The sequence below is a fragment of the Oncorhynchus clarkii genome, chromosome 10 (assembly GCF_045791955.1).
Source record: "Oncorhynchus clarkii lewisi isolate Uvic-CL-2024 chromosome 10, UVic_Ocla_1.0, whole genome shotgun sequence".
Lineage (NCBI taxonomy): Eukaryota > Metazoa > Chordata > Actinopteri > Salmoniformes > Salmonidae > Oncorhynchus > Oncorhynchus clarkii.
In genome coordinates this window covers 52,412,269-52,473,216 of record NC_092156.1, presented here as the reverse complement: position 1 = coordinate 52,473,216, position 60,948 = coordinate 52,412,269, and the positions used below count along the sequence as shown (strand labels likewise).

The 60,948-nt window shown below is 41.1% G+C and overlaps 1 protein-coding gene across 6 annotated transcripts; it reads left to right on the top strand.

Annotated features, from left to right (window-relative positions):
* The first annotated feature begins 3,984 nt into the window (after nucleotides 1-3,984).
* Nucleotides 3,985-38,070, top strand: LOC139418759 (TBC1 domain family member 2A-like). 6 transcript variants are annotated; one of them, XM_071168438.1, is made up of 14 exons: nucleotides 3,985-4,252; nucleotides 8,225-8,360; nucleotides 9,114-9,397; nucleotides 11,614-11,780; nucleotides 12,255-12,385; nucleotides 12,650-12,861; nucleotides 13,113-13,481; nucleotides 13,873-13,983; nucleotides 15,791-15,960; nucleotides 16,146-16,667; nucleotides 22,989-23,109; nucleotides 31,511-31,696; nucleotides 32,963-33,084; nucleotides 36,052-38,070. In XM_071168438.1, exons 1-14 carry the CDS (start codon nucleotides 4,175-4,177, stop codon nucleotides 36,251-36,253), a joined length of 2,811 nt encoding a protein of 936 aa, XP_071024539.1. In that variant the 5' UTR covers nucleotides 3,985-4,174; the 3' UTR covers nucleotides 36,254-38,070. The 6 variants fall into 6 exon arrangements, with proteins under 6 accessions (XP_071024539.1, XP_071024538.1, XP_071024540.1 ...); XM_071168437.1 differs by having other exon boundaries at nucleotides 9,072-9,397; XM_071168439.1 differs by having other exon boundaries at nucleotides 4,116-4,252; nucleotides 8,263-8,360; nucleotides 9,072-9,397.
* The last annotated feature ends 22,878 nt before the right edge of the window (nucleotides 38,071-60,948 follow it).

Below are 60,948 nucleotides of genomic sequence, written 5' to 3'. Positions count from 1 at the left end.
ACTTTCATATTCAAAAGGATCCACCTTCCTTGCGAATCATTCCTGACTATTTGCACAGTCAGATCAACATTTTTGTTAATTAATATCATCACACCCTTTGAGTTCCTTTGTCCATGACAGAAAATTATTTATCCACCCCATTCCTTTTTCCACACAACTAGAGTGAGTTGTAAACAGTATATGTTATATTCCTTTTCCTTTAGCCATGTAAAGACTGATCTTCTTTTTTTATAATCTGCTAAACCGTTACAATTATAACTGGCTATACTTTCACCACTTACCATAACTAGATACTATTCTCAGTCTAAATTGACCATAATTAGTGCTTGTAAAGTTACTGCCATCAGAGGTATTATGAAGGTCAAAACTAGAGCTTTCAAATGTTTGATATTTAGAATTGAAGAAATAGGTTCCAGCAATATTCATTTTTTTCCCTTGCCTGTTTGCCTGTGAGCCAATGCCACAGATGTTAGAAAATTGAGACAAGATATTATGTGTGTAGCAAATCTGAGTAGGTTGATGTGTATGATATTGGATGTGATATAGTGAGAGTGTGTACGATGTCTGTATAAGAGTTCATTAGAGTTACCAGCCTCAGAAATTGCAGACTGAATAAAAGCTTCACAGAGTTCAAGTAACAGACACATCTCAGCATCAACTGTTCAGAAGAGACTGTGTGAGTCAGGTCTTCATGGTCAAATTACTGAAAAGAAAAGAAACCACTTATAAAGGACAAGAAACACGAGCAATGGACATTAGACCGGTGGAAATGTGTCTTTTGGTCTGGAATCCAAATTGGAGATTTTTGGTTCCAACCACTGTGTCTTTGTGAGATGCGGTGTAGGTGAACGGATGATCTCCACATGTGTATTTCCCACCGTAAAGCATGGCGGAGGAGGTGTTATAGTGTGGGTGTGCTTTGCTGGTGACATTGTCTGTGTATTTTTTTTGTATTCAAGGCACACTTAACCAGCATGGCTACCATAGCATTCTGCAGCAATATGTCATTCCATCTGGTTTGGGCTTGGTGGGAATATCATTTGTTTTTCAACAGGACAATAACAATAACCCAACACACCTCCAGGCTGTGTAAGGGCTATTTTACCAATAATTAGAGTGATGAAGTGCTGCATCAGATGACCTGGCCTCCACAATCCTCCAACCTCAACCAAATTGAGATGGTTTGGGGTGAGTCGGACTGCAGATTGAAGGAAAAGCCGCCAACAAGTGCTCAGCATATGTGGGAGCTTCTTCAAGACTGTTGGAAAAGCATTCCAGGTGAAGCCATTTGAGAGAATACCAAGAGTGTGCAAAGCTATCATCAAGGCAAAGGGTGGCTATTTGAAGAACCTCAAATATAAAATATATTTTTATTTGTTTAACACTTTTTTGGTTACTACATGATTCCATATGGGTTATTTCATAGTTTTAATGTCTTCAATATTATTTTACAATGTAGAAAATAGTTTAAAAAACAACAACCCTTGAATGAGTTGGTGTTCTAAAACCTTTAACCGGTAGTGTACTCATGTTCATGAAATACAATTGATGGCCGTATTCACCCCCAGAAACACCTGGCTAACTTGATGGATCATGTAATCATCTGGCAAAGTTGAGTCTTTTGTTTAGACATGTACAGCAGCTAGCTAGCTAAACAATGAACCGGGATAATCCCAAGTCATACTACTAGCGTAGCACCCCGTATTATTGGCATATTCAACAGCGTTTAAAAAAAAATATTACCTTCAACAGTGTTATCTTGTGATCAAGCCATCAATGTTTTGTGATTATTGGTGTCGTAAAAATGTTAGCTAATGGGTTAGCAATTAATAGGAAATACTACTACTATCAGCTTTTTGATAAGCGGTTTTGCAAAATAAATATGTCCCGTATTATCGGCATACGGTCCCCAGTTATTGGCCACCTTACTATTTTTTAAATGACAAGGTATATCCGTTTAATTTTGTTCATAAAAGAGACACCAACCTCGTATCCGAAGTGTTTACTAGATAGTTGACTAGTTGTCTAACCTTCCAGTAAAAAAAATGACTTGCCTGTCAACTTTTAGAATTTTACAATATACAGTGTGTCCCACAAAATGTGTATATATATAACTTTTTTGAAAACTCTCAAAGCCTAACTTAACTTACATAAATGGCAATAAAAATTGGTAGTAAGATAGCTAGAAGGGTGTCTTTAGTCGCAAACGTACCGTTTTTTTCCAGGCCATTTAAATGTTGAGCTCGAGGTGATTTTATCCTCTAACCACTAGAGAGTGTCCAAAGTTAGGGGGTGTCCAATGTTGGGGGGAAAATTAGCTACCAATAAAACATTGTCATAGCTGTAGTATGAATCTGCAGGTTGCTAAAGCTAACAACTAGGTCCAATGTTAGCTAGCTAACAATAGGCTATAACTATCAATGCAAATGTATTTTGGATTCGAATAATATTACTACACAAATCATCGCTAGCTACCGAACAGTATGCTTTAACTTGCAATAAAAATGAATTTGAAACGCATAATATCTGAAAATGTAGCTAGACTCTTACATGGATGAATGCTCCACTGCAGACTGGAACCATTTAACTCAGTTTTGTTTGTAGATACATCTTATTTGGCCAGCTTTGTGTCAAGTCACTCCGGTTCACACTGGCCGAGGCATGTGCAGAAAGTAGCCCATCACTTTTTCCAACTGATCTGTCGATAGCGCTTGCTAAATTCAGGGTGTCAATGTTGTTGAGAAATGTACAAAACCTTTGTAGTTTGACGGCTAAGGTTATATATTTTAAAAATGGTGCGGTAGAATGGTTTATCAACACATACTGAGCAGGTCACATTTATAGACAGAAGCCTGCTATATGGCAGACCAATCCATACTCATCTCCCAGCATGTCCAGCCCATCTAGTATCTCAGCCAATCATGGCTAGCGGGAAGGTTCCTGACTTTTTCTGTGACTAAACCAGATGGGCACATCATTTAAGAATTGTATTCATGGATACAATACAAGTTTGTTATTAAGGCACATGAAAGAACACATATTCCAGAAGGCATTTCTGCCCCCCCAAAAAATGTTATGTTAAAATGCCTCTCCTGTGACATATGCCTAGTTTCCCGAAACGAGTCACAAATAAAAACATATCTAACTGGTGGGATACACAAGCTACATTTCTTGCCAAATTAAGACAGTTTTATAACATTCTGGTTGATTAAAGTATGGAAATACTTGTTCCACCAACGAGCTGCAGTTTTCGAATAATTGCGTCCAGTCTATTTTCCATTTTCCACAGGCTACTTTGCGATCTGCTACTGCCATTTATACTGACTGAATATATATGGAGCAATTTAGCAGTTAGGAATTGTTACCTGTAATGGTTATCATAAATTAGACATTATTGCGAACTGTTGGCATATAGGCCTAGATAAATGTGGACATATTTTCTTAAGGTCTTGTGTTCTAAAAATATCACATTTTTTTCATTCAAGTACTTGAGTTCAATATAATTTATTGTGGCAGTAGCTAAGAAAAACTGTTGTGTTCTGTTTATAAAATATGGATTCCCCCTGTGAAGAAACAGTGTAGAATTGCAGGAAATAGTTATTAAAAACAAACAAATGTTTTTAAATGTTTAATTCATTCATTGTTTTTTGCACCTCCAATTTCAGCCATGCACCCATGAATGTTGTTTTTCTATTTCAATTTGTAATGTAAAGTAAAAGAGTGATGCAAAAACTTTGAGTGTTGAAGATTGAACATCATATAGATACTAAGTATTTATACCAAGTATAGATGGTAAGTATATATTGAATAAGTTAATATTGTTTTAATACAGAGAAACGTCACAGAAACACGTCATCAGAGTGCGCAACAGGACACTGTACTGTCGGGTTGTTGTTAACATCAAAACATTTTCATTAAATCGATTTTAATCCGAACGAAAGTTTTGTTTCTAAGGATTCCACGACGCGGTTAGCCTTTACGGCTGGGATTGCAAGTTTGCGTTCCTTTTTTTGCGTGTATTCCGCGAGTGCTAACTGGCTGTACTACAGCCACCTGTCGTCGTCGTGGGAAATACTCATTATCTTTTCGTAAAAAAAACTGGCTGGAGTAAAGAGCCAATCTGGACACTAAGGAGATCCTGAGGGAAATCGACGAGTACCAACAGCTTTACGCTATGAAGGAACAACATAGGTCATGGAAAGATCCGAACACCTCACAAAATAACTTTAACCCAACAAGAAAAGAAAAACAGGTTCATATACAGACACGGACGATTTACTTACCTGACATAAAAAATACTTTTCTGTGGCTCAGTAGCCATGAATTTGAAAAAATACTTTTCTGTGGCTCAGTAGCCGCCTTGTACCTTGTAATCTGCCTTCTGAGCTCTGGCCTAATTGTAGACAGAATATTGTTAATTTGCTCTTGGCTCATTCTAAAGTACTGGTGATGGCGTGCTCCATCTAGACAAAGTTCAGCAACCAGGTGGTAGTAATCTCCCTGCTGTCTTCTCTGTTGGTTGATAGGGTGCTCCCAATGTGCCTAGCTTTCTGATATGTCTGTGAAATTAATTTTTTAAAATACAAATTTTAGGTTAAAGAAAAAATCAGTATAAACCCAAATCAAATGTATTTTTAAAGCCATTTTTACATCAGCCGATGTCACTAAGGGCTATACAGAAACCCCAAACAGCAAGCAATACAGATGTAGAAGCACGGTGGCTAGGAAAAACTCCCTAGAAAGGCAGGAACCTCAGAAGAAACCAGGATCTGAGGGGTTGCCAGTCCTCTTCTGGCTGTGCCGGGTGGAGATTATAACAGTACATGGCCAAGGTGTTCAAACGTTCATAGATAACCAGCAGGGTCAAATAATAAGAATCACAGTGGTTGTAGAGGGTGCAACAGGTCAGCACCTCAGGAGTAAATTCCAGTTGGCTTTTCATAGCCAATCATTCAGAGTTAGAGACAGCAGGTGCAGTAGAGACACAAAAAATAAAATAAAACACTCCCTGATGCTTCAGTTAGGTGAGGTGTTATTCCGTAACGAGTGCGCTGAAAGTCTGGAAGCAAGTTCAGGGAGTGAGTGTTTTAATAAATAAAAGAAACAATGAACATGAAACACAAACAATGAACATGAAACACAAACAATGCACCGACATGCAAACAGAGTCAATAACACCTGAGGAAATAACCAAGGGTTGTGACAGATATAGGGAAGATAATCAAGGAGGTGATGGAGTCCAGGTGAGTGTCATGAGGCGCAGGTGTGCGAGACGATGGTGACAGGTGTGCGGGATAATCAGCAGCCTGATGACCAAGAGGCCGGAGAGGGAGTATACGTGAGGTACTCTGATATCCTTGGGTAGGTGGAGGGAGTCTGGAAGGGCATCAGGAATCTTTGGGTTGTCCGAGAATTTATAGCACAGCTTTCGATGATCCTTGGTTGGGGCCTGAGCAGATTATTTGTTGCGAATGCAAACGTAATAAAATGGTGGTCCGATAGTCCAGGATTATGAGGAAAGATCCACAATATTTATTCCACTGAACAAAACTAGGTCCAGAGTATGACTGTGGATGTGAGTAGTGAGTCATGTAATATTTAAATTGTATATAGCTCCCTTAATGTTGCTGGACCCCAGGAAGTGTAGCAGCAGCTAATGGTGATACTTAGTAAATACAAATGAAAACGCTATTACACATTCATGGGCAATCATTGTGTACAGTCTATTCCTACTTTTGCAACATGGTGTCGAATACGATATTTCTCACAGACACACGTTAGCTAGGTATAGATACCCCAAGAGTAATATGAGTCATCAAGCCAAAGTCATTCCTTTACTCTACTCCATCGTCATCAAAACATTTGTTCAGTTTTGCTCATAATGAGAGGCACCGAAGCTAGCTAGGCTAGTTAGCTAGCCACTGCTTTCTGGTCTCTGTATTCCAGCACAAATAAATAGAACTGTATGTTCCTATGTAAAACAAATCTTCTTGGAAAAAGGAATCATCAAAAGCAGTCATTGTAGCTTATTATTTAGCAGTCTCGGATAGACAATGCACTGTAACATAGCTCCCATGAACCTGTAAACTAGTACTGCCCTAGTTTTGAAAATCCTGCCTTCGAGTGTGGGAACAAGGAAGTATGGCTTCCATCAACCTAGATATTCTACAATATCCTGGCAGCTAGGAACATTGTTGAGACCAGTCCAAAGGCCCTATTGAACAAGGATAACCATATCTACTCCCGTGATTGCGTGATGGTGCAATCTGTGAAACACAAAGGACACAATAATTGTAAAAGGGGTGCTTCAGTCCTACACCCCTACTTCCTGCGGCTATGCTCTCATCACCCCAAATAGTATCTAGCAGTGAAGTTTCCCTTTAAATTACCTGGTATGTTGGTGCATTGATCAATTATACAGTTTAAAGGGAAAGGGGAAGAAAAGCTGTTTTCTTTAGGTTTTCCCCAAAGTCGACCTTTAAACAATAAAATCAATAAATATATACAAATAAATGGCGAGAGGGAGTCGGCATTCCACTGGCTTGAAGCTGAAAAGCGTTTTGCTTCTGACTTGCAGTTGTAGTGTCACCTGTCGGGGGAGAAGGGCGGTTGAAGGGTGGCTGGCCTGTGTGAGGAAAAGGAGCACTGCTGCCTTGTGACAAATCGGCCTATGGTGGGTGCCTTGTGTGTGAGACCGATGGGAAAAAAAGACTATGGGCCATAATTTTTTTATCCATAGTCTACCAACATTTCTCCATCAGTTTCTCCCTGAGAAATACATGTTTGTGTGATGTTACTGTACCAAAGTGTATAGCTAGATGCATTTTTTTGTGGGGGGGAGGGGGGGGCGAAAATGCTGTTGACCACCTAGCTAGCTAAAGTTGTAATCTACAAGCCAAACATGATTGTGTCAACAATTTTCATATCTAGCTTTAGCTAGCTACCTATCTAGGTAACGTTAGGTAGTGGCATTGGGTCTCTTGTGGAGTTTATGTAGTGTAGCTAGCTACATGATGTAGCTATCGTTAGATTCCTTTGAGTACAAAGCAGTGTGAATACAGACAATGTTATCTTGCTAAGTGTTAGCTAGCTAAGAAGCCGTGTTAGCTAGCTTTAACATTGAACACACTAAGGTTAGTAACTAAAAACACAATCCAAAACTTACCTACCAGTCCTTGAGAACAGTGGCCATTTTGTCATCACTCTTCAAACCATTAATGCTCGCCACCTTTCAATGTTAATTCCAATGTTTATCCGGTTTCTGGATTGGTCATGAGCAGTCTTTTTCTCGCCTTCTCTCTTTTGGGGTCAGGTTGATTTAGATTCAAGAACCGAGGATGATGTTTGTTTCTGTCGACATTTTCTGAAAACGTTGTCCCTGCTACCAGGACAGTATTCGGCGCATGTGACAAATACTATTTGATTTGATGTTAGCTTATCCCACAATAAAAATAACGCTTTCATTTCAAGTGTTTTTATTTCAGGAAACAATAACTCTCAAAAGTTAGTTCAGAGCCAACCTCCGATCTCCCAGGGGGCCCCGAACTCCAAGGGGGCCCAACAAAAAAACTAAAAACATTTTAATTTCACGTTTTTAGTTCAGGAAACAATAACTCTCACCAGTTAGTTCAGAGAATTTGTGGCCCTGACCTCTCCAGGACACGTGCTCTGCATGCCCATTCGGTAATCTGGCACTGAGTACCAGGACATTTTAGCCAAAAACCTGGTTGCCTCTGCTTGGAGGCTGTCACTTGGCCGCAAGTGCATCTTCCAGCAAGACAATAACCTCAAGTACTAATCAAAATCCACAAATAAATAGTTAATTAACCACAAAATCAACATGTTGCAATCGTCATCTCAGTCCATGGACTTGAACCCTATTGAAAACGTGTAGTTTGAATTGAAGAGGGCACTCCATAAGCACAGATGAAGGATATCAAGGATCTGGAAAATTCTGAATGGAGGAATGTGTTTTCCAATCTCATAAAACATTTTAGAAAAACTGTGTCATCCTCACAAGGGGAGGGTGCTAGAATATTGAAAACAGGGGTGCCAATAATGTTTACTCCTATATTTTTTTCTTTTTTACTTGCTAAACAAAATCTCTTCCTCTGAGCAATTGTATTAGTATAAAATAATATAATGTCCCCTTTTTTTGCATACAATATAGCTGATTATTTGTATTATTTATTTTATAAAGTATTTTTTGCTCATCTTTATCAAGGGTGCCAATAGTTATGGAACCCACTGTATGTGCATCAGATGCAGTAGTATGCTGGCTTTGTCCACATTTGGGGTCAACTTGGTTCCTCCCAGAAGTATGAGAAGATTTTTCAATGTCTCGTGCCAAAAGGAATTGAGTAAGTATTTTACTTTATTTAATTAACCCTACTAGAAATATACTTTTCACAGTAACAACATATTGGTAGTAGGCATATGGCAGTGGTGGAATGGTGTATATATAGTAGCAATGTTTAGATTTGTACATGTGCACTACAGTTTTGTAACCTAAAACTCTGCATGCAACCTTTTAAAAATAACCTCACACCCTGTAGCTTCTTACAAGATACTTGACTAGGAAGAGTTTCCATGCACGAAGACTTCAGTTGGACTCCACTAGCAGTTTAAAAAAGGTTTTGCTGACCTTTGTCAAGTATGATACTGTATGTCTATCTGTGGAAGTGTTAATTTGTCTTCTTTGATCAAGTGAGTAGTAATGTATAAATTGTAACAAATTTGTACATTCTCTTATGTATTTTTTTGTGTTTAATTGAAGTTACTTTTGATTACTTTCCTTCAGATCTAGGCACCTTTTGTGCCTAGGGGCAGCTTAAACTTGAACAAACCTATGAAACTTGAACATTGATTGGACATCGGTGTCATTGTGCCGTTATTTTATTGTGTTACTTTTAAAAATGTATTTAAATATATTACTTTATTTAGTAAATATTTTCTTAACTCTTATTTTTCTTAAGGGCTTGTAAAGTAAGCATTTAAATCAGGGTAAGGTCTACCTGTTGTATTCAGCGCATGTGACAAATAATATTTGATTTGATTTGGGGAGGAGAAAGCAGGCAGAGACGGAATGAATGACATTGCCTTTCTAAACAAAGACGGGGACAGTTTTCCTACTGAGTCCAGAAAGCAGAGCCCAGTGGTATCTGCTGCCGCCACGTTATGCGGGTATCTGGACAAGCTGAGCGGGCCACTGAAGGTCTGGAGGTCCCTCTGGTTCATATACGAAGAGAAGGAGTGTCAGCTGGTCTACTACAAGTGTGCCCAGGATGTGAATCCACTGGGATGGATTGACCTGTCCAATGCCATACTGGGAGACCTACCACAGGCAGACCAGGGGACCTTCTACATTCAAACACCCGAGCGCACCTTCACCCTCAAGGTAAACTTGTCCAAGCGCAACATGTGCCTTCAGAAAGTATTCATATATGACAATAGGAAAAATAAAAATAAATTACTCACAATCTACAGCAATCCTGGACCACAAAAAAATATTAAATACTTAGGATGCTTAATAAGTTACAACAAACAAATATATAAAAATAACTTTATTCCATTACTCAACAATATGAAAGCAGATCTAATTAAATGGAATAATCTTCCAATAAATCGTACAGATAGAATTAACCTCTTTAGAATGGCGTGGCTGCCAAAGTTTTTGTTATCATCTCTCTCTCACTCTACGGCATCTGCTGTCTCGACCTGAATGCCAACTGACATTTACTCCTTAGGTACTGACTGACCTGTTGCACCCTCTACAGCCACTGTGATTATATTTGACCCTGCTGGTCATTTATGAACATTTGAACATCTTGAAGAACAATCTGGCCTTCATAATGACCATGTACTCTTATAAAAATAAAAAATACATGTTTTTGCGGTTTTACTTTAGTGCCTTATTGCAAACAGGATGCATGTTCTAGAATATTTGTATTCTGTATAGGCTTCCTTCTTTTCACTTTGCCATTTAGGTTAGTATTGTGTAGTAACTACAATGTTGTTGATCCATCCTCAGTTTTCTCCTATCACAGCCATTAAACTCTGTAACTGTTTTAAAGTTACCATTGGCCTCATGGTGATATCCCTGAGCCGTTTCTTGCTCTACGGCAACTGAGTTTGGAAGGGCGCCTGTATCTTTGTGTGTATTGATGCACTAATGGGTATGTTGGTACACTTTGGATAGTGTAATGCTTAACTTCATCATGCTCAAAGGGATATTGAATGTCTGCATTTTTTTTGTTTTACCCATGGCCTTCTTTGCGAGGCATTAGAAAACCTCCCTGGTCTTTGTGGTTGACTGAGGAACCTTACAGATAATTGTATGTGGGACAGAGATGAGGTAGTTATACAAATTTAAAAAAGTTAAACATTATTATTGTACACAGAGTGAATCCATGCATCTTTTTATGTGACTTGTTAAGCACATTTTTTTACATTTTGAATACATTTGTAAACATTTCTAAAAACATAATTCCACTTTGACATTATGCGGTATTGTGTGCATTTCCAGCAATACGGTGCATTAAAACTAAAAGCAGACATTTTTGTGAATGGTTTAATGATGATTACAAAGAAATAACGACACAACAGGTGTCACAGTTGTTGAACTGGACGGACCAAGGCGCAGAGTGTGTTGAGTTCCACATCTTTTATATAAGTGAAGCTTTCAAACAATAAATAAACAACGACCGTGAACTACGTGGTGCTGAATGCACTCACTCAAAACAATATCCCACAAACACAGGTGGGAAACGTGGCCACCTAAATATAATCCCCAATTAGAGGCAACGATTACCAGCTGTTTCTAATTGGGAACCATACAAAACACTAACATAGAAATATTTAACTAGAAAACCCCCTAGTCACGCCCTGACCTACTACACCATAGAGAACCAAGGGCTCTCTATGGTCAGGGCGTGACAACAGGCTTTTGCACATTTCAATATAGTGACATACATAGAAATAAATAAATAAGGAATATGAAGTCTTTCCATTGAGTGTGCAAAGTATGATAAAGTGCAGCTCAGCAGTCCCATGAAGTAGGTCTGGCGGAGTACAGTGTACAGAGAGTTGTGGTTATGGCTTTTGGTGCTGAAATCTTAGACAAGTGGTGTTTCATCTGTGGGAAAGAGGGAAGTGCCTTGAGGAAGTCTAAGGTCACAGCTGTCTACATATGTTCAACCAATGACAAGAAGAAAGTGGACACACCCACAACCTTCCTACCACCTTTCTATGAAATGCATAATTCAATGTCCTGACCAAGTTTAATGCAAATCACCCACAGCAGGACAAAGGAGTTAAATTTGGACCTTACATAGGCATCATTCCCCCAACCTCTTTAAAGTATACATTTTTCAATAGATTCTATACAAACACTGCAGAGAAGCATGCTCTGAAACAGTAAAGAGAATCAAAGGACCTCAGCTCCATTAAACCTTTAATGCTGTATTAGGTAGGCACCCCGTGGTATACCGTTTTGGCGCTATTTCTGTTTTTTTCCTCACTCCAAATGTGCTTAGAAAAGTTATTTATTTGGAAGTAAAATGTTCCCCTGAGGTCCTACTTCAGGTCATTCTCAAAATCTGTCTTGAATTTCAGGCTGTGAATTGCGAGTCTATGATATACTGGCTGAAGCAACTCCAGTTGAAGAGGTGGCATCATGGGAACATTTCTGGAAAGCTGGGAATGGTCACCAGTCACCATGCACTACGACGATACGCCACGCTGAGTGACGTCCTCCTCAGACACACTCCGACAGGAATTCAGTCAGTATACACAAATATGAACCCTATTCATACATCTGCAAACACACACACACACACATTAAACAGAATTGGTCTTGGTTCACTCTAGAAATTTGACATAGCTTTTTAGACTGGGAGGAAATATCAGAATTTTGTATTTTATTAAGATCCCCATTAGCTGTTGCTAATGCAGCAGCTACTCTTCCTGGGATCCACACACAACATAAAACATGGCATAATACATGTTTTAAAAGACTAGAACAGCTCAAGGACAGAACTACATAAAAGTAATTATATCTACTCATTCTTGAAGAATATAACTTAGAAATACCTCATGAGCAAAGTACAACTGTCTTACCCTATCATAACCCAAAATATAAGCTTGCTTAACTGTAATTTGAGTCTTTGTAAACAAATGTAAAGTTGAAATGTTTTACATAAAAAGAGTTAGTGTGTGATTATTTACTGTATGTTTATGTCCATCTGTGGTTGTAGTAAGGAATACTTACTCCGGAGCCGCTCCTCCCAGGAGCTCAGCCACAGCCTCAGCTGGGAGGAACTCTGGGATCCATTCCTGCCACTCAAAGACATCCAGGCCCCTCCATATTTTGACCAGGACAAATCACGTAGGTCTCTCCTAGACCACCGGATCCCCTTTTTTGGATGTTCACAGATATGAAAGGGCTGGATAGTAGAAAGCAATATGACAGCGGCTTCATTGAGCGCAAGACTGAGGAATGGCCGTTTTGCTGCCATCAATCCAGTCTGTTTAGACCTGTGAATGCTGAGTGGATGGTGCCTGTGGGAAAGATTTTCACTATTATATAACCACCAGTAATTAACAGTGATTTTTTAAAAAGTAATTGAAAACCATTTGTCTCTTTGCATAGCTCCAAAAACAAATATTGAGCCCTCTGGGCCAAAAACACAGTGGGTCCAGGAGATAGAGGCACCAAAGGGACACCAGAGCTCCCTAAGCAGTGAGGGCTCCTCTTCTAAACCCGCAGACAAGACTGCTAGTCCCCAGCAGGAAGAGCCTCCAGACACCGCCCGTCTTCAACAGGAAGTGCTCAGTCTGGCAGGCCAGGTCAAGGCCCAGAAGGTGAGGTCTGGAATAACATAACGACTCAGTCCTGGAATATTTCTGTATCAGTAAAAAAAGCTAAACTACATAAATAACTAAATACATCGAAAGTGTCTATATAGCCCTATATTTCTCTGAGGTCCATGTCAAACATTTTACCCAAGATCATGTTAATTAGACAACTGTTGACAACTGTTGACACATTGTACTATAGCAGGGTGTCACATCTAAGCCTGTCCCTGTAATCTCTGATGTCACTTCCTTTTTAGGATCTAGTATCCCTGTTGCAGAAAGCCCTGGAGTTGGCCCAGCAGGAGAAATTGACTCCTGCAGTAGAGTCCCCGAGGTCGGAGTGTGAATGGAAGAGTTCCAACTCACAACCATGGAATCAAGGCGAGTGCAACACAGATCATTCGTATGGCCTGCAGGTTGTGCCACTGCTGCGGCACGACTGTGTGGCCGAGTCTCAGGATCACCTCCGGCTACTGGCTGAGAGGAACCAGGCTGAGAGAGAGTTGGTCCTCCGTCTGTCCCAACAAGTGGCTGAGAGTTTGGCCGACCCCCAGCGAAGCCTCGTCCGCGGTTGGACTGTCCTTGAAACGCAGGAGCAGCTGAGACAGGAGATTAGGAATCTTAAGGTGGGGAAGGTTTCAATGGCTTAGGGGACTAGCTAGCTAGAGCATGGGGCTGTAAGTCACTTTAGTTGAAAGCTTCCACTTAAATTACCAGTATTGGGAGGATCAAGATGGACATCTCTTAGTAGAGTAAAGCCCGTATTCAATCAAACCTGCCGTTGCAATATTTATGCAGCATCAAATAACTATTGCAAGCACACACACACACACCCACTCACTAACTCACATTCTGGAAGATGGAGGGGAGTCTCTGATGTTTTTTCAGTTGTGAAATAGTTACTACAACAATAACAGTATATCAAACAATAATTCAGGAGCAACCTCTGTGAACTTGAAATACACTTTATAAATGTACTGAAGGCATTAAGTTTAAATGCTCTCTTCCCTCTCCAAGGACAACATTGAGGCCTACAAGACTCAGAATACTTACTTGAACGCAGAGATCTACAAGTTAACCAAAGAATGGGGGAAGAGTACAGAACAAGAGAAGTGCTTGAAGATAAAGGTACCTGCTGCTGCATGACATTTACAAGACCTGACTTTGATGTTGCATTGTAGAATGTGTAGTATACTTTTGTGGCTTTTATTGAGGCACTTTGCTTTTATTGGTATTTCCAGCATGATTCACTAGGTTTGCTGCAGGTAGAACATTCTAAGAAATGTTCTTTATTTGATGCAAGCCATCTCCAATCAATCAATCAATGTCTGGTTGGGTGTGTCTTTGGTGTAGGGGGATCACCTAAAAAGCCAATTTATGCTTTATCCGGATTTGTGGTCCGAGGCTCCATATTGAGGGTGTGATGCAATTGCGGAGCCTCTGGAGGCATGCAGAGGCTAAATTGAGCTCTGTACCACATCGTCGTGTGCCTCCCAAATTTTGTAACAATGCGGAGGGCTTTGTATAGTTCTGCATTAACAAGATTGATTGACCGTAGGTCAAGCATAAACAGACACTCTTCCTTCACAACAGCTCTGCTCAGAAGCTCTGTGCTGCTGCGCAAAGCGCAAGAGGTATGATTGTCCTGACTTTGCAGAGACTGTATCACAGTAAATGTTGCACAGCCAATGCAGACATCAGCTTGACCCTGCAGCGTCTTTAAGCCAGGGGAGATGTAGGCAGAGACGGAAGAGGAAGCGATTAGACCAGACCCAGCTGCTATTGCATTGTTGTCACTAGTTACCACAGCCACAAAGTCTAAACCCTGCCTATTTCTACAATTTCTCTTCTTAAAATCTGATTTTATACCTAACCACACTGCTAACCTTATGCCTAACCCTAACCTTAAATTATGACCAAATATTTTTTTTTCATGAATATATACAATATTGGCAATTTTGACTTTGCGGCTGTGGTAACTAGTGGAAAACCCTATTGCATTGGTGTCTATGGGAGACAAACCCAGTTAAGTAGACCGGAACTTTGCCTGGGGACCAGACAGTGAATGTCCAAATACACTGTCTGGAACATGATTCTAGAAATGGTCTTCTACAAGCCGGAATGTTGAAAACAATTCAGCTGCTCATCATTTGAGAAAAAATATCCACAGGAAAGTGTTGTTTACCCAACTGTTTAGATCACCGTACTGAAGTTGACATTTCACCTGACACATGCGCACAACCATGTAAACACCTGCAAGACTTTGGCACCTGCAAGACACCTGCAAGACTTTGGCATGGTTCGCATATATACTAACATGTACCTTTGGTAATGAGCAAAGCACATATTAATTGCCACACACATAGACCTGCGTATTGAAGTTGGTTTAATAATAATTTCCTGGGGATATTTTGTCTCAAATTTCTACCAATCGGCAAAGTTGACATTTTATTTTATTCAACATTCGTGACAGACAAGAAACGTTTAGGATTTTCCTATGTAAATGTGTGTGGCGTTGTCTACATAATTTGAAGCGGAACTGGCATTTTTTTCCAATGGTAAACAGCCTGAGTGAACATCATCTATCCACCATCTTTGGTTTTGGTTTGCTAATCATAATCGCACTAAGCGTATTTGGCATTGAATACTATTTGGAGATCAGTGATTCTAAACCCCCCCCCACCAAACACACACGCACAACCAGACATTGATCGATTGAATCCTAGGATTTTCTACATGCAGCAAACCTAGTGGATCATGCTAGAAATATTGGTAAAAGCATGGTCTCTAAAAAATCCCCAAAAGCATGTCTTTTTTTGAGACAATAAGTACTGTATGTATTTGTAGTATGCTTAAATCCAGATGAGTAGCAGTGTACCTTGTAAAGTGTTACATTCCTTCTTCCTCTTGTGCTTTGTGTATGTGTATGTGTCAGTGTGCCCATCTGGAGGCCAAGGTGTTCCGGATGGAGAGCAGGTCTCTGACAGTCCTCTTCAAGCTACAGGAGAGCAGAGGTTTGGAGAGACACAGGGAAGCCATAAAGACCCTGATCACCGACACTCTTCGGGAGGGCGGGAGGGACATTCTGGAACTGAACCCTGCCAGGTGTGTGTGTGTGTGTGTGTGTGTAGCATTAATTGAAACTTTTTCATGTAAGTTAACCTCACACTTATGATTCCTATCATTTCTTGTGAGTACTTGTTGGTAAAGTTAAGTGATGCTAATCATGAGAAAATACAAAGAACTTCCTAGCAGAGTTAATGAGCTGTCGTCATTTGTGTGTTGTGTAGGGAATATGATGAGTATGGGTTTAGAATCTCCACTGACATCCAAATGGATGAAATGAAGCTGCTCGCCAAACTGCAAGCATTAGGGATTCATTCCCACGATGCCCCACAACAACAGAAGGATGGGGAAGAGGAGGTGGACAGCGAGCGTCTTTGGGGCCGCTGGGCACAGCACTTTGATGGCAGACGATCAGACAAGGCGGTGGCCTCTCCGAAGCTGAAGGGGCTTCTGAGAAAGGGCGTGCCGCACCACTACAGGCGTCGTGTGTGGCGGTGGATAGTGTGGAGCCGCACCCGCTCCCTGAGAGAGCGCCAGCCCCACTGGTACCAACAGATATGCTTTAGGAGCCAGGCTGCTTCGACCCACCGGGTCTCGCAGCAGATCTGGTTGGACCTGGAGACCACTCTGAGGGGGAACCGCCACTTCTCCTTCCCCGCCAAGCGTGCCGTCCGGCAGCTACATCGTATCCTCCTGGCCTTTTCTTGTCATAACCGGTCTGTCGGCTACTGCCAGGGCCTCAACAGGTACATTCAAAGACTTAATTTTTTTTTTTTTTAAATGTATTTGTTGATATCTTCTGTAATAGAGAAAATATATAGAAAACTTCCATTGTTTAACTAACTTTGAGGAGTAAAACAATTGTACACTTCAGTACTGTGTCAGTAACTATACTGAACAAAAATATAAATGCAACATGCAGCAATCTCAAAGATTTTACTGAGTTCCATATGAGGAAATCTGTCAATTTAAATAAATTCATTAGGCCTTAATCTATGGATTTCACATAACTGGGAAGACAGATATGTATCTGTTAGTCACAGATGCCTTAAGAAAATTTGCCTAAGAATGGGCCTCAGGATCTCGTCATGGTACATTTGTGCATTCAAATTGCCAATGATAAAATGCAACTGTGTTTGTTGTCCGTAGTTTAAGCCTGCCCATACCATAATCCCACCGCCACCATAGGGCACTCTGTTCACAACGTTGACATCAGCAAACTGCTTGCACACACAGCTCCATACACATGGTCTCCAGTTGAGGCCGGTTAGATGTATCAAATCAAATGTTATTGGTCACATACACATGGTTAGCAGATGTTAATGCGAGTGTAGCGAAATGCTTGTGCTTCTAGTTCTGACCATGCAGTAATATCTAACAAGTAATCTAACAATTTCACAACAACTACCTTTTACACACAAGTGTAAAGTAATGAATAAGAATATGTACATATAAATATATGGATGAGCGATGGCCGAATGGCATAGGCAAGATGCAGTAGACGGTATAGAGTACAGTATATACATGTGCGATGAGTAATGTAGGGTATGTAAACATTATATAAAGTGGCATTGTTTAAGGTGACTAGTGATACATTTATTACATCCAATTTTTAATTATTAAAGTGGCTAGAGATTTGAGTCAGTATGTTGGCAGCAACCACTCAATGTTAGTGATGGTTGTTCAACAGTCTGATGGCCTTGAGATAGAAGCTGTTTTTCAGTCTCTCGGTTCCAGCTTTGATGCACCTGTACTGACCTCGCCTTCTGGATGATAGCGGGGTGAACAGGCAGTGGCTCGTGTGGTTGTTGTCCTTGATGATCTTTTTGGCCTGGTGTAGGTGGGTGGTGTAGGTGTCCTGGAGGGCAGGTAGTTTGCCCCCGGTGATGTGTTGTGCAGACCTCACCACCCTCTGGAGAGCCTTACGGTTGTGGGCGGAACAGTTGCCGTACCAGGCGGTGATACAGCCTGACAGGATCCTCTCGATTGTGCATCTGTCAAAGTTTGTGAGTTTTTTTGGTGACAAGACAAATTTCTTCAGCGTCCTGAGGTTAAAGAGGCGCTGTTGCACCTTCCTCACCATGCAGTCTGTGTGGGTGGACCATTTCAGTTTGTCCGTGATGTGAACGCCGAGGAACTTAACACTTTCCACCTTCTCCACTACTGTCCTGTCGATGTGGATAGGGGGTGCCAAATTCTCTAAAATTCGTTGGAGATGGCTTATGGTAGAGAAATTAACATTAAATTCTCTGTCAATAGCCCTGGTGGACACTCTTGCAGTCAACATGCCAATTGCACTCTCCCTCAAAACTTGAGACATCTGTGAGATTGTGTTGTGTGACAAAACTGCACATTTTAATGGCCTTTTATTGTCCCCAGCACAAGGTGCAACTGTGTAATGATCATGCTGTCATCTTCTTGATATGCCACACCTGTCAGGTGGATGGATTACCTTGGCGAAGGAGAAATGCTTACTAACAGTAAACTAACAATAAACAAATGTCTGCACAACATTTTAGAGTAATACATTTTTGTGCGTATGGAACATTTCTGGGATCTTTTATTTTAGCTCATGAAACATGGGACCAACACTTCACATGTTGCGTTTATATTTTTGTTCCATGTAGGGTTCCATGCAATTGGCAACAGATATTATAGATATACAGTGCCTTTAGAAAGTATTCAGACCACTTGACTTAATACAGTTAAAGCCTTTTTCTAAAATGTATTCAAACTTTTTTTCCCAGCAATCTACACACAATACCCTATAATGACAAAGCGAAAACAGGTTTTTAGAAATGTTAAAAAACAGATACCTTATTTACATAAGTATTCAGACCCTTTGCTATGAGACTCGAAATTGAGCTCAGGTACAGGTATCCTGTTTCCATTGATCATCCTTGAGATGTTTCTACAACTTGATTCGAGTCCACCTGTGGTAAATTCAATTGATTGGACATGATTTGGAAAGGCACACACCTGTCTATATAAGGTCCCACAGTTGACAGTGCATCTCAGAGCAAAAACCAAACCATGAGGTCGAAGGAATTGTCCGTAGAGCTCTGAGACAGGATTGTGTCAAGGCACAGATCTGGGGAAGTGTACCAAAACATTTCTGCAGCATTGAAGGTCCCCAAGAACACAGTGGCCTTCATCGTTCTTAAATGGAAGAAGTTTGGAACGACCGTCCACCCGGTCGTCCACCCGGTCAAACTGAGCAATCAGGGGAGAAGGGCCTTGGTCAGGGAGAGACCAAGAACCCAATGATCACTCTAAAAGAGCTCCAGCGTTCCTCTGTGGAGATGCGAGAACCTTCCAGAAGGACAACCATCTCTGCAGCACTCCACCAATCAAAGCCTTTATAGTAGAGTGGCCACACGGAAACCACACCTCAGTAAAAGGCAGATGAAAGCCCACTTGGAGTTTGCCAAAAGGCACCTAAAGATATCAGACCATGAAAAACAAGATTCTCTGGTCTGCTGAATCCAAGATTGAACTCTTTGGTATGAATGACAAGCGTCAGGTCTGGAGGAAACCTGGCACCATCCCTACAGTGAAGCATGGTGGTGGCTTTGGGGATGTTTTTCAGTGGCAGGGACTGGGAGACTAGTCAGGATCCAGGGAAATATGAACAGAGCAAAGTACAGAGAGATCCTTGATGAAAACCAGCTCCAGAGTGCTCAGGACCTCAGACTGGGGTGAAGGTTAATCTTCCAACAGCACACAGCCAACCCTAAGCACACAGCCAAGACAAAGTAGGAGTGGCTTCGGGACAAGTTTCTGAATGTCCTTGAGTGGCCCACCCAGAGCCCGGGTTTGAACCCGAATGAACATCTCTGGAGAGACCCAAAAATAGCTGTTTAGTGACACTCCCCAATCAACCTGACAGAACTTGAGATGATCTGCAGAGAAGAATGGGAGAAACTCCCCAAATCAGGTGTGCAAAGCTTGTAGCGTCATACCCAAGATGAGATTATTATGGATAATAGCGAGAATATTTTTGTCAAACTGCAGTCAAGCATTGATCATCATGTCAGCAGAATAGGACCCTCAATATTTATCAGAATCATCACCATGCACTTTCACCACCCTGTGAAGTTCATCATAACTTACTTCACCATACCCTCACTTGACTCCAAGTTAACTTTGATATGATGGTTATTATATCAATATTTACACATAAAGGCGCTTCCAGTTCCAAAAAGATCCTACCATGTCGAACAAACAAACTGTATTCATAAAATTGTACCGTGATTTATTAAAAATATATGGCATGACTTTACTCCCATAAAAACTGTGGATGGAAACGTAATGTATGGGATACTATTTTGGGTTTGTACTCACTATGAGGAGGCATTGACCGTGTCCGAATACCCATACTTCCATCCTAAATAGTAGCCTTTTGAAGTATAGTTTAAATGCCCAGATGTCATACTAAATTCGGTTAATTTCACACCGAAATCAACCAATACATGGAAACAATGAAAATTGTGCATGATAAATTCTCAGTAAGCAAAAATATGTTTTACAGTATGTGAATTTTTGAACATCGAGTATGGCTCTTTATTTAGTAGAATTCGATGCACACTTTTCCACAATGCATTGGAATAGATGGGTGGCAAGTGATAGGCCCTAGTTCCTAGGTACCCTAGGCCCTAGGTTACTTCACTGGGAAGCGAAGCTTCTGCAGTGGTGTTCAAATGTTAAAACCTGATGACGGGTTAGGGATCCCTTTTGGGAACATCCCCTCCCACGTTCAGCTGGAACGTGGCGCATGGAACGCAAAAATATTCTTAGAAATATTTAACCTCCACACATTAACAAGTCCAATACCTCAAATGAAAGATAAACACCTTGTTCATCTACCCAGCATGTCAGATTTTTTAAATGTTTTACGGCGAAAACACACCACATATTTATATTAGACCACCACCGAAACGAAGACAAGAGGCAGCCATTTTGTCCCAGAAAATATAAAATGATAAAAGCAGGATTAAAAAATAAATCATTCACTAACCTTTTGAAAATCTTCATCAGATGACAGTAATAGGACATGTTACACAGTAAATTTTTTCAATAATAAGCCATTTATATCCATAAATGTCCATTTACATTGAATTCATGTTCAGAAAATACTCAAAAATGTCAGCAGAAAATATAGGTAGCGCCGCAAGATAACGTAAATAGACATCATAAACTTTGACTAAATATACATGTTCTACATATAGTTAGAAAGATACACTGCTTCTTAATGCAATCGCTTTGTTACATTTCTTTTTAAAGTTACAGAAATCGCTCACTATTCAATATTCTGAGACGGCGCTCAGATATAAGCTATATTTCTCCGCTATGTTGGAGTCAACAGAAACACACAATTTCAGCATAAATATTCCCTTACCTTTGATGGTCTTCGTTCAGAATGTACTGGAAGGGTTCATACTTACCCAAAACATTGTTTGGTTTCAAGTCTTGTGTCTTTCTATTAGCTACTGCTAACAATATCAGCTGAAATGCACCCAAAATGTCCTCTGGTCCGGAAAAGTTGCGCATCAAAACTTCAAAATTACATATTATATGTCGACTAAACAGGTCAAACTAAGTGCAGAATCAAGCTTTAGGATGTTGTAAACATACAAAACAATTTTCAATTCAACCGGTCATTGTTAGTTCTCCTCCGGAGTGCTGGAACAAAGGAACGGCTGGGACCAATTCGCGCCCCAACGCACAGGTATTTTCTCGCGGCACTCACTCAATTCACTCCCATAGGGCCAATTCTCGCGGGATTTGAACGATTAAACGCTCTACTGAATGAGGACATCTAGTGGAAGACATAGAAAGTGTCCCCAGATCCATAGCTGGTTGGGAAGGGTGGGGGCGATCACGTCAAAGTTGCCCCAACTTTCATGACCACAAAACTAGTTTGGAAGAATGCCTGCCCTGTGAGTTCTGCTATACTTACAGACATAATTCCAATGGTTTTAGAAGCTTTAGAGTGTTTTCTATCCAATAATAATATTATATGCATACATTAGCAATTTCTGACAGATTTTTTTTCAGTTTACTATGGGCATGCAATTCCTCCAAAGGGGGCAGTATTCTGCCTAGCCTTAATTATTTAACTAAGTAGTTTTTGTCCTCCTTAAAATGATCACAATTATTTTATCATAAGCTACATCTTTGAAATAAGAAGTATTTTTACCCAAAGTGGATTTCTGTTTTCTCATTGAAAAGTGTTTCTTGTTGTCTTGGCCTTCGTCGGAGCCTTTAAACAAAATACTGAACATCTTTCGATTTGTGAGTGTGTCGGCACCGGGACTCGGGATGTGGATGCATTATTGATGTCATGTTAGCAATGCCATTTGATTTGAACATATGGATTGTTATAGTTTTGTAAGCTACCTATTGAATTATTTAATTTATGGATCAAGCCTTAGCAGTCATTCTGATCTTGTTCCCAATGATCAGTGTTTATTATGTTGCTGTACAGTGGTTCTGAATTTGCGATGCTGTCCACGTTTTGCTGCGCAATACCCTTTTGATTTAAACATTTTGATAAGCTTTGATGTGTGTACTAGGCTATTTAATTTAATGTATTTATGTTACAGCACTTTTGTTTCACAAAAAAATACTGTATGTTACAATGGAACCAAATGATCTGTTTCTATCTTCAGTGCTTTTTAAATAGGAAGATGGTTTATATGGGCTACGGTAGGCTATAGCTCGAATTTGGTAGTCTGCTTATAACCAACCTGAGTAGGCCTATAACTCCATTCCTATTCTATTCCGAGAATAGAGAAATCAATAGAATTGGAAATGAGCTATTATCAGGCTGGTTAGTGTCTGTTGAATTTGGAAAATCCACCCGCACTCGGCCCCACCCCACCTACTCAGCCAGTCAGGAGCCGTGGCATACTGCATACTTTTTACTAAACAGTACGTACTAAATATTATGCGACGATGAGTACATAACATGCAGTTTAAGTATGTTGTATGCTAGTATGTGTATTCGGACACAGTAACTGTATTAGTCTTGTCATTGCTTTATCTGCCTTCTTTTTTTCTGTCAGATTGGCTGCAATGGCCTTGCTAGTGTTGCAGAGCGAGGAAGATGCTTTCTGGTGTCTGGTGGCCATTGTCGAGACCATCATGCCTCAGGACTTCTATGGCAAGACTCTAACAGCATCTCAGGTATGTGAAACGATTCCTTTGATAGTTTTTAATATATGTTTTACTGAAGTTGCAATGTGGGTGGATATCCATTAATGTACTTGTAATGTACTTTAATGTAAAAAAAATAAATAAAAAAAAAACACTCGAATGGAGCAGCTAGTGAAGCATAAAAATTCAAGCATTGGTTCAGGGTTCGATACTGTTACCAAATCTGTCATTTTGGGACGTTTGACTTTACATTTTTTATCAGTCACAAGGGTGCCAGTGAAAACAATTTACCTGGTCACGTTAGTTCCGTGATTTTATTTATTATCAATTTTTATGAGAGATGCAGGCGCTATTGTTTGTTTCCCGCCGTTTCAGTTCATTATTATGAGCTAGATGACATTGAATGTTGGCTTCAACTTGGTTTTCCATACAAAGCATTCCACTACAAATAAACCTTTGACACTTTCTCATTTTAAAAACATGAAACAGTACACTACAGATTTTGGCCCCGATTTTTCTGTTCCAAACAGGTTTTTGAGATCGGAAACAAAATCCCCATGTCGTTGCCTACTCGGAACACGCGGCCGTCACCATCGCTTGCCTAGTGTGAGTGTATCAGAGAGGCAATCGGCGGCCTACGGATCTCGTCTTAGAGCAGTCCCTGACCTCCCGATACTTGGATCAAAATCTGCAAAGCTCTTTTAGTGTGAGATGTACAACAACAAGTTTTAAGAATGGTGTTGATATAATTTCATTATTCCAATATGTTTTCATTAATTGAATTCACTTAGTCTATTTTATGAGAATTTGTAAGATTCTTATTTGCATAGAATAGACGGAGACCAGTCTTATCAAAAATTTATAATAGTATTTATTCTCGGAGCGCGCTGCCATGTAACCACGAACAACAGTTTATATACAAAATATGACGTCATTGGTTCTAGAATGAATCTTCTCCTCTCGACCAAGACAAAGCAAGTTTAAAAGTTCATTCCGACCTACTAGCACACACATGACACATAATATAACTGAATTAACTCTTGACCCCTCACCACTTAGCTGACAGTTCCAGTTAACGGAAAACCTAAGAAAACAGTCTTTATCTGAACATTCCAGTGCTAAGTTGAGTCGGTTCAACCATAGGTTAATTACCCTTTCTGCTTACTTAAAAAAAAAAACACTTCCAATCTTCTCCAAACTGGCTGGAATAGTATTTATTTAATTTGAATTGCCCCCTGTTTCAGGCTCCACAATCCCTCACTTATGAATTCATATTGTTAATCAGATATAACAAAACAGAGTATAAGTTTACTTAGTTACAGTTCTATTTATAATGGGGATATTGTTTAGTAATTTATTCATAAAATTCCTAACAAATGGTGATTAGCAATAGCTTTTGAGAGCTCGCCAGAGAAGAAGCGAGTGAGATGACATTGTTTTTCATCACCCAGGAGACTCTCAAGCAGGAGCGATGACTACTACTAGTATGCATTTGTACTTGCCTTTAACCCAAGCCAAAGTGTCAAATAGTTGCAGCTCTGATTTGAACAAGCAATGTTATTAAATTCAAAATGTTGGGTAGACATTTCAACTCTATGGCAAGCGTGAATGTCTGACTGAAAACGTTTATAAGCTTGCAGCTTGTTGTAGCTACAGTATGTTCAATGTAATCACATTGTTTTTGCTAGACAGTGTGGTATCGACAATCCTCACGAAGTGAAGAATCTTGTAGTGTGTGACCCCCGTCTGTGCCACATCGTTAAGTGTGCGCACCACTACGTTGGAAAGACAAAACAAACTACAGAAAAGGTGGTGGTTTAATGTGAGAGGCTCAGCCATTTTGAAAGTTGTTTTAAATTTTTAATTTCACCTTTATTTAACCAGGTAGGCCAGTTGAGAACAAGTTCTCATTTACAACTGCAACCTGCCCAAGATAAAGCAAAGCAGTGCGACTAAAACAACAACACAGAGTTACACATAAACAAACGTACAGTCAATAACACAATAGAAAAATCTATGTACAGTGTGTGCAAATGTAGAAGAGTAGGGAGGAAATGCAATAAATAGTCCATGGACGCGAAATAATTACAATTTAGCATTAACACTGGAGTGATAGATGTGCAGATGATGAAGTGCACGTAGAGATACTGGGGTGCAAAAGAGCAAGAGGATAAGTAACAATATGGGGGTGAGGTAGTTGGGTGTGCTATTTACAGATTGGTATTGTACAGGTACAGTGATCGATAAGGTGCTCTGACAGCTGATGCTTAAAAGTTAGAGAGGGAGATATAAGACTCCAGACTCAGTGATTTTTGCAATTCATTCCAGTCATTGGCAGCAGAGAACTGGAAGGAAAGGCGGCCAAAATAAGTTTTGGCTTTGGGGATGACCAGTGAAATATACCTGCTGGAGCGGGTGCTACAGGTGGTTGACGCTATGTGACCAGTGAGCTGAGATAAGGCGGGGCTTTACCTAGCATAGACTTATAGATGACCTGGAGCCAGTGGGTTTGGCGAAGAATATGTAGTGAGGTCCAGCAAACGAGAGCATACAGGTCCCATTGGTGGGTAGTATATGGGGCTTTGGTGACAAAACGGATGGCATTGTGATAGACTACATCCAGTTTGCTGAGTAGAACGTTGGAGGCTATTTTGTAAATGACATCACCGAAGTCGAGGATTGGTAGGATAGTCAGTTTTACGAGGGTTTGACTGGCAGCATGAGTGAAGGAGGTTTTGTTTGCGAAATAGGAAGCCGATTCTACATGTAATTTTGGATTGGAGATGCTTAATGTGAGTCTGGAAGGAGAGTTTACCGTCTAACCAGACACCTAGGTATTTGTAGTTGTCCACGTATTCTAAGTCAGAACCGTCCAGAGTAGTGATGCTAGTCGGGCAGGAGGGTGCGGGCAGCGATCGGTTGAAGAGCATGCACTTAGTTTTACTTGCATTTAAAAGCAGTTGGAGGCCACGGAAGGACTGTTATATGGCATTGAAGCTCGTTTGGAGGTTTGTTAGCACAGTGTCCAAAGAAGGGCCAGATGTATACAGAATGGTGTCGTCTGTGAAGAGGTGGATCAGAGAATCACCAGCAGCAAGAGCGACATCATTGAAATATACAGAGAAAAGACTCGGCCTGAGAATTAAACCCTGTGGCACCCCCATAGAAACTGCCAGAGGTCCGGACAACAGCCCCTCCGATTTGACACACTGAACTCTGGCTGAGAAGTAGTTGGTGAACCAGGCGAAGCAGTCATTCGAGAAGCCAAGGCTATTGAGTCTGCCGATAAGAATGCAGTGATTGACAGAGTCGAAAGCCTTGGCCAGGTCAATGAAGACGGCTGCCCAGTACTGTCTTTTATCGATGGAGGTTATGATATCATTTAGAACCTTGCTGCGAGGGGTGCTGAGATGTTGGCCAGGGTAGGGGTAGCCAGGTGGAAAGCATGGCCAGCCATAGAAAAATGCTAATTGAAATGATCGATTTTCGTAGATTTATCGGTGGTGACAATGTTTCCTCTCCTCAGGGCAGTGGGCAGCTGGGAGGAGGTGCTCTTATTTTCCATGGACTTTACAGTGTCCCAAAACTTTTTGGAATTAGTGCTACAGGATGAAAATGTATGTTTTGAAAAAGCTTAGCTTTCCTAACAGAGTGAGTATATTGGTTCCTGACTTCCCTGAAAATGTGCATATCGCGAGGGCTTTTCGATGTTAATGCAGAACGCCACAGGATGTTTTTGTGCTGGTCAAGGGCAGTCAAGTCTGGGGTGAACGAAGGGCTATATCTGTTCTTAGTTCTACATTTTTGTAATGGCGCACGCTTATTTAAGATGGTGGGGAATGCACTTTGAAAGAGCAACCAGGAATCCTGACGTGATGAGGTCTATATCCTTCCAGGATACCCGGGCCAGGTCGACTAGAAAGGCCTGCTCGCTGAAGTGTTTTAGGGAGTGTTTGACAGTGATGAGGGGTGGTTGTTTGATCGCGCCCCTATTTCGCACACAGAAAATGAGGCAATGATCGCTGAGATCCTGGTTGTAGACAGCGGAGGTGTATTTAGAGGGCAAGTTGGTCAGGGTGATATCTAAGACGATGCCCATGGCTATGGATTTAGGGTTGTACCTAGTAGGTTCCTTGATCATTTATATGAGATTGAGGGCATCTAGCTTAGATTGTAGGACGGCTGGGGTGTTAAGCATGTTCCAGTTTAGGTCACCTAACAGTACGAACTCTGAAGATAGATGGGGACAATCAATTCACATATGGTGTCCAGGGCACAGCTGGGGGCTGAAGGGGGTCTATAACAAGCGGCAATAGTGACAGACTTGTTTCTGGAAAGGTGGGTTTTAAAACGTAGAAGCTTGAATTGTTTGGGCACAGACCTGGATAGTATGACAGAACTCTGCAGGCTATCTCTGCAGTAAATTGCAACTCCGCCCCCTTTGGCAGTTCTATCTTGTCGGAAAATGTTATAGTTAGGGATGGAAATTTCAGGATTTTTCGTGGCCTTCCTAATCTAGGATTCAGACATGGCTAGGACATCCAGGTTGGCGGAGTGTGCTAAAGCAGTGAATGAAACAAACTTAGGGAGTAGGCTCTAATGTTAACATTCATGAAACCAAGGCTTTTACAGTTACAGAAGTCAACAAATTAGAGTGCCTGGGGAATGGGAGTGGAGTTACAGTGGGGAGAACAAGTATTTGATACACTGCCAATTTTGCAGGTTTTCCTACTTACAAAGCATGTAGAGGTCTGTAATGTTTTATTATAGGTACACTTCAACTGTGAGAGACGGAATCTAAAACAAAAATCCAGAAAATCACATGGTATGATTTTTAAGTAATTAATTAGCATTTTACTGCATGACATAAGTATTTGATACATCAGAAAAGCAGAATTTAATATTTGGTACAGAAACCTTTGTTTGCAATTACAGAGATCACACGTTTCCTGTAGTTCGTAACCAGGTTTGCACACACTGCAGCAGGGATTTTGGCCCACTCCTCCATACAGACCTTCTCCAGATCCTTCGGGTTTCGGGGCTGTCGCTGGGCAATACGGACTTTCAGCTCCCTCCAAAGATTTTCTATTGGGTTCAGGCCTGGAGACTGGCTAGGCCACTCTAGGACCTTGAGATGCTTCTTTACAGAGCCACTCCTTAGTTGCCCTGGCTGTGTGTTTTGGGTCATTGTCATGCTGAAAGACCCAGCCATGACCCATCTTCAATGCTCTTACTGAGAGAAGGAGGTTGTTGGCCAAGATCTCGCGATACATGGCCCCATCCATCCTCCCCTCAATACGGTGCAGTCGTCCTGTCCCCTTTGCAGAAAAGCATCCCAAAGAAGGATGTTTCCACCTCCATGCTTCACGGTTGGGATGGTGTTCTTAGGGTTGTACTCTTCCTTCTTCCTCCAAACAAGGTGAGTGGAGTTTAGACCAAAAAGCTATATTTTTGTCTCATCAGACCACATGACCTTCTCCCATTCCTCCTCTGGATCATCCAGATGGTCATTGGCAAACTTCAGACGGGCCTGGACATGCACTGGCTTGAGCAGGGGGACCTTGCGTGCGCTGCAGGATTTTAATCCATGACAGCGTAGTGTGTTACTAATGGTTTTCTTTGAGACTGTGGTCCCAGCTGTCTTCAGGTCATTGACCAGGTCCTGCAGTGTAGTTCTGGGCTGAACCCTCACCTTCCTCATGATCATTGATGCCCCACAAGGTGAGATCTTGCATGGAGCCCCAGACTGAGGGTGATTGACCGTCATCTTGAACTTCTTCCATTTTCTAATAATTGCGCCAACAGTTGTTGCCTTCTCACCAAGCTGCTTGCCTATTGTCCTGTAGCCCATCCCAGCCTTGTGCAGGTCTACAATTTATCCCCGATGTCCTTAAACAGCTCTCTGGTCTTGGCCATTGTGGAGAGGTTGGAGTCTGTTTGATTAAGTGTGTGGACAGGTGCAGTTAATACAGGTAATGAGTGGAGAACAGGAGGGCTTCTCAAAGAAAAACTAACAGGTCTGTGAGAGCCGGAATTCTTACTGGTTGGTAGGTGATCAAATACTTATGTCATGCAATAAAATATAAATGAATTACTTAAAAATCATACAATGTGATTTTCCGGATTTTTGTTTTAGATTCCGTCTCTCACAGTTGAAGTGTATCTATGATAAACATTACAGACCTCTACATGCTTTGTAAGTAGGAAAACCTGCAAAATCGGCAGTGTATCAAATACTTGTTCTCCCCACTGTAGGCACTACAGGGCCTGGGTTAACCTCTACATCACCAGAGGAACAGAGGAGGAGTAGGATAAGGGCTAACACTATAAGAACTGGTCGTCTAGTGTGTTCCCGAGCAGAGAGTAAAAGAAGCAGATTTCTGGGTGCGGAAGAATAGATTTAAGGCATAATGTACAGACAAGGGTATGGTAGGATGTGAATACAGTGGAGGTAAACCTTAGGCATTGAGTGATGATGAGAGAGGTTTTGTCTCTAGAGGCACCATTTAAGCCAGGTGAGGTCACCACATGTGTGGGGGGGTGGAACAAAAGGGCTAGCTAAGGCATATTCAGCAGGGCTGGAGGCTCTACAGTGAAATAAGACAATAATCACTTACCAAAACAGCAATAGACGAGGCATATTGACATTAGGGAGAGGCATGTGTAGCTGAGTGATCATAGTGTCCAGTGAGTAGCTAGGCGAGCTGGAGACACGGCGATTCAGACAGCTAGCAGGCTAGCAGATGGGCCTTTGGGGGACGTTGCAACGGGACAGCCTGTTGAAACCCCTTCAGATGGTTACATCGGCACACCTGTCGTGATGGATCGGCGGGGCTCCGTGTCGGCAGTAAAAGGGTCCAGGCCAATTGGCAAACAGGTATTGTAGCCCAAGAATTGGCTGGTGGACCTCTTCAGCTAGCCGGGAGATAGCCTGGAGTTAGCCTCAAGCTAGGCCTAACTGGTGCTTTCTTTGGGACAGAGACATTAGCCAGGAGTAGCCACTCGGATAGCAGCTAGCTAGCTGTGATGATCCGGTGTAAAGGTTCAGAGCTTGCTGTAGGAATCTGGAGATGTGGTAGAGAAAAAGCAGTGTGATGTGCTCTGGGTTGATATCGCCTGTGCAGACTGGCAGGAATTGCCCGGGCTAAGGCTGGCTGATGTCCGAGTTAATGATGACCGCTAAAAGTGGTTAACTGGCTAGTAGCTAGTAGCTAGTTAGCTGGCTAGCTTCTGATGGGGGTTCCGGTTATAGTGTAAACAATAGGTTCTAGTGTAAACAACAAGTGTAAACAATAGCAGATCGGTACCACATTGGATGAGGCGAGAAGGAGGAGAGCAGGTTCAGTCCGTAGACGGAAATATAAAAAATATATGCAAAGAAAAGTATATATACATGGGACGGATGGGGGGGGACAAGACAAACAGACGTCCTACTGCTATGCCATCTTGGAATCAGTAGTCGTGTAATGTACACCCGGCTTAACTCTTCAACATATCAAATGTCAAGACTGACTAGCTACACATGGACAGACTTCATTAGTGTGTTTGTGTCGGGAGCATGCTGTCTATTTAGCCAGTTAATGCCCACATTATTCTGTCATATTTTAGAATGTAAAAAATGATGTGAATGTCAATGCATAATGCCATTGGGTAGGCCTATTAAAAAATGCATTATTCTTTTACCACTACCACTGTTTTTGGGTAGATGGAAAGTCAATTAAAAGGTAACTACAAAGTAACAGAATCATGATTATTTGCATCAATCCAGTGCCCATTTTGTTTTTAAAACTCCATCACAAGTGGGCTACAGAAACACAGAAAACCAAACTGTCTGGCTGGTTCTCACCTGAATTAAAGGGTAACTACATGCAAAAAAAAAGTGATTTTTTTCCAGACCTAAAAAATGGTCCCCAGATGTAGTTTAAACATTGTGGTGGACTTGGAACATCCAATTTTGTTGTTTCCTATTTTAAAAAGTGTGATTTTGAGAGAGAAAAAATGAAAATCAGTCCTCCGCTATATTATACAGTATATATATTTTTTGTCATGGTATCGTTTTGGTATCAATAATCTTTATTTTATTTTTTATTCTGCCCTCTAAAGGATTTTGCAGAAAAGAACATGGCAAAAAAATACATTTTGCACTTTATTTTAACTATTTTCTTTGCTGTTACAGTAAATCTATCCAAATCAATGTAAGAACACAAGGGCATGCTCATTTAAATTATTAGCCTGGTTCTGTATGGAATGCAGGACTACAAAAATATATAGCAAAATTGGTGTGACCAAATAATGTTCTGGTGCCACCAGTGGAAAAAGTTAGTGTAGAACCCTGTGTTGGTTGTTCACCCACTAATAGGGAGCGTGAACTGGGTTTAGACTGTGGTGGGACAGAAAGGTTTGTTTAACCCATCTTGTGTCTTAATCTCAGGTGGAGCAGCGCGTGCTCAAGGACTTCATGGCAGAGAAGATGCCGAGACTAACAGCCCATTTCCACTGTCACGGAGTGGACGTGTCCCTGGTCACCTCCGACTGGTTCCTAGCTGCGTTTGTGGAGAGGCTGACCAGTGACGTCCTGCTCAGAATTTGGGACGCCTTCCTGTACGAGGGCACCAAGGTCAATGGGGCTTGAGGAAGGGGTTAGGGTTTTTAGGCTACAGGTTACAGATGACAGGTTTTGGACGTATATTTCAGTGATATTGATGTTTTGATATGTGGATTGTACCATATTAAAGTTACTTTTCATAAAGGTAATTGAGTCAAATTCTTCAGAGAGGAATACCATTGCAATAATAGTCGGATGAGAGTGGTTGTTTGGTGTTTTAGACATATTTCCAGAATGGGTCTCTATGGTAGTACTGAGAAATGACAATAAGTAATTTAAATATACAGGCAACTGCCAAACTAAAGGAAACACGGACATAAAGTGTCTTAATATGGCATTGGGTCAACACAAGCCATCAGAACCGTTTCAATGTGTCTTGGCAGAGATTCTACAACTGGAACTCTATTTGAGGGATGCGACTCCATTCTTCCATGATAAATTCCATAATTTGGTGTTTTGTTGATAATGGTGAAAAACGCTGTCTCAGGTGCCACTCCAAAATCTCCCATGTGTTTAATTGGGTTGAGATCTGGTGACTGACACACACACACACACACACAGACACACACACACACACACACACACACACACACACACACACACACACACACACACACACACACACACTTTAAACCCCCTATGCTCCTTTGAGACCCCTCTTTCAAAGTCACTAAGATCTCTTCTAGCTATGGTAGGCAAAATAATGGGCAACTGGGCATTTTTATACATGATGGGATGTTTTAATTGCTTAATTCACTTTGGAACCACACCTGCTTTCAATATACTTTGTATCCCTCATTTACTCAAGTGTTTAGTTTATTTATCAGTAATAAAGGAAGCACTTATATCCAAAAAACAAAAAGGATTATGTAATTCACTGGGGTCAAGCTTCCTGACATCCAGGACCTATATACTAGGCGGTGTCAGGGGAAGGCCCCAAAAATTTGTCAATGACTCCAGTCACCCAAATCATAGACTGTTCTCTCTGCTAACGCACAGCAAGCGGTACCGGAGCGACCAAGTCTAGGTCTAAAAGGCTCCTTAACAGCTTCTACCCCCAAGCCACAAGACTGCTGAACAATTAATAAAATGGCCACCCGGACTATTTACATTGAAACCCCCCTCCTTTGTTTTTACACTGCTGCTACTCACTGTTTATTATCTACGCATAGTCACTTTACAAATGACCTTGACTATCCTGTACACATTCACTATTGTCATAGTAGCAAGAAACATTACTACTTAATGGACATAATATTTTATCACATATTTTTACAGGTGATATTTCGCTATGCATTGGCGCTCTTCAAATACACAGAAGAGGACATTCTGAAGATTCATCATAGTGTGGATATCTACCAGTACCTCCGTTTCATCACCAGAACCATCACAGACAGCAGGTAAGATATGTTATCCCCTAAGCTCTTCTATAGATCTAATGAAGGACAATCTGATTGATGGCAATTAAACCAACTGCAGTAGTGCAACAATATACAATGTTAATTGCCTTGTGATGACAAATTTATTTGGCAGTCATTTTTCTTTTATTTGTAATCTCAGTAGCTAGGTTACCATCCATTTGGCGGCAGATTTCCGTGCGACTATTCTAAAAATAATGTGCACATTTTCCCACCAGAGGTGTGTTTCCATCAAACTGAATTGGTACAGATAAGTCTTCTTTGGGATTTTTTTCACTTTTGGATGAATATCGTTCCCAGAGTGAACTGCCTCTTACTCAGTCCCAAATGCTAACATATGCATATTATTATTAGTATTGGATAGAAAACACTCTGATGTTTCTAAAATTGTTTGAATTATGTCTGTGAGTATAACAGAACTCATATGGCAGGCAAAAATCTAAGAAAAAATCCAAACAGGAAGTGGGAAATCTGAGGTTTGTAGTTTTTGAACTCAGCCCCTATCAAATTCACAGTGGGATATGTGTTATTTTGCACTTCCTAAGGCTTCCACTAGATGTCAACTGTCTTTAGAACGTTGTTTCAGGCTTCTCGTGTGAAGGGGGGCCGGATGGAAGCTGTTTGACTAAGAGGTCTGCCAGCAGCCTCGTTCTCAGTAATGCGCATTTCACATGAGAGGTATCTCTTGTTCCATTGCTTTTCTACAGACAATGGAATTCTCCGGTTGGAAAATTATTGAACAGTTATGATAATAACATCCTAAAGATTGATTCTATACTTAGTTTGACAAGTTTCTTCGACCTGTAATATAACTTTTTGAACTTTTTGTCCGACTGGACCTGAACGCGATTTTGGATTTGTTTACCAAACACCCTAACAAAATAAGCTATTGGACATAAATGAACATAAATTATGGACATTATCGAACAAAACAAGCATTTATTGTGGAACTACGATTCCTGGGAGTGCATTCTGATGAAGATCATCAAAGGTAAGTGAATATTTATGCTATTTATGACTAATGTTGACGACCCAACATGGCGGATATTTCTCTGGCTGGTTTGGGCTCTGAGCGCCTCTCCTTAATGCAACCGCTGTGTCAGATTTTTTTTAAACTTTACGGAAAAAGACATGCATGCAATAATCTGAGACGGCGCTCAAAAGTAAAACCACCACAGCCGCAAAGATGGTTCCTTTACCTTTGATGATCTACATCAGAAAGCACTACAGGAATCCCAGATCCACAATAAATGTTTGTTTTGTTCGAAAATGTCCGTTATTTATGTCCAAATACCTTCTTTTGTTAGCGCGTTTGGTATACATATCCAAGCGCTAATTCTGGTCAACGTTATATTTGACAAAACTTCAAAAATATATATTATCGGTCGAAGAAACATTTCAAACTAAGTACAGAATCAATCATTAGGATGTTTTTAACATATAGCTTCAATAAAGTTCCAACCGGAGTATTCCTTCTTGTCTTCGTGAGCAATGGAACGCAAGTGACTACCATGAGGAAAAAGCACGATCACAAAATGGCTGCTTGATGGACATCTGATATATTCTGCTCTCATTCACTCCCACAACAATATAGAAGCCTCATTATAATTTCTATTGATAGTTGACATCTAGTGGAACCCCTAGGCAGTGCAACAACATTCATATCTCAAGGGGATTTCATTGGGGACTCTGGTGAATACATACAAACTCAGATTTCTGACTTCCTGTTTTGATTTCAACTCAGGATTTTGCCTGCCAATATGAGTTCTGTTATACTCACAAACATCATTCAAACAGTTTTAGAAACGTCAGAGTGTTTTCTATCCAATTCTAATAATAATATGCAAATATTAGCAACTATGACTGAGGAGCAGGCCATTTGATATGGGCACCTTTCATCCAAGCTACTCAGTACTGCCCCTGCAGCCATAAAAAGTTAATGGTTCGTCGGAGGGCATAACGGGATTATAAACTTCAGGGCTACTTGAAAGCGGCAGCTCTACCCTTTTGCTCAGTGCGGATGTTGCCTGTAATCCATGGCTTCTGGTTGGGGTATGTACATACTCTCTTGCTACAGCTTATCATGAGATACTCTACCTCAGTTGAGCAAAACCTTGAGACTTCCTTAGATTTTGTGCACCAGCTGTTGTTTACAAATATACATAAACCGCCACCCCTTGTCTTACCAGAGGCCGCTGTTCTATCCTGCTGAAAAAGCTTAAAACCCGCCAGTTGTATGTTATTCATGTCGTCGTTAAGCCACGACTCGGTGAAACATAAAATATTACAGTTTTTAACGTCCCTTTGGTAGGATATACGTGAATGTAGTTTGTCTATTTTATTATCGTTGGCTAATAGAACTGATGGTAAAGGTAGATTACCCTCTCGGCGACAGATCCTTACAAGATCCTTACAAGACCTGGACCTTACCTGGAACTTCGTCCTCGATACCGCCGTCTCTTTCTCCTGCGAATGACGGGGATGAGGGCCTTGTCGGGCATCTGAAGTAAATCCTTCCCATTCGACTCGTTGAAGAAAAAGTATTCCTCCGGTATGGGTGGGTATTGCTGTCCTGATATCTAGAAGCTCTTTTCGGTCATAAGACACGGTGGCAGAAACATTATGTACAAATAAGTTACGAATAACGCTAAAAAACATACACAGTAGCATAATTGGATACGGGATCATCAAACAGCAGCCATCTCCTTCGGCGCCATTCTCTCAAGTATGCCTCAGGTAATTAATCCGCATTAAATGGTTGGATGGAAACCTGGTTATAGAGACTGTTCTTCTCCCCAAAACGATTTTAATACAATTCCCATGAATTTGTCAACACTTGTCAACAGGACTGAAAATACTTCTATATACTTATAGTGTGTGACAACATAAGCATCAAAATATACAACTGATACACACAAATCACACACTGCTTTTTCCTTCCCTCCACAGGAGACTGACAACCATTGCATTCAGCGACATGAACCCGTTTCCTTTCAGGCTGCTCCGTCAGAGACGGGCCCTGCACCTTCAGTGTGTGCATGTACAGTTGAGTGAGTTAGAGCGTATCCAGAGGGAGCTGGGTAGAGAGCGACGCCAGCACAAGGACAGGGAGCTTGGGCTCATTTCCAGCGAGGATGAGGGGGACACATGAGCTCTGGATAAAATGCTCTGGCCAGCGTCCTGTTACTCACTTATCTCGGTAGATATTGTCGGTTTGTCATTTCTTGTTTGATGTTTTCAATGTTCATGTTTTATTGTCACGTGCATAAATACAGTGAAATGCCTTTCTTGCAAGCTCTTTCCCAACAATGCAGTAATCAATATCAATAGTACTATAAAATGTATAAAGTAGAATACAAAATGACGAGAAATAGAAATTAGAACACGAGGAAGCAAGTAAGCTATATACAGGGTCAGTACCAGTACCATATCTACAATGCCATATTTACAATGTGTTGGGAGTGGTAGGAGTAGATACATCGAGCTCCAAAAGTATTGGGACAGTGACACATTTGATGTTGTTTTGGTTCTGTACTCCAGCACTTTGGATTTGAAATGATACAATGACTGACTGTGAGGTTAAAGTGCAGACTGTCAGTTTAAATCTGAGGGTATTGTCACCCATATCAGGTGAACTGTTTAGAAATTTCAGCCCTTTTTGTACATAGTCCCCCCCCCCCCCCCCCATTTTAGAAGACCAAAAGTATTGGGACAAATTCACTTGCGTGTATTACAGTAGTAAAACGTTAAGCATTTGGTCCCATTTTCATAGCACGCAATGACTACATCAAGCTTGCGACTCTGTTGGATGCATTTGCTGTTTGTTTTGGTTGTGTTTCAGATTATTTTGTGTCCCAAAAAAATGCATGGTCAGAATGTTTCAAAACACTTCTACATTACTGTGGGTGCTACCCTATTTATGGATAATCCTGAATGAATTGTGAATAATGAGTGAGAAAGTTAGAGGCATAAATATTTTTCTCACTCATCATTATTCATGATTCATTCAGGACTTTGTAACTGTCCCAATACTTTTGAAACTCACTCTTTGTATAGGGCTAAATTGACTAGGCATCAGGATATATGATATGTGGCAGACCAGGGGGTTTGGTCAAGATGTTTACACAGATCAGACACTGACAGAGTAGGATTAGCTCAGTTTCAAGGGTGTTTATTTAAATAATAAATCAAAAAGAAAAGGATAGGTCTCCCCCATGAGACCCTCTACGGGATACCGTCTTCTGGGCTCCAGGTCTTGCTGTATCCTGCCAGGATCAAAACTGCACTCACTCCTGTTACCTCTGTAACCATCCCCAACTATACAGGAGTCCTTTCTTCCCCCCCACTCTCCTCCTGTGTGCTGCCCTTCTGGCAGCTTTATGGGCCTTGCACAGCTGGTGTGCAATCAGCCCTTGATTACACACCAACTCCCAATCAGCTCCCATTAGTCCTGGCTGGAGAACCCGTCGAGACCTGGCATGTCCAGAAGATGGAGCCATCGCCTCGTGATGTACACACCGTCTGTCACCAGGCCTCGATGAGTCTCCCCCTGGTGGCTGACTTGCTGTATGCCACAAATTATTGTGTGTGTGTGTGTGTGTGTGTGTGTGTGTGTGTGTGTGTGTGTGTGTGTGTGTGTGTGAGCAAATGAAGCGTGAGTGTGCATAATCAGTTAATAAATAATGCAAAAATACTGTGCTGTTGTACCATTGCAAAGCGGGCTTGAGTGCTAGAAACATGCTTTGTAAATCTGTATTATGATTTATTTAATGGTGAGATAAGTATAGCTAGTTATGGCTTAGCAGATAATAAGAAAATAAGAAAAGACAATCAGTATTTACCTGGCTAAAGAGAAGGAATATAATATCTATTGTTTACAGGAAATGTATTTAACAATTTTAGATGTAGTTGTGTGGAAAAAGGACTGGGGGCGAAATAAACTTCTCCGATGGGCAAAGAAACTCAAAAGGGGTGTTGATATTAATTAACAATATTTTTTTCAGAATGTGCAAACTGTTCAAACAGATCCGCAACGTAGATGGATTATTTTAAATATGTTATTGGACCATAAACATATTCATCTAATTAATCTATACGGTCCAAATAATGATGATCCGCGCCACTTTGAAACTACAGTATATATAATAATGTTTCAAGACTACAAGCAATACACTATTTTTATGGTGGGAGATAATGCGGTTTTACATACCTTAATTTGGGGCAGCAGGTAGCCTAGTGGTCAGAGCGTTGGGCCAGTAACCAAAAACTTGCTGGATCGAATCCCTGAGCTGATAAGGTAAAAATCTGTCATTCTTCCCCTGAACAAGCCAGTTAACTCACTGTTCCCCGGTAGGCTGTCATTGTAAATAAGAATTTGTTCTTAACTGACTTGCCTGGTTAAATAATAATTTTTTATTAAATGGACCGTAAAGGAAATCACACTACGAACTATCACCCTTATGCACTTAATAAGGTAATCACAAATATCATGGATATATTGGAACTAGTGGATATATGGAGACTTAAATATCCTGACCTAGTAAGATATACATGGCAGATGCTCAGTCAAATTAGTCGTCTTGACTACTTTGTCATTCTCGCTGGCACCAAAAGTAAAAAAAAAAAACTGTGGATAGGGGACAGAATGCGGTCGGACCATCAAATAATTGGCATATACATTACTCTTACAGAATTTCCACATGGGCGAGGATATTGACATTTTTGTTTTTAACCAGGATAGAATAATTTATAACGGACTTTTTCTGACATAACATCCCCTTATGGTATGGGACACTTTCAAATGTGCCTTTAGAGGCCATGCATTTCAGTACACATTTTTAGATCAAAATAGTTCATATTAACAAAGTAAATAGAGGGACTAATGGTACAGATAGAAAGTAATGAAAAATATGCCATAGAGGCACAGAATACATTAGAGGAAAAACAAAAGGAAATGGAACTTATTCAAAGATTAAGTGTAATATATTAAATAAAGAGAACTGGATGGAATTTGGGAAAAAAATGCTCCAAATTCTTTTTTCATCTTCAACATAGACTATCAATCTTTTTTTACTGAAACTTGTTACCTATGATTCACCAAACAATATTTTGAAAAGAGGAAGCAAAGTACTTTAAGAATTTGTTTTCGTTTCAGTCTCCTCAATCTCCATAAACCGAAGTTAGCTCTAAGAAATTTTTTCTACTAATAATGTAAAATTAACAGCTGTACAGAAAGATGCATGTGAAGGCCAAATTACAGAGGAGGAACTTCTTGATGTAATTAAAGCCTTTAAGTCAGGGAAAACTCCAGGGCTGGATGGTGTTAGGTTCTAAATATCAGAGTAAGAACTTGACAGACACTATGAAAGCTTAAACCAAGTTTATTCATCCCAAAGGATCGAACAGCTGAACAGACAAAGACATGGTTCTACCAGTGGTGGTATATATACCTCAATTTGGGGTGGAGTCTCCTCGCTAAACATTGCGTCTGCATTGCTAGGCAGGAAATTAAGTGATATGTGCCATAAACTGTTCCTTCTCCTTAATGTGACCTGATCTCGACCCCCTTCATCACCAATCCACGGCTCTCTCCCCTTATCAGTGCTGCTACATGTGATTGTTTTTATTTTCTTCTAATGATCAATTAGCCTTTTAAAATGATCAACTTGGATTAGCTAACACAATGTGCCATTGGAACACAGGAGTGATGGTTGCTGATAACGAGCCTCTGTATGCCTGTGTAGATATTCCATAAAAAATGTGCCGTTTCCAGCTACAATAGTCAGTTACAACATTAACAATGTCTACACTGTAGATCAATTTTATGTTATTTTAATGGACAAAAAATAGCTTTTCTTTCAAAAACAAGGAGTTTTCTAAGTGACCCCAAACTTTTGAACGGTAGTGCACATTTATAAACGGGAAATTTTATTGCCGGTAATAACTCTTCTCATTATAACCACCATTTGTCCCTGCTTTCCTGTCTCGAGTGGCATGGTAATGAAAGATCGGCATCTCAACTCTTGATAACTCCATGAGGAAATAATAGTATCCCATAAGATAATGGTAAAATAGACTAGTGACTGGTGTTTCTCATTCATTTTATAATTAAATCCCACCTGTTTCGATCATTTCTCCTAAACAATATAACCGCCATCGATAAGAGTGCAGCTGTATTCATCGACCTGGCCAAGGATTTCGACTCTGTCAATCACCACATTCTTATTGGCAGACTCAACAGCTTTGGTTTCTCAAATGACTGCCTCGCCTTGTTCACCAACTACTTCTCTGATAGAGTTCAGTGTGTCAAATCGGAGGGCCAGTTGTCCGGACCTCTGGCAGTCTCTATAGGGGTGCCACAGGGTTCAGTCCTCTGGTCGACTCTTTTCTCTGTATACATCAATGATGTCGCTCTTGCTGCTGGTGATTCTCTGAACCACCTCTACGCAGATGTGACCATTCTGTATACTTCTGGCCCTTCTTTGGACACTGTGTTAACTAACCCCCAGACAAGCTTTAAATGCCATACAACTCTCCTTCCGTGGCCTCCAATTGCTCTTAAATGCAAGTAAATCTTCAATGCTCTTCAACCGATCGCTGCCCACACCTGCCCGCCTGTCCAGTATCACGACTCTGGACGGTTCTGACTTAGAATATGTGGACAACTACAAATACCTAGGTGTCTGGTTAGACGGTAAACTCTCCTTCCAGACTCACATTAAGCATCTCCAATCCAAAATTAAATCTAGAATGGGGTTCCTATTTCGCAACAAAGCATCCTTCACGTGTTACTCTGAGTTGTTGTTTATGTCGCACTGCTTTGCTTTATCTTGGCCAGGTCGCAGTTGTAAATGAGAACTTGTTCTCAACTGGCCTACCTGGTTAAATAAAGGTGAAATAAAACTGAAATTAAACTATGCGAAATCTTAATCAGCAATCCAGAAGTATTAATTATAAACCAAACATGATAATGGTAAATCCACTGCCCATACTCCAATCATTAAACGTTTGTTTTAATTCACCCCATCGTTTATTTAGCATGTACTATCCTTAGACACGCCGACATTATCTCGCCACCGAGTCTAACGATACACTGGTCTCTTTTCCCCATAAAATGTCAAGTTAATTTTAGGTTTGGTAAACCCAATGCTAATTCTTCGTGACCCCTCCACTTTTTCGTCCATTCTATAAATCTATTTCAGAATAAGACGACATAAAATGTAAATCTATTTCATAATAAAACAACATTTAATGTCTCATGAGATTAGGTTTTCTGAGTTTGCAAGGAATGTTTGGCCAGATCATTTTAATTTGTTACCTTTAGAATTCATCCCCCTGGCATTTCGCCTAGATTCTTCAATCCAAAATACTTTTCCCCGTAGCAAATTCAGCCCGTTTCTCATGATAAGGAACCCGCAATATTTGATCCCTGGCATCTTTTCTAAAATGTTGTTTGAGACTTGGGCTCCCTTCACATAGAAACTGTAATATCTATGAGCCACTATTGATGAACCGAGGCCATACACTGCTATGTAACATTTTCCTGTCCCGCTGCTTTCAAAAGGATTTGTTGCTGTTGTTTTGACAAAGATGCAATGCTTGTATCCCTGAATGCAGCGGGCTCAATTCCTACCTTACACTCTCTTTTCCAGTGACCAATAGCCCCACACCTTTCCTCCCTGTTTCCTTGTCTTACTTGGGCCATTGAAACCACTGTTAGTGACTTTCACTGTGGCTGCATTAACAGCTCATACATCTGCGGAGTAAACGGAATTAGCTTCTCTCTCCACACCGCTTGTACTATTTCATTCCAGTGAGAATGCTGGTCAAATATCCTACCATCAAAGCCAACGTACATATTCCATCAATGTACTCACGTACCCAGTTTTTCTGAGGCTGAGTACATCTACTAATTCCGGGTTTATCGGTTTGTAATTTTTATTGATAGAACGCTGACATCAAAACGTTGGTATATTGCGCTTTTGATTCTGGTTTTATGTCATTGTGCCAAGTCACAATTGCCTACCGGAATTCTCTATTAGATTGGAATTTTCTGTTAGCCGGGAATTGCTGACCAATTTTATCCAGTTTGCAAAATTTTCCCATATTTGAGCCGAATTGCTCAAGTGCATTCTGCACGTGTGACTTTTTCAGCACCTCTATGGCTCTATTAAACTTCTCTTCTTCTAGCCCTGCTTTACTGGGAGCATCGGGTCCGCCGGTCGCCATTTCAATAGTTATTATTCTGACGCTTCCCCGGACGGTGTCCAGGATGTTTAGACTTCTTCACTCCAATCTCTAAACCCCACCTTCTATTAACTGTTTTCCAAGGTAGCGCTACCAACTTCCCGGTAGAATAGTTAGGATATTTGTGCCTATTAATTGGTCACAGCACTTCATACCTTGTATTAGAACCAATAATATAGCGTCTGCAAATGTATTGCTGGAGAATACGCATGACCTAATTAATGTCTTATTCCAGTGTTGTGCCTCAAATATCACTGTTGTTGATAATACACCTTACCAAAATTATTCACACTTGTTTTCTTTTTTCCACATAATCCGCAATAGGGCATAAGCCAACCTCTCTCCATATTGCTACCTTCTTTTAATCATGACTGTGGCTTTCTTTCAGAATTTATAGGCAACTCTTTATCACTATCCACATACACTCTGCTGCCTCACTTCCACTATGGCTGGGACTTTCGTCCCTCTTACAGATCTCGCAGGGGAATACCCCCACTAGGGATCTATCCTATACGGAACCAACCCTACACTGGATCTTGCAGATGAAAACCTCCACTCGGGACCTATCCTTAAAGGAACCTACCCTACACCATATTTTACCTGGATCTCGTAGAGGAAAACCTCCACTCTGGACCTGTCCTTAAAGGAACCTACCCTACACCATGTATTTACAACTGATCGTTACACAATGGGCCTACTGAATAAACTCAGGCTTTCTAGGTCCGTATCCTATAATTGTTCAGTCTACGATTCTCATCTCCCCAAGATTGTCAAAATTAGTGGAAACAGGTGTAGGAACTGTGCCTACCTTGTTTGTTGCCAGCTCCTGCTCTATTGATCTGGACACTCTGGTTTGACTATGAATCCTGCTGAACCCTGCTCGCAGTGCCAACTGTTCTGAATTTCAGAGTAAGAACTCGACGGACGCTATGAAATCTTAAACCAAGATTATTCATCCCTAAGGATCGAACAGCTGAACAGTCAAAGACATGGTTCCACCAGTGGTGGTATATATGGGTGATTCTGCAACTTTGGGCACTTTGGCCCAGCAGGCATTCAGAAATTAAAATGTATTGAAACACCATTTTACCAGTATAATAATTGTCTTTGATTTGTCTATAAATAATATCTGATAATGGCTGCAATCGTACTATGCAGGAATTGATTTATCATTTTTCTCAGACAGCCATAGACAAATTTCCATCACATCATTAAACATCCATTTTAGTTGAAAATGAAATATCATACAATTCTTTTATAACACATTTCTTATACATTTGTACATTAACTTGCATTGAATATTATTTGAAAAGGTTTTCCTCAAATTAATAATTCAACACAATGCTTGAATATATAAACTTGTCTTTGAGACAGTTGAAAATATTTATCATTAAAAAAATAAGATATTTCCACCTAACCTTTTTGTGAGATTATGATAACAACCATATAATTTCCCTATCTAAAACAAATCAATCAATGTAAATTATACACAATATACTAATTTACGTAAAATTGTGGGTGTGGTGGAAATGACAAAGTGTGGTGGAAATGAAATCTATGAAAAAACAAAAAAACTTGAAAGCAATATTTTACTGCAAACATTTTGAACAACCACTGTAGAACATTTAATTAATTTAAGAAAAAGTAAGATTCCAAACGTGGGCAGAGGTCAAGGAAGTAGGCCAGTGTTTTTGAGAGATGAGCCCAGATTGCAGAGGGGTCATCCGCATAGAAGAGCTCAGTGAGCAAAGTGAAACTGTATCATTTGTGGTATGTCCAACACAGGTGTGGAGGGTCACCTGCATGTGAGAATCACCAAAGTGAACGGCCTGGATTTCACTGGTGTATTGGCACAACTTTGGTTTTAGAAGTGGGGTTGAAGTAATTATTAGAATTTGTTTTATCCAGTTGAATAAACACTCCAAACAGCCTACCGGACCACTCGGAGGTCCTAAAGCACACCGTTGCCTCATTTTGCATCTCATTCAAAGGATAAAACTGGAGGGGACAAAAATACAATTTCAGAATGTGAGGGGGACATGCCCCCCCCCATTCCCAGTGAAAGTTGCAACCCTGAGTTCTCTGCAAAGTCAATATGCGCAATGATCTCTTTCCACAGATACTCTTTTAATTCTATCAGTTTGGAGTATTGGTGTCGAATGTTGTACATGTGTTTCCCCAACTTCTCTTTCAATCCTTTGGAGAAGTCCTCCAGTAGAATATGGAGTGTGCCACACACCTTTTCTTATAGTGTCAAATGGACAGTAAACTTCTCCATGTTTCCCTCTTTGTTTTTCCTTCTCTCTCTCTTCAGCTTTATTTTTCCACTCAAACCACCATGTCTGCTCAACAGCATCAAAGGAAAATGTTTAAGCTCTTTGGCTTGGCAAAGGGAGAACTCTGTGTACATGCACTCTTTCTTCAGGTTCTCACAGCACAAAGACTCAATAAGGTTTGATTGTTGCTGCAGCTGATCACTTGTGATGTTGTAGTTTGCCCACCATGAATTGGAGGTTGGCGTGGGTTTTGCAGAGGCATGTGTCCCTATCCTGGATTGTTGTCTTGACAACCCCAAAATACGTATTTTAAAGGATTCATAGTAGTACATTTTAATCTCTGAATATTCCCTCTTAAAATCCTGATAATGGTTCTGAATTGTGCCATTCAAGAAGAGCTTCTGATTTTTTTTCTTGTTCCTCGTTAGTGTGTCCTTTCTCCCAATTGTTGCTCTACTGTTGACATCATGTTCATAGAATCTAGTGATTTTCTCTTCTGTGGCTGTGCTAATTATGTTACACTGCTTTTTCCTAGAATATTGAAGACTTGTTGGCCTGTTTTCATTTGCTCTCATTGCTTTTACTGAAAATCCAAATTCTCTGTTTGCAGCTTTGACCAGGCCATACTTTCTCAGGATGTTGCCTCTAAGCATTTTTGAAGCCACTTGTTTGTCGTTGGCACTGCACATTTTTTGATACTTTTGCTTAAACTCTGCAATGATGTCATTTTAAAACCATAAAATCCTTCTCAAGATCTTCGGAGTTCCCTTTTTTTTCTGTTTTGTCTTTAGGGAATCTTGTCTATCCATTTTCTTCATCAGTTGATCATACCTTTTTTTGTATTTCTCAGTTTTCCGTTAAGCTTTATCAAGTTTGACATATGTCATGCAAAGATCTCTATGTTTTTGAGCAAACTCTTCCAACCTTTTTCCTTCCAGCAAGTATTAGACTTCTCATTCCTGTTGTAGATGATGAGGAAGGGGTATCAGCTAGCAGCTCACTAGCTTTAAGAACCAGCTGTCAGAGCAGCTCACAGATCACTGCACCTGTTCATAGCCCATCTGTATACAGCCCATCTATCTACCTCATTCTCATACTGTATTTATTTATTTAGCTCCTTTTGCACCACAGTATCTCTACTTGCGCATCCATCTTTTGCACATCTACCATTCCAGTGTTTAATTGCCATATTGTAATTACTTCGCCACCATGGCCTATTTCTTGCCTTAACTCCCTTATTTCCACTCACTGTATATAGACTTTGTTTTCTTTTTTTCTACTGTATTATTGACTGTATGTCTTGTTCATTCCATGTGTAACTATGTTGTTATATGTGTCAAACTGCTATGCTTTATCTTGGCCAGGTCGCAGTTGCAAATGAGAACTTGTTCTCAACTAGCTTACCTGGTTAAATAAAGGTGAAAAAAATAAATAAATCAGGGCGTGCATCAGGGCAGGTAAGATGGCCTCATGTTCTGGCTGCAAGTCATCTGGTGACTAAGGTGTTGCGTTGCCTGATAGGTAGATCTCCAATGCAACTGTTCTCTTTAAAGTCTTGCTTCTTTGTTCTCGCTTTGTAAGTTCATAGATAGATATCACTTATCCCTTCTCTTTTTTCTTCCAGTATCTCTCCCCGTCTTTTTGCAGATGTTTCTGGATCATTTTTTATTTCGTTTTTATGTCTGTGACCTCTATGCTGTTTTTTGTGGCATCTTCTAAAAACAAAGAAAAATACTACTTAAGGTTTGCAATTGTGCACACCTTGGTGCATTTTCTAGATTACAGTCATTTAAAACATGATTAAATAAGCCTAAAGAAAATGGATTTTTGTCATTTCCACCACGTTCTGTCATTTCCATCACAGTTAAGTTTGTGATGGAAATGAAACTTCTGCTGTTTTTGGAGAAAAATGACAGACTGCTTAGCATGCTTTGGCCAGTATTACAGCTAGCATATGGTTTAGACTAAATACATCATATATATTTTAAAAATCTCAATTCTACCACAAATTACAGCCCGGTTGGAAATGACTGATAATAAAAATATTCTCTACACAAGCAACATTTACCTAGATTTTTCTTCAACTTCTGGACATCACATCTGGAACAACTGTCCTCTGCAGCCATGTGCGTCAGTGTCGCAATGTTTCCATGGTAACTCAATTAACATTCTCTTGACAAAACTTTATTAAAGAGGAATTTGCTCTCAGTGGTGGAAATGACACCACTACCAAAGGACGGGTATATTTTGTGTAAATAACAATATAAAGGGCATACGCACAATAAATATTGATATAGATTTTATTTAATTGACTCTTTCTCTAGAAGATAACATTACATTAATGTGTAATTATTCATGTTTTTTCATAGAAAAACACAGTAGAAGCTCGAAAGTCTGTCAGGGACAAGGGCAAAAAAGTGAAATTGAGGTATAAAATGCATCTGAAAAGTAGCTAAAATACTTGATAGAGAGGTGTTGAAAAAAACATGGCGTGATTGTAGTGTGAACTTAACGAATAAAGAATTTTATAACATCCACAAAATTGACCCTGTGGACATAAAAGTTCCCGTAGTTGCAGAATTACCCATATATCCCAATTTATTGCTAGGCAGGAAATTAAGTGATACGGGCAATACACTCTTCCTTCTCCCTTAATGTGACCTGAACTGACCTCGATCCCCTTCATCACTAATCCACGGCTCTCTCCCCTTATCAGTGCTGCCACATGTGATCATTTTCCCTACACTCAGTACATTCCAAACTTAATTGCACTGATCACATACATTCCTCCTACAGATACCCATTCACTTCTGGTGTAGACCCTAGACTATAGCACCCCTCATGTCTCTAACTTAACTAATGATTAATAATATTTAAAGTTTAGAAATCCGAACCCATCAATGGCATATCATGTTCAATTTAAAACTACTAAAAAGTGTGTGCCCTCAGGCCTGGAGGGAAGCAAATGTAATTCTGCTATCTAAGAATAGTAAAGCCCAATTTACTGGCTCAAATAGCTGACCAATCAGCCTGTTACCAACCCTTAGAAAACTTCTGGGAAAAAAAATGCATTTGACCAGATACAATGCTATTTTTCAGGAAACAAATTCACAACAGACTTTCAGCACACTTATAGGGAAGGACATTCAACAAGCACAGCACTTACACAAATGAAGAGAGATATTGATGATAACATATTTTGGGGGGGTTGTTTTGTTAGACTTTTGTTATTGACCAAATACTTATTTTCCACCATAATCTGCAAATAAATTCATTAAAAAATTCTACAATGTGATTTGCACAATTGGTGGCTGACCAAATACTTTTTTGCCCCACTGTATATTGTAATACATCAAAAGTTGGTTTCAATTTCAGTTTAATCCACCACAAAAGACAGAACAAATATTACAACAACTATTATTGTAAGGACATATATAGAGGGGCAATCAGCAAAACGAAGGAGTCCAGGTGAGTCCAATGGAGCGCTGATACGCGCCCTCGAGCGCCAGAGGGGGAGTGGGAACAGACACCCGGCATCCCACCTGGGCGAGCCTGACTGGCCGACCGAGGCATGGAACCCTGACAAGCCGGCTGAAGCGTGGGAGCCTGACCAACTGGCTGAGGCATGACGTGGGGTACGAACCTGCCGAGCCAACCGATGCAAGGAAACCTCTCGAGCCAGCATGAAGCACCCCCAGTCCCCACTACGTCACCAACCAAAACAAAAAACTGATGCTGAAGGTTGATGCGTGTAACGAAGGTGACAGGTGTGCGCAATGAAGGGCCACCTGGCACCTTCGAGCGCCAGAGAGGGGGAGCGGGAGCAGGCGTGACAATTATGGTTAAACTCAAATGTACTAATTGAATTTTAAATAACAGAATAATCTTTGTAAATTATATCATAAATAGGACTGGTGGAGTTATTTCATACATGCAGCTCCACCCAAAATTACAACCAACTAATTGCAGCATTACTGCAAAAATGGAAAAGGCAACTTGTCTGTCGGCCCTTCATTAAAGACCAAAATTGGTTAAAGATAATTGTGATGAATAAAAAAGTATACCAGTTTCATTTAAGGATAAAACAATTGACAGCTGGGCCATATAGATAGCTAAATAGTTGGGAAGAGATTTTTGATGTACCGATTTCATGGCACATGGTTAATGTACTGATACACAAAACTTTGAGTTTTTCAATTTAAATGATTATACAAAATCTTGCAACCAATAGAATGTTATATACATACAGTGCCTTGCGAAAGTATTCGGCCCCCTTGAACTTTGCGACCTTTTGCCACATTTCAGGCTTCAAACATAAAGATATAAAACTGTATTTTTTTTGTGAAGAATCAACTACAAGTGGGACACAATCATGAAGTGGAACGACATTTATTGGATATTTCAAACTTTTTTAACAAATCAAAAACTGAAAAATTGGGCGTGCAAAATTATTCAGCCCCCTTAAGTTAATACTTTGTAGCGCCACCTTTTGCTGCGATTACAGCTGTAAGTCATTTAAGAACAAATTCTTATTTACAATGACGGCCTACCAGGGAACAGTGGGTTCAGGGTCAGAACGACAGATTATTACCTAGTCAGCTCTGGGATTAGATCCAGCAACCTTTCGGTTACTGACCCAACGCTCTAACCGCTAGGCTACCTGTAGCCCCACTGTTCCCCGGAAGGCCGTTATTGTAAATAAGAATTTGTTCTTAACGGACTTGCCAGGATTGAGGGAAAGATGAACTGAGCAAAGTACAGAGAGATCCTTGATGAAAACCTGCTCTAGAGCACTCAGGACCTCAGACGAGGGTGAAGGTTCACCTTCCAACAGGACAATGACCCTAAGCACACAGCCAACACAATGCAGGAGTGGGTTCGGAACAAGTCTCTGAATGACCTTGAGTGGCCCCACCAGAGCCCAGAATTGAGTCCAATCGAACATCTCTGGAGAGACCTGGAAATAGCTGTGTAACAAAGCTCCCCATGCAACCTGACAGAACTTGAGAGGATCAGCAGAGAAGAATGGGAGAAACTCCCCAAATACAGGTGTGTCAAGCTTGTAGCATCATACCCAAGAAGACTCAAGGCTGTAATCGCTTCAACAAAATACTGAGAAGAGGGTCTAAATACCTAAATAGTTGAAGTCGGAAGTTTACATACACCTTAGCCAATTACATTTAAACTCAGTTTTTCACAATTCCTGACATTTAATCCTTGTAAAAATTCCCTGTCAGTTAGGATCACCACTTTATTTAAAGAATGTGAAATGTCAGAATAATAGTAGAGAGAATTATTTATTTCAGCTTTTATTTCTTTCCTCACATTCCCAGTGAGTCAGAAATGTACATACACTCAATTAGTATTTAGTAGCAATGCCTTCACATGTTTTTACTTGGGTCAAACGTTTTGGGTAGCCTTCCACAATAAGTTGGGGGAATTTTGGCCCATTCCTCCTGACAGAGCTGGTGTAACTGAGTCAGGTTCATAGGCCTCCTTGCTCGCACACGCTTCTTCAGTTCTGCCCACAAATGTTCTATAGGATTGAGGTCAGGGCTTTGTGATGGCCACTCCAATACCTTGACTTTGTCGTCCTTAAGCCATTTTGCCACAACTTTGGAAGCATGCTTGGGGTCATTGTCCATTTGGAAGACCCATTTGCGACCAAGCTTTAACTTCCTGACTGATGTCTTGAGATGTTGCTTCAATATATCCACATAATTTTCCTTCTCATAATGCCATCTATTTTGTGAAGTGAAGTCCCTCCTGCAGCAAAGCACCCCAACAACATGATGCTGCCACCCCTGTGCTCCAAGGTTGGGATGGTGTTCTTCGGCTTGCAAGCCTCCCCCTTTTTCCTCCAAACATAACGATGGTCATTATGGCCAAACGGTCCTATTTTGGTTTCAGACCAGAGGACATTTCTCCAAAAAGTACCATCTTTGTCCCCATTTGCAGTTGCAAACCATAGTCTGACTTTTTTATAGAGGTTTTGTAGCAGTGGCTTCTTCCTTGCTGAGCGGCCTTTCAGGTTATGTCAATATAGGACTCGTTTTGGTGTGGATATTGTCACGATCGTCGTAAAAAGGAGACCAAGGCGCAGCGTGATATGAATACATGTTCTATATTTAATGAAGAAAGAACACTAAAACAAACTTACAAAACAACAAACGAACGTGACGCTCTATATAAACAGTGCAGACACAGGCAACTAGACATAGGCAATAACCCACAAAATACCCAAAGAAGATGGCTGCCTAAATATGGTTCCCAATCAGAGGCGATACACACCTGCCTCTAATTGAGAACCAATGTAGGCAACCATAGACATACAGTATAAAAACACCTAGATAGTAAACAACCCCAAAACCCTGCAAAACCCCTAGACAGTACAAAAAACACATACATCACCCATGTCACACCCTGACCTAACCAAAACAATAAAGAAAACAAAGAATACTCAGGTCAGGGTGTGACAGATATAGATACTTTTGTGCATGTTTCCTTCAGCATCTTCACAAGGTCCTTTGCTGTTGTTCTGGGATTGATTTGCACTTTTCGCACCAAAATACATTAATCCACAGGAGACCGAACAGGTCTCCTTCCTGAGCGGTATGACGGCTGCGTGGTCCCATGGTGTTTACACTTGTGTACTATTGTTTGCACAGATGGTACTTTCAGGCGTTTGGAAATTGCTCCCAAGGATGAACCAGACTTGTGGAGGTCTACAATTTTTGGCTGATTTATTTTGATTTCCCCATGATGTCAAGCAGAGGCACTGAGTTTGATGGTAGGTCTTGAAATACATCCACAGGTACAACTCCAATTGACTCAAATTATGTCAATTAGCCTATCAGAAGCTTCTAAAGCCATGACATCATCACAGCTGTTTATAGGCACAGTCAACTTAGTGTATATAAACTTCTGACCCACTGGAATTGTGATACAGTGAATTATAAGTGAAACAATCTTTCTGTAAACAATTGTTGTAAAAATGACTTTTGTCATGCACAAAGTAGATGTCCTAACCGACTTGCCAGAACTATAGTTTGTCAACAAGAAATGTGTGGAGTGGTTGAAAAACTAGTTTTAATGACTCCAACCTAAGTGTATGTAACTTCCTACTTCAACTGTATGTAAATGTGATATCAGTTTTTTTATTTTTTATTCATTTGCAAAATTTTCTGAAAACCAGTTTTTGCTCCTGAGTGGCTCATCGATCTAAGGTACGTAATTAATCTCAGTGCAAGAGGCGTCACTATAGTACCTGGTTCAAATCCAGTTTGTATCACATCCGGCCGTGATTGGGAGTCCCATAGGGAGGCACACATCATTGTAATTAAGAATTTGTTCTTAACTGACTTGCCAAGTTAACCTCTCTGGGATATGGCCAAAAGCCAGGGAAAATGCAGAGCGCCAAATTCAAATAAATTACTATAAAAATCTAACTTTCATTAAATCACACATGCAAGATAGCAAATTAAAGCTACACTTGTTGTGAATCCAGCCAACAAGTCAGATTTCAAAAAGGCTTTTCGGCAAAAGCAAACGATGCTATTATCTGAGGATAGCACCATAGTAAACAAAGAGAGAAAAGTATTTTTCAACCCTGCAGACACGACACAAAACGCAGAAATAAATGATAATTCATGCCTTACCTTTAACGAGCTTCTTTTGTTGGCACTCCAATATGTCACATAAACATCACAAATGGTCCTTTTGTTCAATTAATTCTGTCGATATATATCCAAAATGTCCAATAATTTGGCACGTTTGATCCAGAAAAACACTGGTTCCAACATGCTCAACGTGACTACAAAATATCTCAAAGGTTACCTGTAAACTTTGCCAAAACATTTCAAACTACTTTTGTAATACAACTTTAGGTATTTTTTTTACGTAAATAATCAATCAAATTGAAGACGGGATGATCTGTGTTCAATACAGGAAGAAAACAAACTGAAGCATGCTTTCTGATCTAACAGTACACTTCAAGTGACCCTCGTTCAAGATGGCCGTACTTCTTCATTACACAAAGGAATAACCTCAACCAATTTCTAAAAACTGTTGATATCCAGTGGAAGTGATAGGAACTGCAAGAAGGTCTAAATGATGGATTCCAAATGAAAACCCATTGAAAAGAGAGTGACCTCAAAAAAAAAAATCTGAATGGTTTGTCCTTGCAAAATAAGTTCTGTTATACTCACAGACATGATTCAAACAGCTTTAGAAACTTCAGAGTGTTTTCGATCCAAATCTATTAATAATATGCATATCTTAACTTCTGGGGATGAGTAGCAGGCAGTTGAATTTGGGCATATATTTTATCCGGACGTGAAAATACTGCCCCCTGTCACCAAGAAGTTAAATAAAGGTTAAATCAATTTTAGAATAAGTCTGTAACCTAACAAAATGTGGAAAAAGTCAAGGGGTCTGAAAACTTCCCAAGACACTGTATCACGGTCTGATACCCCTAGAGTCAATGTCCACTCCCCTGTGGAAATCTAATTAGCATTAAAAAAATCCCCATAAAAAAGCATCTGTTTAAGATAGAGATATTTGAATGGTCTGTGTCTCAATTACAGGAGGTTGGTGGCACCTTAATTGGGGAGAACGGATAGAGCTCTTTTGAGGTGGACAAGTTCATCCAGACTACATTTTACAGATCCTTTATTATTGAGTCCACCTTTCATTTATTTTTTATGTATTTCATGAAATTGGACAGTACCGGTCAAAAGTTTTAGAACACCTACTCATTCAAGGTTTTTATTTTATTTTTTACTATTTTCTACAATGTAGAATAATAGTGAAGACATCAAAACTATGAAATGACACATATGGATACATGTAGAAACCAAATAAGTGTTAAACAAAAATAAGGTCATCTGATGCAGCACCACTCTCCTTCTTTGTAAAATAGCCCTTACACAGCCTGGGGGTGTATTTTGGGTCATTGTCCTGTTGAAAAACAAATGATAGTCCCACTAAGCCCAAACCAGATGGGATGGGGTATTGTTGCATAATGCTGTGGAAGCCATGCTGGTTAAGTGTGCCTTGAATTCTAAATAAATCACAGACAGTGTCACCAGCAAAACAACCCCACACCATAACACCACCACCTCCATGCATTACGGTGGGAAATACACAAGCAGAGATCATCCGATCATTCAAAGACACGGCGGGTGAAACCAAAAATCTCCAATTTGACTTTCACGAGACAACGGCTAATAAAGTTAATCATCATTGTCTGAGTGGTGGCTGATGTTCTAGCTAAAGTTGTAAAATGGTGACTTCACACAGGAAATGTGTTATTACGAGAGATAAATTGCCTGAGGATTCAATGTGCTACTCAAGCCCATTCATGTCGCTAAATAGCGACTGATGAAAGGCAATCACAAATCTCATTTGCCGACTGGATGAGCGAATGATGTTGCAAATGCTAACAGTAACTGTATGCCAAGTTCAGATGTAGCTAATATGCAGCTCACCGCAGCTAATATGGCTCATGCTCATGCTGTGAGTCAAAGATATCAGCTAAACAGCCAAGGAGAGAAACGAATCCATTCAAGTCTCATGTGAAAAACGGAATTGGGGGTGACAGTGGAATCGAATCACAGCTAAGTCAGAACCAAAACTATGCCAGCTGGCATGATAGATGCTCACCTAAAAATGCTATCTCTGGAAATGTGTTTCAGCCAATTACTGAAATGCTGTATACTCGATGCACTAACCCTTTCAACTCTAATGCTGTTTACTCCCATTACCCACACAGGATGCCAGCAGCTCTGCTCTCCTCTCCAGTCATGCCTCCTGTGGAAAACCACCGCTCAAAGTCGCAGGACAGCCATGGATGTATCCGTAGTGATGCTCTGCACACTGAAGGTAATGATGAAAACAGTCTCGCCCCAAGTGAGCAAGATCCAGTTTACGTGGTAGGCAGACCAGGCGTGTACATTAAGATATCTCATCTGACAGTGAAGACGAATAAACTACTCAGAAGGAGCAGTCACAGGCATGCCTTGATTTCGGGAGCCAGAGGACTGTGCTGTTTGGTGAACAGGTGCCCTACTTCAACGCAAAGAACAGACCAAAGGTGCATGTCATAAGAATAGCATGCGCAGCCGTTCTCTAATCAGGGTGTGAGTACATTGTGCCTGGGAACGCACACTTCCGTGAACCTGTCAGAGGCAACGTGGTACTAAACCCAACTAAATGATTAATTGAAAAGGTTTGTGGTTGACGAACAGACCAATAATCAAATCCCCAATCAGGCTCTACAACCGAGTCAGTGAAAGTAAAAAAGGGCAGTATCAAATCAAATTTGATTGGTCACATACACATGGTTAGCAGATGTTAATGCGATTGTAGCGAAATGCTTGTTCTTCTAGTTCTGACCGTGCAATATCTAACAATTTCACAACAACTACCTTATACACACAAAGGATTGAATAAGAATATGTACAGTGGGGCAAAAAAGTATTTAGTCAGCCACCAATTGTGCAAGTTCTCCCACTTAAAAAGATGAGAATTTTCATCATAGGTACACTTCAACTATGACAGACCTGTAACTTCTTCTTTAAGAGGCTCCTGTCCTCCACTCATTTCATGTATTAATGGCACCTATTTGAACTTGATACATGTATTACATCCAATTTTTTTATTATTAAAGTGGCTAGATTAGAGTCAGTGTGTTGGCAGCAGCCACGCAGCAGCCACCCATGTTAGTGATGGCTGTTTAACAGTCTGATAGCCAAGAGATAGAAGCTGTTTTTCAGTCTCTTGGTCCCAGCTTTGATGCACCTGTACTGACCTCGCCTTCTGGATGATAGCGAGGTGAACAGAAAGTGGCTCAAAGAACGCACCCTTGTGGGGCCCCATTGTTGAGGATCAGCGGGGTGGAGATGTTGTTTCCTACCCTCACCACCTGGGGGCGGCCCGTCAGAAAGTCCAGGACCCAGTTGCACAGGATGGGGTCGAGACCCAGGGTCTCACACTTAATGACGAGTTTGGAGGGTACTATGGCGTTAAATGCTGAGCTCTAATCGATGAACAGCATTCTTACATAGCTATTCCCCTTGTCCAGATGGGTTAGGGCAGTGTGCAGTGTGATTGCGAATTGCTTCGTCTGTGGACCTATTGGGGCAGTAAGCAAATTGGAGTGGGTCTAGGGCATTTTCTATTTTCTGTTACCCCCCCCCCCCCCCCCCAGGAAGAAGTGAACATTTCGCGCCCCCCAACTCTCCGCCACGACTGTAAATAGTATAATTTGTCTATAAAATTGTTAAAAGTACACCTCTGCATAACATTGTATCCTTATTAACATTAAAGAAAACAAAAAAACAAAGAAAGAAATATAGATCAACTTACAACAAATAATAACTTTATTAACGTTGTTTTTTAGTCTGTAACAGAAAAGACAAAGTGCATCAATTTGCCTGAAAAAAAAAAAGAAATATAATCAATAAATAATAATAATACATTCAATTTGATCAGCAACATTAACTCAGGAGCACAATATATGAAACACTGACCTATAAAACAAAAATGAATAAAACAATTTGTGCAGGATTAATGGCTACAATGAGCAAGTTTTGCAGAGCACAGCTTTTCGAAGCGGGGTTTGAAGCATGATACTGCAACTCTCAGCTCCTGCTCAACGTTAGCTGGGACCTGCACTTGGTCTTCAGTGCAGCAACAGCAGAGAAGCCAGTCTCACAAAGATAAGATGTTGCAAAAGGAAGAAGAATGCCCATGGCCCTCTGCCCTAGGAGTGGATACTGCCTCTCTACACTCAGCCAGAATTCACTCAGTGTCTGTGATGTGAACCTCAGTCTCAATGTGGTGTCAGACGTCATATCAATGAACTGGTCCTCCTCTGCAGAGCTGAAACCAGTTGGAGCTGGTGCAATGAAAGGATCTCTCACCCAGTCATATTGGGAACTGTTTTCAGGGAAGTACTTTTTAAAGAATCCCATCAGTGATGCTCCTTAATATATGGAATCACTGAGGTGGCATCATAGTCAGTAGTGTCAACAAATTCATGCAGGTTCTCGAATGAATCAGTATTTCCTTCATCAAGTCGCCTGCCCCACATTGCAAGCTTTCGAGTGAAAGAGCTGATCTTGTCTGTGACCTGAGCGAGGTGTTTATCTTTCCCTTGAAGCTGTAGATTTAGTTAATTTAGCTTTCCAAATATGTCACTCAGGTAGGCCAGTTTTGCCAGAAAGTTCTCATCACTAAATTTTTCTGCAAGGTCGTGCTCCTGCTCCAAAAACATCATCTGCTCTCTGAGCTCAAAAACTTGAGACAATACTTTTGCTTGTGACAGCCACCTTGCTTCACTGTGAAACAGCACAGCTTGATGTTCAGCTCCCATCTCCTCACAGATAGCAGAGAAGACTCTTGTTTTTATTTTAGTGGTCTGATCTTTATAAAATTGACTACACCTACAATGTCAATCATAACCTCACTTAATTCAGAGGAAAGGTGCCTTGATGCCAGTGCTTCTGTGTGTATAACACAGTGTGTCCACTCAGCATCGAACTGTAAGGCAAAACATTTGTCTTTGAGTTAATCTACCAGCTGTTCTTTAAGATCGTTAGCAATGTCATTTATACATCTGGCGACAGTGTCATTGGACAGAGGGATAGTTTCTTATTTTTGCAGCACTTGCGTCATCCAGCATGACAGAGACCATGTCTAATGCTGTAAGGCAGTATCAGCTCCTCTGCTATGGAGTGTTTTTTTTTGCACTGAGAAATTTGGTACGCCACCTTATATGATGCTAACAGTGCTTGCTGGTTTACTGAAGTTGTGTTCACAAAGCGGGACGATTGTTGGCAATATTCGGCACGTTTTCGTTGAAAAAACTCAAGCGGCTTATCAGCGTGATTGGGGTGTAATGTCTTTAAGTGACGCCTTAATTTATTTGGCTTCATGCTGTCCGCTGTCAACATTTTTAGACACAGTAAACATACCGGTCTTCCTCGTCTCCCACCATAGTCACAGTGAAGCCAATACGCTTCGTCATATTTCCTCGTCTTAGCTTTCGGGAGACTTACGTTTGTCTCATTATCTCCGTCTCCCTCCACCTTTCTTTTCATCCCTGTTAAATATTTTTCCATGGTGTCTCTTAAGGGTTTGTTATCTGCACTTCATATCTCCTGCTGTGTGTTCTTATTCGGTGCAAAAAACCATACTCCCTGCGGCAAAAAAAAGCATGTTCCCTGGGATCACACGCGCCCCCCCTGGCATGGCTCCGAGCCCCCCCAGGGGGGGCGCGCCCCACTATTTGAGAAGGACTGGTCTAGGGTGTCAGGTAGGGTGGAGGTGATATGATCCTCTCAAAGCACTTCATGATGATGGAAGTGAGTGCTACGGGGCGATTGTCATTTAGCTCAGTTACCTTAGCCTTCTTGGGAACAGGAAAAATGGTGGCCCTCTTGAAGCATGTGGGAACAGCAGACTGGGATAGGGATTGATTGAATATGTCCGTAAACACACCAGCCAGCTGGGTCTGCGCATGCTCTGAGGACGCAGCTATGGATGCCGTCTGGGCCGGCGGCCTTGCGAGGGTTAACACGTTTAAATGTTTTACTCACGTTGGCTGCAGTGAAGGTGAGCCCGCAGGTTTTGGAAGCGGGCCGTGTCAGTGGCACTGTATTGTCCTCAAAGCGAGCAAAGAAGTTGTTTACTTTGTCTGGGAGCACGACGTCGGTGTCCGCGACGGGACTGGTTTTCTTTTGTAATCCGTGATTGACCGTAGACCCTGCAACATATGTCTCGTGTCTGAGCCGTTGAATTACGACTCTACTTTGTCTCTATACTGACGCTTAGCTTGTCTGATTGCCTTGCAGAGGGAATGGCTACACTCTTTGTATTCGGTTATGTTGTTTTCGGTCGCCTTGCCATGAATAAAAGCATTGGGTTCGCGCTTTCAGTTCTGTGCGAATGCTGCCATCAAAATAAACTCGCTCACCAAATCAGTGTATACATCAATGTCTGAGGCTATCCGGAACATATCCCAGTCCACGTGATCGAAACAATCTTGAAGTGTGGAATCAGATTGGTCGGACCAGCGTTGAACAGAACCGAGCACGGGAGTTTCCCGTTTTAGTTTCTGTCTATAGGCTGGGAGCAACAAAATGGAGTCGTGGTCAGATTTGCCGAAAGGAGGGCAAGGGAGGGCTTTGTATGCATCGTGGAAGTTAGAGTAACAATGATCCAGAAATGCTGCCAGCCCGGGTCACGCATTTGATATGCTGATAAAATTTAGGGAGCTTTGTTTTCAGATTAGCTTTGTTAAAATCCCCAGCTACGATAAATGCAGCCTCAGGATATGTGGTTTCCAGTTTGCATAGTCCACGGCTGTGAATATGATCAACGATAATTCTCTTGGTAGATAATGCGGCCGGCATTTGATTGTAAGGAATTCTAGGTCAGGTGAACAAAATGACTTGAGTTCCTGAATGTTGTTATGAACACACCACGACTCGTTAATCATAAGGCATATGAGAAGACCACTCTCCGTCTGCCCCTTTTGGGTCGCCTCCGATCCATTGTTCTGGGTGGTGGTCCAAACAGAGGATCTGCTTCGGGAAAGTCGTATTCCCGGTCGTAATGTTGGTAAGTTGACATTGCTCTTATATCCAATAGTTCTTCCCGGCTGTATGTAATAAGACTTAAGATTTCCTGGGGTAACAGTGTAAGAAATAATACATAAAAAAAACAAAATACTGCATCGTTTCCTAAGAACGCGAAGCGAGGCGACCATCTCTGCCGGATTCTTCCAGGCTGCAGATGTTGTTCAACCCACTGATATTTCCTCCATGCCACCACAAACTAGTCTCGTCTCCCCAGCAGTTCCTGATCACTTACAGTCGGTGTAAACAGAAAACTCTACTGCGCTAAGTGCAGACAAAGTTGTGGGCTGGCTCAACTCCTTAGTACCTACGGGGATTTCTTCTTCTTCCCACTGATATTGGTCGCACTAGTCTTGTACAGCATGACATTTAGACATTTCCTGGGCCCCCTGTGATGCAGTAACTGACCAGTAGATCCAGCAAAGTCTTGAAACTGGAGTAGCCTCTCCAAGCCACAAAAGGACCAGACATACCGTCTATGTGTGGACTTACAGGGCTCTAAATGAGCGTACTGTTAAGGATGTATATCCTCTTCCTCGTATCCTCGATACCCTGTCAACGGCCAAATGGTTTAGCACATTGGACCTAGCGTCAGGCTATTGGCAGGTAGAGCTTACCCCCAAGGCCCGTAAGGCGGCCGCTTTCTGCAGCAGGAAGGGCCTCTGAGTGGAATGTGATGCCTTTTGGGCTCTGCAACGCACCAGCGACGTTTCAACATCTAATTGAGGGCGTCCTGGCTAGAATGCAATGGGAGACCTGCCTCGTATATGTTGATGACATCATCATCCTGGGAAGGGATGTCCCGGAGATGTTCCAATGCCTGGCACAAGTGGTTGATCGGTGTCGCCAAGCCAACCTGAAATTGAAACCCTCCAAGTGGGTTCCGACAGGTTACCTACCTTGGACACATAGTTTCTGAACATGGCATCGCCACAGATCACCAGAAAAATCTGTCCAAGAATGCCCCCAGCCTACCTGTGTTTCAGTAGTCCGTCAGTTCGTAGCCTGGCCTCGTACTGCCGACGATTTGTCAAAAACTTTGCTGCTGTAGACAAGCCCCTTCATGAGCTTACAAAGAGACATGCTCGTTTCCAGTGGACTTGAGAGTGCCCGGAGGCGTTCAAAGAATTAAAGAAGCTACTCACCACCACGCCCAATTTGGGCTATCCACTCAACAGCGGTGACCTCAAACTTTATACAGACGCCAGCAACTTCGGTATTGGAGCCGTCTTGTCCCAAATGCAGGACAGTGAGGAACGCGTACTAGCGTATGGGAGCCGGCGGTCGTCAATACCTGCTCAGAAGACCCTTCATCGTGCGCACCGACCACAGCAGCTTTCGGTGGTTCATAAGGATGAAGGAACCAGAAGGTCAACTGGCGGGGTGGCTCGAGAAGCCTGGTCTTGCTTCACGGTCATGCATCGTCTAGGACGCCACCACGAAAATGCTGACGTCCTGTCCAGGAGGCCCTGCCGCCAGACTTGCCCCTGCACTGTACAGGACCCTACCCAGAACAATGACAGTTTCAGGAACCAGGAAGTGCACTGTGACTTCGGCTCCAGCATAGCAGATAATGCTGTGGAAGCTACTTCTACGGAGCTCTGTTCAGGGGGGTAAGGGAAGACCCCAGCCTACACTCCCTGGAGCTGCCGTTGACGTGGAGTCAGGTGTTCGGGAGAGTG

Excerpts from the sequence above, each read along its gene's own strand:
- LOC139418759 (XM_071168437.1), top strand. The coding sequence starts at position 4,175 with ATGAAGGAACAACATAGGTCATGGAAAGATCCGAACACCTCACAAAAT. Across the intron at positions 13,482-13,872 it reads AGGAGATTAGGAATCTTAAG|GACAACATTGAGGCCTACAA; the intron begins GTGGGGAAGGTT and ends TCCCTCTCCAAG. Across the intron at positions 16,668-22,988 it reads TACTGCCAGGGCCTCAACAG|ATTGGCTGCAATGGCCTTGC; the intron begins GTACATTCAAAG and ends TTTTTCTGTCAG.